At 43.5% G+C, this 50,537-nt stretch overlaps 1 protein-coding gene and 1 long non-coding RNA gene across 2 annotated transcripts; one reads left to right on the top strand and one right to left on the bottom strand.

Moving 5' to 3' along the window:
* Positions 1-346: 346 nt before the first annotated feature.
* Positions 347-4,621, top strand: LOC309662759 (uncharacterized protein; the record flags this gene model as incomplete). Its single annotated transcript, XM_082465950.1, has 3 exons — positions 347-647; positions 2,981-3,116; positions 3,405-4,621. The coding sequence occupies 3 exons, from the start codon at positions 347-349 to the stop codon at positions 3,433-3,435; spliced, it is 468 nt and encodes a 155-aa protein (XP_082322076.1). The 3' UTR covers positions 3,436-4,621.
* On the bottom strand, positions 3,396-31,717 carry LOC309662831. The gene is made up of 3 exons (XR_014265004.1): positions 24,957-31,717; positions 7,887-24,639; positions 3,396-3,510 (listed from the first exon to the last, which is right to left on the bottom strand). It is a non-coding gene; the product is annotated as an uncharacterized lncRNA (long non-coding RNA).
* Positions 31,718-50,537: the final 18,820 nt, after the last annotated feature.

Genomic DNA, 50,537 nt, shown 5'->3' with positions numbered 1-50,537 from the left:
TCAGTGAATAAATGAATGCTTCTAAGGCATGGACCTCAAGGTCCCCAAGACGTAGACTGGTAATAGTCCTGCAGACCTCTCACTTCTGCCACGGGCTGTGATAGAGTCCGCTGGCCCAGAACGTGACCCTGGGGAAAACTTGAAGCGCCGCTGAAATAGTAATGTTACTGTCTTCGTCCGCGCTGTTGATATTACTGCCATTCCGGTCTCTTCTTTTGCTAAGAGTGGATTCGTTCCTGGCACAGGAATGACAGCAACCTAACACCGCGCACTACTCGGCGCCAGGCACTGTTCTTAATTGTCTCGGTGTCCAGCGCGAGCGGCGGGAGGGAGCCGGGGTCGTGGGATGCAGTTTCCGCGGCGCCCACTGGGTGGCGCAGGCGTCGCACTCTGTCTGGAGCCGGGAGCCAGAGGCGGGCTGACCTCTAGGGAGGGGGTCCTGGGAGAAGGAGGGCCCCTCATCTGTGACAGAGGACCCCGGCGTCGCAGCCCCGAGCTGGGAGGCCCGCTGCGGCCTCACCCCGGCTTGGGTTCCGACAAAAGCCTTCTGTTTGCTTTCCAGAAACTTTTCTCCTCGGGGATTCGCATCCCGCAGAGCAGGCTCCAAGGCCACGCACGGGCTTGGCCACAGATGTACTGGAACGGGGGTAAAAGGGGGGGGGGGGCGGAGCGGGGAGAGGGAGGAGGGCGGCTCTTGCAGAGAGAACTGAGGAGGCACAAGGCGGTCAGTGGTCAAGGCCAGGCCTGCGGTCAGCCTTCTTGGTTTGCTAGTTAGCCAGCCTGCTGCGTCCTGATCTTGGGGTTCTCGTGCAGGTGCTGGGGCGGGAATGGGAGGCTCTCCCGGGAGAGGGGAGCCAAGAGGAGGAGATGGGGGCAGAGTAGCGGAGAGGAGCAGGACTAGGCACCTTGGCAGGTAGGGCCCAGGCCCGCTGGGATGAAGTGGGGCTCTCCCCTGCCCCACTACTTCCTCTCCCTCCTGGGTACAGCTGTTTGGCATTTTCTCCCGAGGTTCTCTGATTCTTGTGGGAACCTGCCCTCTCGCCCTGCTTCTGACTTGACCCTTCTTCCGCGTCTGGGCAATGCACCATCTGCCTAATTTGAATCTGCTTTTTGCTTGTGAGAAGAGAAACGGGTGAGGTGTGAGGCACTGGAGCGGCACATGCACACCACTCCCGGGATGTTTCTCCACACACAGCAGGGACCTAGTGTTTATTGTCCGACTGTGTAAGAGGGCACTGGAGAGGGACGTGAGAATAACGTGCCCCTGGGCTATGTTATCAAATGCACATTCCACCTTCTCATTCGGAAAGGTTCTAATTCAGGAAGATGAGGACAGGGCCCAGGAATCTGCATTTTAACAAACACCATACCAAGGCATGGTGGGTAGGCCACACTTGGAGAGATACCAGCCAAAGCTTTTGGGCACTACTGTTCCACGAGGAGACACTTGGAGTCAGCAGTTCCTCCTTCCTTTGTGAGCATTGCCTCTGGCTTGGTGTGGCTTCAGGCTCAGCAACTCCTTGAGCGTTTTGTCCCCTGCCCTCAGCCTCTTCAGCTTTCCCAGGCCTGGTTTTTCTTATTTTTCTTTTTCCTGACCTCACTGGAACATTGAACCCCATTCTTTCAGAAGGTAAGCTCTTTACTAGCATCAACCTGGACTCTTAGGAATCCTCAAACAGTTGTGCAGCATTGGATTAATTCTGTAAGAAATGAAATTTTTAAATTTTCCAGCCGTTCTTATAGAACCTGCATTCTGCAACCACGTCAATTTCTTTTCTTAAATGGTTCTGATTTCAGCCTAAAACACACCCCCTCCACTCCCACCCCCATTCCTCTGAGCCTCCTGAACTCCAGATCTTTGCGCTGTCAATCACAATTTCTTTCATTCTTTTTATTTTTCATGGAATTAGAGAGGCAAAAAAAAAAATTTTTTTTAAACAAAAGATGGAAAATGTCTAAATTTCTTGATCTCCTGGAAGAACTTAAGGTAACTAAACTTCTCCGGGGTTTATTTTCCCTCATGGCTCAACCTTCTATCGTAAAAATAGAAAGTTGGCAGACAAATAAATTATACAGAGAGTCCTCAAAGTTGGGTATTTTATTATTGCATTTTTAAGAGCAGTATTTTGTAATTGCTCTGATAATACAAGGGATGATATTTGTGAGAGTGAGCCCACAACACCTTCCCTGCTGGTGTCTGCCCTCTAAGAAGCCTGTGTGATGGATGCACAGCACCAGGAGGGGACCATCACAGAACATTAATAAGGAGGAAGCTGAGTGCTGGCGCCTGGAGAGACAGAAAGCAGTAACTAGGCCAGACAGGCCTGTCATTTTCGCGCTTTGAGCAAGAAGTGAAAAATGGAAAATGGTCCCTCTACCTTCCCAGCAAATACAGGGCCTGGCTCAGAATTTCCTCTGACTTTGTGTCCCCAAGACACTGGCTGCCCAATTACATGGAGCTGGATCCAGAGAGAAACTGTTCATGAGAGTTCAGGAAAATGAATGTTCCCTCAGCTCCGTGAGGGCAGATGGGTTCTGGGTGAGATGGGAGATCTTGGGGAAGGTCATAACTGAGCCCCCGATGCATCTAGAACCCTTTACATTTTCATTTTTCTAAAATGTTTGTCACTTTCTAAAAATTATATTTTCAAGTTAGATTCGGTAATGTGTTTTCCAATATTTAACAGGGACTCAAGGAAGAGATAATGCAGGACTTCCTTGGTGGTCCAGTGATTAAGACTCCACGCTCCCAATGCAGGGGGCCCAGGTTCAATTCCTGGTCAGGGAAATAGATCCCGCATGCGTGCCACAACTAAGAGCCCGCATGCCACACCTAAGGCCTGGCGCAGCAAAATAAATAAATAAATATAAAAAAAAAGAAAGAAAGAGATAATGCATTTCTTTGTTGGGTAGAAGGGTGCTAAACTTGCAAGAATCTTCTTCTTGTACTACAGAAATGGCAGTTCTGCTTCTTTGCTAGCCACGGAGAACTTGCTCTGCAGCAGCTACAGCCAGTGCGGGGCCCCCAGCCCAGGACGAGAACAGGACCACACCCGGCTCCTCCAGGCAGCCGCTGGACTCCAGGACACTGACTCTGCAAGATTTATTTTGACCACGTAAGTGCCACGTGTGCTGTTTCCACTTCTTACATTTCCCCATTCTCCCTGAGAGGGGTCTGCGTCATTGCCTGTTTACAGAAGGGGAAAGGGAGGCTGAGGGAGGCTAACACCTGGCCCCAAGTCACAATCCCCCCGAATGTGGTGCCGCCCACCTGGGCATCCCGGATGCCTTGACCACCAAGGGCTTCAGCAAGTGCATGTGCAACAAAGGACAGAAGAAGGGCTCTGGGATCAAGCCCAGTTGCTCTGATTCACATTCCAAATTCTTTCCACTTCATCAAAAAGCCAGGACAATGATCTTCAGCTGTTTCATTGAAGACCTAAGAAATCTGTGTCCCCACCTTCTCTGCTTTAACTCTGGAGCTGCGTAAGCCGATCATCATTTCATGCCCTAAACCAAAGAAGAAACTCTACAGTTATAAACATGAACATCACAAAGGATATTCTCTGGCCCATGGGGAAGACAAGTACCTACAGGACAGCTACACGGAGCCTTGAGGTTTATTTCCTAAGTCACCACCAGGCCATCCCAGAATGGCATTTTGGAGATAGACAGAGAAAATGAAAATGTTCCCACTCTGATTTGTTACTTGTAATGACACCAAGCAAAGGACTGAGGGGACGATTCTGGGCCAAACTTGGAAGGCCAGGAGGAACACGCCTGTGTCATGTAAACATAATCCAAAGCAGCTTGTGTCAGACAAACATTTCGCTTCTGAAACTCCTGAAACCTTCTTGGCCCTTGAATGTGGTAATTCGTCTGAACATTTTATTTTACTTTATTTTATTTTATTTTATTTTATTTTTTCACTCCTTGCTTTTATTTATTTATTTATTTATTTTTGGCTGCGTTGGGTCTTTGTTGCTGCACGTGGGCTTTCTCTAGTTGCAGTGAGCAGGGGCTACTCTTTGTTGCAGTGTGCGTGCTTCTCATTGCGGTGGCTCCTCTTGTTGAGGAGCGTGGGCTCTAGGTGTGCGGGCTTCAGTAGTTGTGGCACACGGGCTCAGTAGTTGTGGCTCACGGGCTCTAGAGTGCAGGCTCAGTAGTTGTGGCGCACGGGCTTAGTTGCTTCGCGGCAAGTGGGATCTTCCTGGACCAGGGCTCGAACCCGTGTCCCCTGCATTGGCAGGCGGATTCTTAACCACTGTGCCACCAGGGAAGTCCAATCTAAACATTTTAGAAACCATTTAACCACACGCAGTGGAGGCAAGGAGTGGGAGTGGTGGTCTTTAAGGAGTTGTCTCCATTTTGAGGGCCACGCAAAAATGAGATGGGCAGAAAACTGCCAGGGTGGTTTTCCAGACAAAAACTTAAAGAGGAAAAATGTCCAAGAAAATACATGATATGACTGATGATGTCATGAAGTGAAAAGGCCATCATAAATGCTAATAAATATAGTGGACAGATGTTCCCCAGATGTTCATTTGAGACCTGGTTCAGGTCTCCTCCAGGGAGGCACTTGTAGCAACACTAGCATCTAAACTCATTCCCTTTTTTTTTTTTTTTTTTTTTAATTTTTTTTGTGGAAGAAACGTACTTTATTTATTTATGGCTGTGTTGGGTCTTCATTTCTGTGCGGGGGCTTTCTCCAGTTGCGGCAAGTGGGGGCCACTCACTCTTCATCGCGGTGCGCGGGCCTCTCACTGTCGCGGCCTCTCTTGTTGCGGAGCACAGGCTCCAGACGCGCAGGCTCAGTAGCTGTGGCTCACGGGCCTAGACGCTCCGCGGCATGTGGGATCTTCCCAGACCAGGGCTCGAACCCGTGTCCCCTGCATCGGCAGGCAGATTCTCAACCACTGCGCCACCAGGGAAGCCCCCTTTTTTTTTTAAAATAAATTTATTTATTTATTTATTTATTTTTGGCTGCGTTGGGTCTTCCTTGTTGCCCACGGGCTTTCTCTAGTTGCGGCAAGCAGGGGCTACTCTTCGTTGCAGTACGCAGGCTTCTCATTGCGGTGGCTTCTCTTGTTGTGGAGCACGGGCTCTAGGCACACGGGCTTCAGTAGTTGTGGCTCGAGAATGCAGGCTCAGTAGTTGTGGCGCATGGACTTAGTTGCTCCGCGGCATGTGGGATCTTCCCAGACCAGGGCTCGAACCCATATCCCCTGCATTTGCAGGCAGATTCTTAACCAATGTGCCACCCGGGAAGTCCCAAAACTCATTCCCTTCTTTAACCTCATCTAAAGTTTTATAACGAGCAGAATACACCACAGTATTCAAAAAAAAAAAAATCCACTTACATTTGACTGGACTCCTTTCTCCAATACCCACTTTGGGGTCAGGAACTACCTCCGCAATGAGAAGAATGATAATGCCTAGTAAGCACTGCCTTTAGATCCAGGCAAGAGGAATCCTGGTCCTGATGCAGCACTTTCATGGGATAAGCCCACATCCTCCCTTCTGGAATATTTCCCAAGTACTTGGGGCCACATAAGCCCCTTTTCAGGTCTGTCTTTCCTGGATAGACCATGTTGCCAGTTCCTGGAATGGCCAAGGGGGAGCTGTTTGCAGGGGGTCTGCTTGAACACAGAGCTGGGTATCCGCCTACCTCATGTGAGAGCTTTCATGCCACCAGAGCCTGGTGGGAATAAAAGGGGGTTGGACGGCAGGCCGGGCACCAAGACTCTCTCCCTGTGCCACTGCATTCTAGTACAGAGTTCCAAGGAGGCCAAAAATTCTATGTCTGGACTGGACTTTCCAGCCTCGTGTTGCTCTGAGGAACTTAAAAAAAGGCAATGAGGTAGAGGCACTTTATGGGCAGAGGTTGCCTGGCTTGCAGAGGGAGGGGCACGGAGAGGTCTCCCGGCAACAGGGCTGTGGGCTTCCGTTGGATCTCTTCTTCTAGGCTCCACACATATCTGAGGCAGCCTGGGCATGTCCTGGCTAGCTCAGTCCCTGAAGGTTCTGTTTAATTCTCCTCTTGCTATTGCTGTCACCTAACTGGAGCTAAGAAACCAGTCATCAAAATAATGAAATGCCTAGTTAAGCTTAAAAACAAAACTAGGGGACTTTCAAAAACAAAGTGGAAACTGCAGTTCCCCATAATGAATTCAAAGACTCTGTTCCAAGGTGGAAATAATGTTAAATAAGGGAGTTTAAGGCAAAGGAGGTGGTTAGAAGAGAAAGGTGACTGACATGGAACTGAGAATATACCAAGGCTCCATCTCAAAAACAAATGTGTATCATTTGTAGCAACGGTTCTGTGTGTTGCTCTTTTGATTTAAAATATAGCATAACTTCACTCTTTTAGACGCCACTAACCTAAAATATGGATAAATGTACATGGTCAGGCTAGACTGACACTTTCTTCTACCCCACTTAAAAGATTTACTAAGAAAATTGAGTGGACAAACAGGAGTGCAAAGGGAATGTCAGGTTTAATTAAGAAATCAGCTCGTTAAAGGACTTTAGCACAGTAATTGTTGGTATGCACATGGTGCTGTGAACTATAAATGGGTCATGCATTCTTTGAAAGAGACTGAAAGGGATCTCTTCTTGGAAGGACTTGGGGAGCCTTTCAAGTTGTTGAAAGGTAGCAAGTTGCATTTCATCCCCATCAAGCAGTAATGATTGAGTCCTTTTAAGCCTAACAACAATAGGTAATATCTTCTAGGCGTTTACTACATACTAGGCCCTTGGATGAGTGCTTTCCTAGCATTTAGCCCTCACAACAAGCCTATGAAATAATGTGTACTAGCATTATGGCCATTTTACAGATGAGGAGATTGAGGCACTGGGAGGCCAAGGGCCGTGCCCAAGTTAGCCAGCTAAATACTAGGTATACAAAGACAGGTACAATCAGCTCTCTGCCTTTAGGAAGTTTGCTATCTAGTATTTTTTTAACGTTGTAAATTTTCTAATTTTAATAAGCTCAGATCAGCTTCATCTTCCAACTGATCTGAATTGGGTAAGTTTCACTACAGTAAAACAACATGAGATATTTTTCTAACCAATTAACTATTGTCATGGATTATAATACGAATGAGGGGAGAACTGTCTGATGGAATATCCAGCCTACACTTGAGAATCGACTGCCTGAAGAACATTCTCATTTCCAGATTGGAACATGGTATGTATTATGCCTGAACGATGACAAAAACAGTGCTGGTTTTGTAACAAAACCTCAGGGAAGCTATTAACAAGTTGGCATTTCTAATTCATGTGGAGATGATCATTTTACTTATCAGAAAATTGCAGCAGTGGTGTTCATTTAATTAAGAATCTGGTACTGTGGAAGGGAAATTTTGTGAAGTTTGTAATATTGCAGACAAACATGAATTCAAACGCAAAAGAAAATTGGTTACGTATCTAAGGGTCAGCTTCTTTTCCTTTGACCCTCTCATTTTACGTGGTTTGAGAGCTGCTTCACAAAGGAATATCATTATGTTGTATCATTTTATAAGATTTTTTTTTATGGCAAATTCATCTAACTGGTAACTGTACTAGGCTCCTAAAGAGCCAGAAAGAAAAGTGCTTCCAACGTTTGACAACAGCTCAGGAAACTATCTCTGTGTATTGGAAGGCAGGTTAACATCTAGCTGCTTTCTCGATTGTAAATAAAGCATTGGCATATTCTAATCTAGTTAACAGGCATTATAAAATCAAAAAAGTAAGAAAGCAGGTTTGAATGAGACGGAATCTGAGAAAAGCAGAGAATGGGAATCAGATGGAAACTGGAAGGGGACGAAGAGTTTGGAAAAGGTGGCAGAGGAGATCACCCACTCTTGGTGGCTGACACCCCACCTTCGCCAGGAAACACTGCTCACCTGTCGAAGCCTTAGGCCTGCTTATCTCCTGCATCCAGGTGCCTGCCAGTGGGTGTGCCACTTCCATGGCCCAGCCTTCCTAAGCCGCCTCACCTCCAGGTCTGGATTCATTGTTTACAGTAAGCGTTTGTTGAGCACTAGTTATGTGCCAGGTGCTGGGCTGGGTCACACCCATGAACAAGGAGAACAGGTCCCTGGCCTCTAAAGCGGATGTGCTGGTCAGAGGAGACAGCTGTAAACAAGTAGATAAATAATTGTGAGAGATGCAGATGGCAATCTGTGCTGTGATGAAAATAAAGCAAGGTAAGGGGATTGAGTGTGACGGAGGAACACAGGTGATTAGAGAAGGCCTCTCTGAGGTCGTGACATGTTAGCAGGGAAGGAGCCAGCCATGGGAGGCTCCAGGGGGAGAGCACTACAGACAGAGCAAGTACCAGGGCCCTGGGGCAGGTAGGCGTTTGTTGTATCTGAGGATGAGCAAGAAGGTGCCAATGTAGCTGAACTGTAGGAGGGGAGAAAGTAGGAGATGAGGGTGGAGAAGTCACAGATCCTGTGGTCGTCTAGGCCAGGACCAAACCCCTGGATTCTCTTCTAAGTGGAATGGGAAGTGATTGGAGAATCTTAAGTAGGGAGGTGATAAGATCGATTTCCATTTTCCAAATATTATTCCGTGGAGCCTGGGTTATAGGCAGTTGAGAGTAAGGAGGCGAGTGAAGAGAGTGGCCAGTCATAGCATCCCTCTTCTTCCCCAGAGGTGAGTGCAGGAGTGGGTCTGTGCCCCTGCTGGGGGCCTGAAGCCCATCCGTAGGATGTTTCTGTGGAAGTTAGAAGGTCAGACTCTCTTTCCTCTCTTTGGTGTTGAGCCACAACTTCTGCCACTTGAAGGAGCCAGAGAAAGTGATAAGGGGCTGAGAGAGGTATGGGCAGCGTCAAGGCCACATCTGCCTTCCCTGAGGTCCCAGGGCTGCCCGGCCTCCTCCAGCTCTTCCTCTGATTCCAGAGCTTTTAGCTGAAGGAGTTCTAACAAACACACGGAGGTTAGAGACGGAAAGCAGATGGCCAGGAAGGAGTGGAGGAAAAAAAGAGGGGGAGATCGACCTTGGCCTTGAACGTGGGTGGGATCCAGGAGGAGTGAAGCAGAGATGCGCGAGCTTTGGCCCAGAGATCTCAGGCAGTGAGGACTCTGTGATCCTGGCAAGAAGACAAGTGTGTGTTTTCTGTCCAAACATCCAAGTTACTCATTTCCCCAGGTGACGCTGCAGCTGGGAGACCTGTGAACAGTCCCACAGCTAATAGCTCACAATTCTGGGTTTAAAAAAACGAGGATGGTATTTAAACCAAGAAACAAGAAAACAAACAAGGGCAGTGCCTTAGTGTGTATTGCACAGGGGGTAAAGCAAAATTAATTCACAAAGATTTCCTTTAAAATATAGGGAAAGAAGGTCCTGACATTCTTCTACAAATTCTAATGGAAATTAATAAAGATGAGCAAAAATATCACAAATATTGTCATTATTCTGTGTGACATCCTGTTATTTTATTGTAGTGAATGCGAAGTATTTACAAAGGATTTAGTAGCTTCTCTCTTGCCTCGACCTCCTGCTCTCCGTTTTTCTGGTAAGGGTTTAAGTTCCTCAATCACCAGTTGTCTGACCAGCCACAGAAGTTGCAGCCTAACCCCGTGCAGCAGGTAGACGTTAAGTCTGGAATGACTTAACCTGCTCCGGAAGAGGTTGATGAATCTGAATGGGAGGTAGAGGTTATATGTGGGAGGGGAGGAAACCTTCGTTCTAAAGCAGGACATCTGGTGTCCCTTCGCAGGCATTGCTCCCATTCAAGCTGTCCTCGCGTTCTCCATCATATCCTATGGGGCTAGGGTCACCCTTTGGCGAAGTGGGAGAAATGCCCTCCCAAAGGGGCCTCTAAAAAGTGCTGCTGCTGCTGTGTGTGTGTGTGTGTTAAAGTTTAGTGCAATGGTCTTTCCAGCTTCTACTTACAGCTCCCGCTCTCCCTAGATCAGGGCCAGGCATCGATTTGATGTCAAACGCCAACTTTTCCTCCGCCTTCCCTGAGGCTTGCACTCCTCACACAGTCAAGGTTGTCTTGCCGCCTCTCTTAAGATGAGTTCTTTCCCAGGCCAGGCAGCACCTCGGTCCCTCACATAAGGAGACTGTAGGTGGGCCAATCGCACCAGTTCACCCGGCATTTCTAGACACACCCACCCTCTTCCCATCCCCCACTTCAAGTGCCTATACCAAGTGGGTGCGAGGAGCAAATCTGCGTTTAAATGAGATTAGACTGGCAGCCAAGGACAGGATGATTTAGCCTGCAGCAGAATCTTCTGGAACACTTGTTAAAAATACAGACTCCCGGGGGGCTTCCCTGATGGCGCAGTGGTTGAGAGTCTGCCTGCCAATGCAGGGGACATGGGTTCGAGCCCTGGTCTGGGAAGATCCCACATGCTGTGGAGCAACTGGGCCTGTGAGCCACAACTACTGAGCCTGCGCATCTGGAGCCTGTGCTCCGCAACAAGAGAGGCAGCGATAGTGAGAGGCCCGCGCACCGTGATGAAGAGTGGCCCCCGCTTGCCACAACTAGAGAAAGCCCTCGCACAGAAACGAAGACCCAACACAGCCATAAATAAATTAATTAATTAAAAAAAAAATACAGACTCCCGGACCCTACCTGGATAGTGTCATTCACTAGGTCAGGGCAGGGCCTGAGAATCTGCATTTTAAACTCCTGCATGTGTCCCACCGTCACCTCCACCCCCATGATTCTGATGCATTGACTGTCAGACCTGGCTGAGAGGGAAGCAAAGCTGGAGGTCAGGAGGTCAGTGTGGAGCTTACATTGTACGGGAGAGATGCCTGAGACCCTCAGCAGAGAGAGGAAGGGAAGGAGACGGACACCAGGGACACAGTGCGGAGGCAGAGGAAAGGAAGCTGGGAGGGAGCGGGGTCCACCGCTCCCTGGTCTGCGTCCAGGCCAGAGCCCACTTTTCCAGCAGGTTGCGGCTCTCACACGTGTAGGGAGGGGGCCTGGGCTGTGTCTCCTCCTTCTGGCTCCAGCTGGCTCTGCTCCCCTGACAGCAGCTCTCTCCCTGGGGACAAGCCAGGGCCACTCCCTGGGAAGGCTCAGGTTACAGCTGTGCCCTGGCCTCAAACTCGGCCTCTACATGGCCCTGCCCGGTAAAGTTACCAAATGCGAAGTGTGACAGATTCCTGGAGGAGGACAGAGCGTGGAAACCATGGCTGATCCCAAAGTGTTGTCTTTTATGTCCCAAACCCACTTGGGGATAACAACGGCACCTGATATTTCCAGAACCCTCTTCTGGGGGCTTTCAAAATGCCTTGACTCTGTGGGGATCGTGATCCTGGGACTTCTTTTTTTTATGTACATAATGGATTGTCACATACAAGTGTCAAGGTTATTTTTCTTCTTCATCTATTCGCTATTTAAGTGGGGGGAGCATTAATCTCATTTTATAGACATGGATCATTTCTGGATATAAATGGCTCCCTAGTTTTAGAGACTCTAACTTGAAGCTCCTCTTTTCTTTCCTTTTTTTCTTTTTTAAACATTATTTATTTATTTATTTTTTGGCTGCATCAGGTTTTTGCTGCTGCGCGCGGGCTTTCTCTAGTTGCGGCGAGCAGGGGCTACTCTTCATGGCGGTGCATGGGCTTCTCATTGCGGTGGCTTCTCTTGTTGCAGAGCACGGCCTCTAGGCGTGCGGGCTTCAGTAGTTGTGGCACACGGGCTCAGTAGTTGTGGCTCGTGGGCTCAGTAGTTGCGGCACGTGGGCTCAGCAGTTGTGGTGCACGGGCTTAGTTGCTCCACAGCGCGAAGCCCCTCTTTTCTCACAGAGCTGTCTCATTTGTGTTAAGGAGGGCCGTTCTTTGTGGGTGGTCCCCGTGGGCCTTAGAGAACCATTTTACCCAGGGAGCCTCACCTGAGAAGTTGCCTCCAGCTGGCTTTGTGTTCATCCAGAGCACCTGGTTCAGGCTTCCGCCCAGAATGGCAACTTCGTAAATGCTGCTGACCCTCACCCTGGATCTAGCCTTCACCAAGGGAAGGGGCTCTGTGCCTTTAGCCCAAAGACTTCATGGAGATAATGGGATCCTTCCACAGACGAGGTAGGAAATGGGGGTTAGGGTCAGAGGGATTATCTTAACTCCCTAGAGAAAAGTATCGTGGCAAAGCTTGTGCTGAGGCTTAATTGGGAGACGCAATATCAAGGCATCCAGAGTGAGGGGAAAGGAAGGAAATGTAAGGCTGCACAAAATGAGGCAGCCTTGAGCTTGGTCACGCAGGATGTCTTCCAGACAGGCCAAGGGGATCCATCCATAGATCAGAGTAGGAAGAGGAAGAAAAAGGACTTTATCATCTGTGGGCTCCTTCCTGTCTCCTGTCTTTCTCTGGTCAAAGTTCTCTCCATGGCGTGTTAATTCCTACGCAGTTCTGACTGTGTTACCTGTCTCCCGTAAGCAGTCACTGGGGAAGCTGGACCCCGGACCCCACGCTTCATTCATTCGGATTGGGCCTGGTGTCAGACAAGTAAAAAACATGCAGAAGCCCAGTGTTCACCCAGGGTTATTAGCAGTAGCTGCTGAAGCCAGAGGACAGGTGGGCGAGCAGACTTGCGAGACACATAAACCGAGTTTGCTTCGGTGATAAACAAGGAGTTAGGGATTAAAAAAAAAAAAAAAGGTAGGCTTCTTGTTTGTTTGTTTGTCTTTCCACTGAAACTTTGGCCCTACTAGACCTCCAAGTGCCATTTACAACTTACTCCTCTCTTGAGACTGGCATCTGCCTTTAGCAACATATGACAGTGGAAAGGAGAGTCCTGGAGAAGTTGTGGGGGAAAAAGATTCAAATGTCCTCATGTCCCAGACTACCCCACCTCATTTCTTTGCCATGCTCTACTACTTACTGTGTGACCTTGTGGAAGCCACTTAACCTCTCTGAGCTGGTATGGCAATTTCATGAGGGTCAGCATAATGCATACAACACAAGGTCCTTTAGAGAAGTCTGTGAAATAACAGATGCATAAGCACTTTGAAAACTCTGGTGTGCTCTCGAAGGCAATGGGCTCTTGTTAGCGCTCCCCTCTCTTCCTGCAGCCCCACCTACTATCCCTCTTGAGACACTCTGGCTTCTTTCTCGGGCCTTCCTGGGCTTGGTTCCAGCTGCGTTTCTAGCAAGAATCTCTTCAGTTCTGGCCCCAACCCCATTTGCTCCTTCAAGCTCATCTATCCCTTGAAACAACCTCGCCTTGGCCCTTTATGAGGGAGAATTCTGACATTCATATGAGGGATCCTACTCTTTTAGCTATAATGGTTTGCTAGGGCAACGATTTCACAATTTCACAATAAAAGGAGCTTTCTTTTCAAACAATGAGTAAGCTCTGCACAAGTACTGACAAGTCGGGAACCATAACAACTTGCATGGGAAAAGCTGGTCTGACTGTATCCCGGCGTCTTTATATTCAGGCTCAAAAGAAATGCAGGTTAGCTTGTTTGTTTCGCTGCTAAGCCTTTTTTCGCTCAACACCCTTTCCTTCGCATTGTCTCATTTTAGCCTCCCAATGACCCCTATGAGGTAGGAAGGGCACCTCCATTTTTACAGTAGAGGAAGTGGAGGATAAAAAAAAAACCCGAGTGATTTTTCCCAAGGTCCCAAACAGCCAGTCTGAGGTCAGATCAAATGAGAAACTGTGTCTTTTAGTTCCTAGTATTTTCTGTTGAACATTGCTACCATCATTTTCACGTGTCCCTATTCCCTTTATTCTTGATTTTCACAAGAACTTCTGTCTCCAGGGAAAGCGTCCTGGCTTCTAGCAGGTGCTTGTGTTCTTGGTAACACGATTTCTTTGATTCACCAAGACAGTCAGTTGCAGAACCATGTGGCCACTAGAGACCAGCCCAAGACCACACGGCCAACCTCTTCCCTTGAGCTCAGGGGAGGCCTGAACCAGTATTTCCTAGCTGGTTGAGGGAGCCTTGGGGTGCCATGACCTGCCCCAGAGTTCAGAGCTGAAGAAAGGCCCAGGGTCACCCCGAACTCAACCTCATGTTTTGGGGCTCCCCTCATGGGAGTCTGAGCCTTACCCTCCACCTCCATCCCCAGAGGCTTGATGGTCAGACGGGGGACCTCCAGATCTTTTATTATGCTGAATGTTGTCCTGCTGGTTTCTGTTTTTCTCGGGGGACTGTGCAAGGTGATGGCATTCTGAGAGGGAATCTGGGGGATGGAAGTGGAGTGAGCATGGGCTGGAGAGGTAGAAAAAGAGGTTGGGAGAGGAACTTCAGAGAGGGGGCAGAAATGCTAAAGGGGATGGACTGTGGCTGAGTGGTGTGCATGTACCCTTCTTTGTTTCTCCATGAAAGCTTCAGTCAGATTTTTGTTACTAGCTGGTGCTTTTGGAGTTAATGGGGGGAGGGGTGGCAGAAGTGGGATGGGACTGGTTGGGCATGAAGGGAAGCAAGGGCAGCCCAACTGTACTTAGTCACAAGCAGGTCACACATGGAGGATTTCATCACAGAAGAGGGGGTCTGTGGCTGGCCTAACTCATCAGGGCATCGGTTTCCAAATCTGAAGATAAGTGTTTATCAAGAATTCTTCCTTTATGCCTATTCCCAATCATTCCTCTTTTAGCTCAAATTCAAATCCATTTCTTCTGGTTTGGCTCAAGCTGAATCCTTGCCAGTGTCCTAAACTTTGGCTGACAACATCCAGAACTGTAGGGAAAGCGGTAGCTGGCAAAGGAAGAAGGCTCTGGCCAGCATCACTGGAAACCGTGGGCCAAGCAGTTTGGGAAAATGAATTGCACTAGTACAGAGGCTATAGGACTGTAGCCATGGGAAGGGGCTGCTATTGTTCTGCAGAAAAGATAGTGAATAATTTCCACTTGGTGAAACAAATTATAAGGAAATTCAGAAACACCTGGCCCTTCCAGGGGTATAAATTCCAGTGTTAATGGGCACCAATCTGAAGCAGCCTAAGACATTAACCACCGTGTGGGATACTGGCATTCACTGTTAGTCCATGTGTATCCAAAATTTGTCAGGCACTATTTAATGTCCTCAACCCTCTCCTATCTCACATGTAAATCCATCTTCTGTCTTTACGTGTGATGGCCAGAGATAAGCCCACTCTAACTTTCTCAGCAGCGAGGAGAGGCGCTTCCTTTCTTGTTAGCACAGCCCCACCTGGTTAAGCTAAGGGTGTTTGGTGTAGAAACCCACCAACTGCTTGTCTCAGTCCATTCAGCTGCTGTGACAAAATACCACAGACTGGGTGGCATATAAACAATAGAAATTTATTTCTCACAGTTCTGGAGGCTGGAAGCCTGACATCAGGGTGCCAGCATGGTCGGGTAAGGACCCTCCTCCAGGTCAGATTTCTCTGTATCCTCACATGGCAGAAGGGGCTAAGTTATCTCTCTGGGGCCTCTTTTATTAAAAGGGCACTAATCCCATTATGAGGGCTTTGACCTTCCAACCTAATCACCTCCCAAAGGCCGCACCTTCTAATACCATCACACTGGGCTTTAGGATTTAATATATGAATTTTGGGGGGTACAAACATTCAGACCATGGCAGTGCTACAACTTGCAAACCTAACTGGTGTCTGCCCCTATGCAGGGCCCCACCTACAGAGATAGCTAGAGATTTTGCTGTGTATTTTTTTTTAAATAAAGATGCAAATATTTATCCATATTCACATATACGCCTATGTAGTATATTAACATATCAAAGACAGGGAAGGTAACCAGGTCTTAAATGACTGTATCTATTTTTAAGGACCATCGTTTTTATCAGCCATTTAGATTTCAGGGCACATTTTACTTCTCATTTCATTTGACACATGAGAAAATTGTTGCAAGCTAGTTGAGCTGTAAGGTGAACTTGACTATGATAATGGGACACAGCTCAGCAAAGACAGCAAGGTCAGCTGACCGGTGTTCTGTTCTCCTCTGCATGCTGTATCTACTGACCTGGTTCAGGATCACCTTTTTGTTCTCCAAAGAGCTATTACATTAGCACCAGAGTGGCTCAGGAATGTCTTTTGTACAATTAACCAGTAAGGATGCCAACAGATGTATGTGGAATGAATGGATTCAAAGAGACTGATTAATATTTGTAATTAATCCTAGAGAGCCAACTTTGCATTGAACTATCAGCCTAAACTCCTTTTTCTAAATGGGTCTAGAAATTCTTGGGCAGGTGGGAAAAATACCTTGTACAGAAAATGTCTGTTTAAATCTCCAGTCCGGCTATGTCAACTGTGTTGACCAGGATAGGCTAGATATGCTATAGTAACAAACAACCCTCACATCTTAGGATTTGTGCAACAAAAGTTTATTTATGGCTCACACCATATCTGAGGTCTGAACAGTTATCCAGAGCAACTATCCTCACATGTTGACTCAGTGTTCCATTCGATCTTAAGGCTCTTCCTTATCAATGCATGTTTCCCTGATTGCCACAGCAGAGAAGAAGCAAGGAAGAGCAAATAAATGGAGGAGACGTGTCATATTTAATTTGCAAAAGCAAGTCCCATAGCCACACTGAACTCTGAGCAGGCAGATGTATCAGATATTGGCTCCTGTAAAAAACAAAACAAAACAAACAAACGAAAAAACCCCACTGCAAACTTGTGCTTTCAATAACACTGTTTATAATTTCTTGGGATTCTGTGAGTTGAATGGGCAACTTCTTTGCTGGTTTTGCCTGAGCTTACTTGTACAGCTGTACTTGGTTGGATCGGCTGGGCTGAAAAGTCCTAGATGTCCTCATTCACGTGTCTGGCATTTCATTCTGGCTGTTGGCTGGGGTGCCTCAGGTCTTCATGTGGCTTCTCATCCTCCAGTAGACTCAGCTGACTTCCTTACATGATAGTCTCAGGACAGTGGTCCATGAGGACAAAGGCAAAAGCTGCCAGGTCTCTTGAACCCAGGCTCCAGAACTTGCACAACACTTCTGCCACATTCTATTGGTCAAGCAAGGCCAGTAACAAGGCCAGCCCAGATTCAAGGTATGGGGAAATAGTCTCTTGGTGGAAGGAGTTGCAAATATTGTAGCCATGTGTTTGAATCTATTACAGCAGGATACATGAACATTTGATTCTTGTTATTTATGGTAGTAATGTTCTATAAAGTCATTGCAAATAGAAAGTATTGAACCATTGCTCCTAGGGGAAATACAAGGTTAAGTTCCTATGAGCCTCTGGATACAACATTTTAATCAACTGGTCAATAATAACATTGTTTTATGAGAGTACCTATTTAAAGACACCTTACTTAATATATATTGTTGATTCATTAACATTAACTCATGTCCAGCAGCGCTATAACTCATGCCTGAATGAAGCTTATCTAATACAATGTGTTTTCTCCATAAGGCATATCACAGCCTTCATGTCCTTAGAACACTAGACAGCACTTCAGCATTATACTTGGGAATCGTTTAAACAGTGAAATCACCAACAAAAAGCACACAAATATGGGGAAAAAAATCACTAAATAACCCCCCCCCCCCCGCAAAGGATACATGTTTATAGTATAAGAGCTGAAACAAGAAAGCTTGTTTTACCTCAGCTGGGAACATGTGTGTCAGACAACTCAAATGTTTTACCACTCTGCTCATGTCCATGAATGAGCATGAAAGCAACATGAGTATGATTTGGGGATTACAAATAAATTTTAGTAAGTAGGTGAGTTTGCAAATATGGAACTCACAAATAATGAGGATTATTATACATAGAAGAGGGAAACAGGTTGATGAACAGTGGTGATTCTTTTACACTCATTCATGGGAAAACAGGAAAGAAATGAACATTGCTGGAGTACTTACTATGTGCTTGCCTTTTACATTTACTATGTCATTTAATATATATTATAAAACATAATTTAATATAATCTTTTAATATATTGCTGGATTCAGTTTCCTGGTGTTTTTTTTTTTTTTTCTTGTGATGTCTTTGGTTTTGGTATCAAGGTACTACTATCCTCATAGAAAGAGTTAGGAAGTGTTCCTTTCTCTTCTATATTTTGGAAGAGTTTGTGAAGGATTGGTGTTGACTTTTCTATAAATTTTTGGTAAAATTCACCAGTGAAGCCATGTGGTTCAGGGCTTTTGTGTGTGTGTGTGTGTGTGTGTGTGTGTGTTGGGGGGGGCATATTTAATTACCAATTCAATCTCCTGTCATAGGTCTAGTCAGACTTTCTGTTTCTTCTTGAGTCAGTTTTGATAGTATCTTTCTAGGAATTTGTCCATTCATCTAGGTTATCTAATTTGTTAGAATACAAGTGTTCATAGTATTCCCTTATTTTTATTTAATTTCTGTAAGGTCAATGTAATCCCTGTCATCCCTGATTTTAATAATTTGAGCTTTCTCTCTTATTTCCTGATCAGTGTAGCTAAAGTTTTGTCAATTTTTTAATCTTTTCAAAAAACCAACTTTTTGTTTTGTTAATTTTTTTCTATTTTTTTCTTCTCTATATTTTATTTATTTTCGCTTTCATCTTTATTGCTTTCTTCCTTCTGCTTGTTTTGGGTTTCATTTGCTGTTTTTCAAGTTTCTTAAGGTGGAAGATTATGTATTGATTTGGGATCTTTCTTCTTTTAAAATATTTAGTTACAAATGTCCTTCTATGCATGTTCTTTGTTGTAGCCCATAAGATTTAGTATGTTGTGTTTTCATTTACATTCATATCAGAATCTTTATTCTAATTTCCCTTGTTTTTTCTTTTCTTTCTTTCTTTCCTTCTCTCTCTCTCTCTCTCTTTATTTTTTCTTTTGATCCATTGGTTATTTAGGAATATGTTGTGTAATTTCTACATATTTGTGAATTTCCCAAATTCCCTTCTGTTACTGGTTTATAATTTCATTCCGTTGTGGTTGAAGAATGTACTCTGTATGATTTTAATCCTTTTACTATTATTGAGAGTTATTTATAGCCAAACATATGGGCTATCCTAGAGAAAGATCCATGTGCACTTTAGAAGAATGTGTATTTTGCTGTTGTTGTGTGGAGCATTCTATAGATATCTGCTAAGTCTAGTTGGTTTATACTGCTGTTCAAGTTTTCTGCTATTTCGTTGATCTTCTGTCTCATTTTTATATTTATTATTGAAAGTGAGGTTTTGAAGTTTCCAACTATTATTGTTGAATTATCTATTTCTCCTTTCAATTCTGTCATTTTTGCTTCATGTACTTTGGGACTCTGTTGATAAGTACATATATGTTTGTAATTGTTTTATCTTTTTGATAGATTAACCCTTTTATTATTATAAAATTTTCTTCTTTTTCTCTAGCAACAATTTTGTCACATATTAGTATAACATAGTGTAATTAATTTGTGTAATGTTTTATCTGATATCAGTATAGTTACTTCAGCTCTCTTTTGGTTACTGTTTACATGGTATATCCTTTCCATTGTTTTACTTTCAACTTATTTGTGTCTAAAATGTGTCTCTTATAGAAAGCATATACTTGTATCATGTTGGTTTATTTTTATCCATTCTGCCAATATCTGCCTTTTAATTGGAGTAAGTGTTAATTTCATTGAAGATCTTTTGTATATGATAAGTCAATTCTCTCTTGCTGTTTTCAAGATTCTCTTTTTGCCTTGGCTTTTGACAGTTTGATTTTGATGTGTCCAGGTGTGGGTATTTTGAGTTTATATTACTTGGAGTTTGCTGAGCATCTTGAATGGGTAGATTGATGTTTTTCATCAAATTTGGGACGTTTTCAGCCATTATTTCTTCAAAGGTTCTTTTGCCCTTTCTCTTTTCCTTCTGAAACTCCAATTATGCATATGTTGGTACACTTAATGGTGTCCCACACATGTCTTTGAGGTTCTATCCATTTTTCTTCATTCTTTTTCTTTCTGTTCCTGAGACTGGATAATCACAATTGACCTATCTTCAAGATTGCTAATTCTTTCTTCTGCCTGCTCACATTGTCTTTTGAGCTCCCCTAGTGAATTTTCCATTTCAACATCAGAATTTCTATTTGGTTCTTTGTATGTATGTATGTATGCATGTATGTATATGAAATTTCTATCTCTTTATTAATATTCTGTGTCTGGTGATATATAATTCTTATATTTTAGTTCTTTTGGTGATATATAATTCTTATACTTTAGTTCTTTAGACATGACTTCTTTTAGTTCTTTGAATATATTTAAAATAACTGATTTAAGGTCTTCATCTAGTAAATCCAATGTCTGGACTTCTTCAGGGACAGTTTCTATTGATTGCTTTTTCCTGTGTATGGACTGTACTTTCTTGCTTATTTACTTGTCTGGTAATATTTTGTTGAACACTAGCTATTTTAAATAATATAATGTGACAACTCTGGAAATCAGATTTTCCACCCTTCCCAGGTTTGTTTTGCTGCTGCTATTTGGTGTTGTTTGTTTGTTTAGTGGCTTTTCTGAACTAAGTCTGTTTTCTTTGTTAGGTTGGCCACTGAAGTCTCTGCTTAATTAGCTTAGTGGTCAGCTAATGATTGCACAGAGATTTCTTTAAATGCCTAGAACTAATAAGTCTCCCAGTCTTTGCTGAGGACTCTGTGTGAATGTTGAAGCACACCTTCAATACTAAGCCAGGCAGTTGACAACTCTGTCTTAGCCTTTACTTCCTCCTTTTTCAGAGCTTCAAGGTCAGCCAGAGGTGAGACTTTAGGGCCTTCTCAGGTATTTGCTGAACATGTGCACAGCCCAACATATGCATATGACCTTGTAGATTCCCGAGAATGTGTCAGGGTTTTTCAAAGCTCCTATAAACATTTCATTCCACAGTTTTTCCTTTTAAACTTTTTGCTTAGCTTACTGTTTGCCCCAACTGTTACCCATTGCTTTAGGCAGCCGTAAAGTTAAATAATTGCCTCTAATTGTTGTCAACAAACATATCAGAGTAAAAGGCTTTTCACACTGAGTGAGCTCCAAGGTAGGTCACATAGAGATAGCCTTGCCACTGGGGTTTTTCAGAAAATCACCAGACAACTCAAATAATGACCATTCTCTGGGAATGAGGTTTTAAAGGTGATTCAATCCTGTTTTGCCCACTCCAGTGGCTGGCAGGTTTCTAGTGTTCACCAGGATTGGAAGCTTTTGGTTTTCAAGGTCACCATGGAGCTGGAGAGGGGTCATGTTAAAATGTCACAAAGTTTGCTGTTCTTACTGAGATCCAGTGGTTTTTCTTGAATAAATACCTATGGATTGAATAAATAGGCTAACCAAAATGCATTTTGTTAATTTTCAGAGTTTTGGAAAAAGCTGATTCTGACCATTTTGGCAAGTTTTCTCATTGTTTTTAATGGAGGAAAGAGTTTTTGAAGGTCCTTTTTCATTCATGTTCCTTGGTAGCTATTTTGATCCTTATTACAGCAGTTAGGATTAGGTTCATATACATGTGACAAAAAACCTGAGTTGGGGCTTCCCTGGTGGCACAGTGGTTAAGAATCCTCCTGCCAGTGCAGGGGACACGGGTTCGAGCCCTGGTCTGGGAAGATCCCACATGCCGCGGAGCAACTGGTCCTGTGAGCCACAACTACTGAGCCTGCGTGTCTGGAGCCTGTGCTCCGCAACAAGAGAGGCCACGATAGTGAGAGGCCCGCGCACCGTGATGAAGAGTGGCCCCTACTTGCCGCAACTAGAGAAAGCCCTCGCACAGAAACAAAGACCCAACACAGCCAAATAAATAAATAAATAAGTTTATTAAAAAAAAAAAACCTGAGTTAACAGTGGCTTAAATACACAGGTTGTATTCTCTCACATTAAAATTTAAAAATAAGTTCAAACTGTTCAGGGACAGCAGCTTCTTTCAGCTTTCAACTCTGCCAGCCCTAGAATATGGCCCTCATTTTCTTTTCTTTTCTTTCTTTTTTTTTTTTTTTTCTATATATAATCTAGGTATATTATGTATAGAATACCTACAGGTGCACATACGTAAACACACATACATTGTTAAGGTTAAGCTTCGGGTTAGGGTTTTTGTGTCTCGAAGGCTTGCATTGTGCGACTTCTCGGTCTGTTTTCCAGATGACCCCCCGTCTCAGTTACATCGTTTGCAAATCAGTGTTCTCTCACATTCGCTCCACTGCCTTTTCGTCTTGCGGATACTTTGCCTGTGCCGTTGAAAAACATTTTCAGTCACCTGGAGCCCCAGCTGGCTTTATTGTGCTTCTGTTTCCCTTGCCCAAGGAGACCGATCCACAGACATGTTTCTAAGACTGAGGTCCAAGAACGTACTGCCTATGGGTTTCTTCTAGGCCTGGCCTGGCTTTAGGTTTTATGTTGCAGTAGTCGATTTAGTGTCAGGTTCTTGTTGTAGGTCGTACAAGAAAGGAATCCAGTGTGATGTTGTGCATGGAGCGGTCCAGTTTCCCCAGCACCATTCATTGCACAAGCTATCTTGTCCCCATGGGACCTTCTCACCTCCTTTGTCAGAGACAAATTGACCACACAAGCATGGCTTTCTTTCTGGGCTCTCTGTTCTCTTCCTTGGATCTATGGGATGTCTTGTGTGGCAATACCATGCTGTCTTGATGATGGTAGGTTTGCAGTCTAGTTGGAAATCAGGCAGCGTGGGACGTCTGAAGTCTGCACTTCTTTCTGAAGAGCATATGGACACTCTCTAGGTTCTTTTGTGTTTCCAGACACATTTCGGAATTCTTGGTTATACTTGTCTGAGAAAGTCTGTGGATATTTTGAGAGGAATGGCATCCACTCTGTGGATTGCCTCAGGGGCATGGAATCATTTGCACAAGACGGACTCTTCTGACCCATGAGCACTGCCTATCTTTCCATGTTGGGTGTTTGTTGTCTTCATTTTCTTTCATCGATATGTCTCTCATCCCATTTTCTGAGTTTTGGGTCTTATAGGTTGTGGGTTAGACGGACTCCTAGGTATTTTCTTTGTGTTGTTACCATCATTGTCCATGGGGTTGTCTTCTTCCTTTCTCATTCGGATAGTTTGTTGTGAGTGTACAGAATGGCAACCGATTTCTGTAGCATCGATGAAGTTTGTACCCTGCAATTGAACTGAGTTTCCTGAGTTTTGTTTTGTTTTGTTTTGTTCTGGTGGGGGGTCGCCTTCAGCATTTTCTATGCAGAGAATCGGGTCAACTGGAGTCTTTCCTCTGCCATCTGATACTCTTCTTTCTTCTTTCCATGCCGTTATTATGGCGAGAACTTTCTCCTCATTTGTGCTCCGCCTTGGTGGGCTCCGGGTCCTCCAGCTGACTAGGGGGGAAGCTTGGCATGGTGCTCCAGGTCAGAGCTGGCAGTACTGAGCTCTTTTCATAGCCCAGGATTGGGCCCCATGGACCTCTGGGCCCTGGTTCCGGACAACCCTCCATTGGCCCTCATTTTCATGGTCTAAGAAAACTGCTTAGCTCCAGCAATCATATCTGCATTCCAGGAGATAAGAAGACGGAAGAGGTGAAGAAGAGCACACACCCTTCCTTTAAGTATGCTTCCCAGAAATTGCACATGATATTTTAGAAGGTAGTCACATAACCACACCTAGCTACATGGGAGTTTGAAAAATATGGTCTCTATTTAGAAGGCCATGTGTGCAGCTAAAAACCAAGAGTTTATTACCAAGGAAGGAGAGAAACTAGCTGTGACATGTATTTGACAGGTAAAGAAACTAAGGTTTAAAGAAGTTCAGCAATTTATTCAAGGACACCCAGGCAGTATGTAGTGGTGCTAGGATTCAAATCAGGTGGTCTGATCCTAAAGCCTGTACTTTTTTTTATGTTTATAGAGCACATTTTATTTTATATAATTGAATCCCATTGATATAATAACAATGCATTGCCGTTCTTTTCTGGGTGAAATATACAAAGTTCACAAAATTTCTCTCCCCTTGGTGCATATCATACTTTTTTTTTTTTTTTGGTTTTTAAAAAAAATTTTTTTTTAAATAAATTAATTTGTTTATTTTTGGCTGTGTTGGGTCCTCATTGCTGCCCGCGGGCTTTCCCTAGTTGAGGTGAGCAGGGGCTACTCTTCCCTGCGGTGCACAGACTTCCCACTGCAGTGGCTCCTGCTGTTGCAGAGCACGAGCTCTAGGCACACGGGCTTCAGTAATTGTGGCATGTGGGCTCAATCCCACGAGGCACGTGGGATCTTGCTGGACCAGGGCTCGAACCCGTGTCCCCTGAATTGGCAGGCGGATTCTTAACCACTGCGTCACCAGGGAAGCCCCCTTTAAAAAAATTTTTTTTTAATTTTTTATTTTATATTGGATCATAGTTGATTAACAATGTTGTGTTAGTTTCTGGTGTACAGCAAAGTGATTCAGTTATACATATACATGTATCTATTCTTTCTCAAATTCTCTTCCCATTTAGGTAGTTACATAATATTGAGCAGAGTTCCCTGTGCTATACGATAGGTCCTTGTTGGTTATCCATTTTAAATATAGCAGTGTGTACATGTCAATCCCAAACTTCCTAACTATCCCTTCCCCCAACCCTTCCCCCGGAAACCATAAGTTTGTTCTCTAAGTCTGTGAGTCTGTTTCTGTATTGTAAATAAGTTCATTTCTATAATTTTTTTAAGATTCCACATATAAGCAATATCATACGATATTTGTCTTTCTCTGTCTGACTTACTTCACTCAGTATGACAATCTCTATGTCCATCAGTGTTGCTGCAAATGGCATTATTTCATTCTTTTTAATGGCTGAGTAATATTCTATTGTATATATGTACCACATCTTCCTAAAGCCTGTACTTTTTTTTTTTTTTGAAATTCACGTTCTTTTATTTATTTATTTATGACTGTGTTGAGTCTTCGTTTCTGTGTGAGGGCTTTCTCTAGTTGCGGCAAGTGGGGACCACTCTTCATCGCGGTGCGCGGGCCTCTCACCATCGCGGCCTCTCTTGTTGCGGAGCACAGGCTCCAGACGCGCAGGCTCAGTAATTGTGGCTCACGGGCCCAGTTGCTCCGTGGCATGTGGGATCTTCCCAGACCAGGGCTCGAACCCGTGTCCCCTGCATTGGCAGGCAGATTCTCAACCACTGCGCCACCAGGGAAGCCCAAGCCTGTACTTTTAACTGTTTTGCCATACAGATTCAGAGAAGTTAAATAACTTGATGAGGTCACAGAATTGGCAAGTGCAGATCTGTCTGGCCCCAAAACTCATCTCTTTTCCATATTTACCGCAAGCCATCTATTTTACTCTGGTGGGCCATCAGGAGAGTGAAAAATATAAACCTCACTGTTCAACCTGAAAATTCCTGATAGAGGTTTATTAAGATATCTAAATAAAGTACATCAAGTGTCTTTTAAACACAGGACAACAATGAGCGCTTGAAGGACAGCAAATGAACCAAGATGACAGATAATCAGAACTAGAGCTATTAATAAACATATGCTATAGAGCCTGCTTGCTTTCTGAAGTGGGAATAAAGAACCAGTAAGGTACAGGTTGTGAAATGCTATTAAGAAATCAGTATTAAAGTTTGCAATCTTGAACAGAACACTAAGTACTAAGTTTATTTAGTTTTTCTTACTAATCTCCTAGATTCCTAGCCCCACTCTAGCCAGTCAGTAGGTTATTATCAGTCCCTTCCACTCACATCTGGCTCTGGGATGGGGTGAGGCCCAGAGTAAGCCCAGGTCTTAAGGTTCCACTGAGCTCGCCCAAGGTCTAAGAGAACACAGTCCAGTGCCTGCCTTGACTCACCCCATTTCTTTTCTTTCTTTGTCAACTCTTTCTTCACTGTGGATTATCCTAAAGCTGAGTTAATTGAGGCCTGAATAAGGAAGGTCATATTATAATTATAAATTCAGGACATGTTTTCAATTCAACCCGAGCTCCTTTTCATGTTGCTCACAGAGAATACCCTCATGGAGAGGGTATCAATGGAATTGCAGTTTGATAACCAAACAGAAGCACAATTGAAGCTGTGGTGACTAATACACAGCCACTCAAAGATAATCCACTGTGGTTTGAATCCATCACATACATACACACACACACACACACACACACACACACACACACACACACGGAGAAAAGATTGGGTTCCAGCAGCTGGAGTAATTTTAGCTCTATCTAATGGTGTATGTTTGAATTACTGAAGTTAGAAAACTCATGGTTGGAACTTGGGCCCCACTGGGAGCTGCCATCTGTCCCCCTCCTTTGCCTCTGGAAGCTTCCTCACTGGCATGCAGCAAATCCCTATTTCTAAGAGCTCCCTCTTCACCCTGCCCGGGAACCCCAAAAATAACCTCTGCTGATACTTTCCCTTGACACACACACACACACACACACACACACAGGTGCAGGAATAACTCCAGCCTCTGCTTTTGTCCTCCACTTTGAACTTTTTCCGGGCTTTTGGCGCCTCCCCACTGGTCTTTCTATAGCTGCACATCTGAATTCTTTCTGTCTACAACAAGGTTAACAGATGCCTATTGTTCGAATACCAGATTGCATTTAATTTTAAAAATGTAATTGAACACTTTATTTTGAGGTAGATTCACATGCTGTGGTAACAAATAATACAGGTAGATACCATGAGCTCTTTGCCCAGTTTTCCCCAATGGTAATATCTTGCAAAACTATGGTACAATATCAGAGTCAGGATATTGACATTGGTCTAATCCCCAGATCTTATTCATGTCTCCTTCATCGTGTGTGTGTGTGTGTGTGTGTGTGTGTGTGTGTGTGTGTGTTCTTTGCTATTTTATCACATGTGGAGGTTTGTTTATCAATCACTACCTCTTGTGTTGCCCCCCACATCTAACCCCACACATCTTCTTCTTGCTCCCTCCTCCACCCCCCAGCCCTAACCCCTGGCAACCTGTTCTCTATTGCTATATTTTTGTTGTTTTAAGAATATTATATAAATGAATCATAACCTATGTAACCTTGTGGGACTGGCTTTTTTGACTCAGCCTAATTCCCTTGAGATCCAGCCAAATTTTTGCATATATTAATAAGTTGTTCCTTTTTATGCTGGGTTGTATTCCAAGGTATGGATGTACCATAGTTAATTTAACCATTTACCCACTGAAGGACATCTGGGTTGTTTTCAGTTTGAAGCTATTATGAGTAAAGCTGCTATGAATGCTCATATACAGGTTTTTCTGTAAAGAAAAAACATAAGTTTTTATTCTCTGGGATAATTGCCCAAGAGTGCAGTTGCTGGGTCATGTGGTAGTTGCGTGTTTAGTTTTATAAGAAACTACCAAAATGTTCTCCACCAGCAATGTATGAGTGATTCCGTTTCTGTACATCTTGGCCAGCAATTGATATTGTCACTACAGTACTTCTTATGTTAGTCGTTCTGATGGGTGTGTAGTAAAATCTCATTGTGGTAATTTAAGTTTTTAAATCTATCTTTATATTTCAACTTTTAATTGTAAACTGATTTGTGCAGCTTTCGTGTATTGTTTTTTTCCTAATACATTATTTTATTTTTTTCTAATACATTATTTTATTTTTTTACTTCTTTTTTTAAGTTGAACTATAGTTGCTGTACAGTATTTTGTAAGTTACAGGTATACAATACAGTGATTTGCAATTTTTAAAGGTTATACTCCACTTATAGTTATAGAATATTGGCTATATTCCATGTTGTACAGTATATCCTTGTAGCTTATTTATTTTATACATAGTAGTTTGTACCTCTTAATCCCCTACCCCTACCTTGCCCCTCCCTGCTTCCTTCTCCCTACTGGTAACCACTAGTTTGTTCTCTATATCTGTGAGTCTGCTTCTTTTTTGTTATATTCACTAGTTTGTTGTAGTGTTTTAGATTCCACATATAAGTGATGTCATACTGTATTTGTCTTTCTCTGTCTTGTGTATTATTTGTCAGAAGCTTCTTTACTATTAAACAACTGTGTGGAGTGTTGGAAAAATTCAAATTTTCCACCAAATTTCTGCTAGTATTCACGTAATTCCATTTCACTTGTCAATCCACACTTTTTTCAGTATGCTTAGAATTCTATCACTGTCTGCTTTTGATAGATGACTTGATGTACAATGTTGAAAAATCTTCAGTAATTGTCAACTCAAAAGTTAACGTGACATATACTGCATAAATAATGTAGTTAATGGGCTATTCTCACCTTCATGGGCCTATTATAAAGGGAATTGCTTTGTCCAAGTACCAATTATGTTTCTATATTCATAAAATATTTTTCTAATCAAAAAATTAAACTATGAGAAATAGACATCTGACTATATCTCTTCCAGCCCTTCGAGAATGAGAATTCATTCAGCCTCTCCGCCCAGTTCTGATCTGTAAGCTTCCACCTCGATTCCTCAATTCCATGTAGCCCAGGTCCCACCGCAGCTTTCCGGCCATCATACTAGTCCCTGGGGAAAAATGAGAGGTAAGAGGGGAAACTCCGTGTCCAAGTTTTTATTTGTCTGGGAGGGAAATCGATGTTTTTAGCAGACAACTTGAATGTTTACTTTGAAAAAAGTAGAGATCCAGTTGCTTGGATACAGCCAGAAATGCATATCATTGAATCTGCAGACGACCTGTAGTCATTTTGTCCTTATTTGAGTGTCTAATGTGTTAAGGGGGAAAATGAGACAGCTCTAACAAATAACTCATACCTGCTTGGGCTTTCCCTGTTGGTCCTCTGGGTGTGTGTGCATGCATCACACACCCACACATAAGTGTGTAATGAATGGCTTAGTATAAAACCCTGCAACAAACATCAATTCTGTAGATCACCAGGGAGGCCTAATTGGGCTCACTAGCAAAGCAACTTCTATAAAGACTATATATAGTAGGCACATGCCTCCGTAGGCAGTGCAGCTATTTATTTTTTTAATAGGGGATTCTCATGTTACAAGGGCATCACAGATTACTGAATAATTTATTTAATGGTAGATTATATGGGCTTCACTCTTTGCCAATGAGCTCATACCCAAATGTCTAAAGGAGATAAGGTGAGCAAAAGCTAGAGCTCAGGCTTGGGTGAGCTGGTTTTTTTCTTTTTAAGATATGCATAACTATTAGAGCCATATATATGTATTTTACTTAATAATATCTCAGCTGCATTGTCATATACATAATCGAGGCACCACTTCATTACTGACATTTAGCTAACTCGTAGCAATGCATACAGCATATGGCACTGAGAGATACAGAATAGACTAATAAATGACCTTGTCTATAGTTGGTGATTCTAACAAAGGACTGTGATATATAAGGGTATGTTTGTTCTCTGTGAAAATATAGGGAAACAGAGGGAGCAAAATTCAATGAAAGGATGTTAGATTTGGAAAATGGAGACAAGAAAAAAAGATCTGGATAGGTATCTTTCTGTGAATCTCTATTGTTATCTTTTCAATGATTTGAAATACAAAAAATAATCACTTCCAAGATTATAGAACTTAAGACATTTTGCCTTGAACTGTATATAGTCCTCAGGTAAGCAGAGGTACCTTGGAACATGGACATACTTTTGTATCAAGCAAAATTTTGATGAAGATAAAATTTATTTTAAAAAATTTTAAATTTGACAATAAAGAAGGCAAAAGATTTGAAGAGGCACATCATGTAGAAGGAAATTCACATCGCCAATAACTGCGGCAAGAGGTGCCTTAATTTTTTTAGTAATCAGGGAAATGCAGATTAAACCCATAACGAGATATCCCTATACACCCATCTGACAGTTAAAATTTTAAAGTTTGACAATAATAAGTGCTAATGAGGACAGAGCATAATGGGAACTACCGATATTGAGACTTTCAACTGAAGCAATGATTTTGGAAAATAGTCACCATTGTCTACTGAGGTTGAAGATTCACACGACCTGTTTACAAGTGAAGAAATGCCACTGTGGGAAAATGCCCTGGAGGTAGATGTATATATGTATCCTGTGCACCAGAGTATATACAAGAATGTCTAGAGAAACATCGTTCCTAATAGCCCCAACCTGGAGACCACCCAAATGTCTGCCCGACATAGAAAGTATAAGTGAGAACTTGAGCCACTTGCAATAGCAGGGATGAATTTCACAGACAGAATGTTGAGCAAAAGAAGCAAGACGCATTTGGTAGAAAGCTCATAAACAAACAGGCAAAACTCAGCCTGTTGTTTAGGGATGCATAGAGAGAGGCTAAAACTATAAAGAAAAGCAAGGAAATCATTATAAGAAAGGTTAGGATGGCGGTTACTTTTAGAGGAAAGGAAAGATTGTGATAGCAAAGAATACTCGAGACTTCTGGGCACTGGAAACGTTGTATTTCTTGACTTGGCTGTGGTTTCATGGGTTTTTACTTTACAGTTATTCACTAAACTGGATATTAATTTTTAATGCACTTTTGTGTATGTATGTTGTATTTCACACACACCTGCACATGCGTACACAAACTATTAAATACGAAAAGATTGAGATTTGAAAAAAGAAACTCCCTAGTTCAATCTAGTTCCTTTAAAAAATGAACATGTTCATTTGCATGAACATTTAAAACAATAAGCGAAATCTTATGTGTAGTTTCACATGAGAATTCTACAATGTAGTGCTGGAAAGACGGCCCGAGGAGAGGAAGAGCCCTTTTCCAGCAATCCCTGACCCTCAGCAGCCGTTTCCCTGGGCAATTCTTTGGGCCTCGATCCTCATCTGTAAAGAGGGTCAGACCCAGTTAGAACTCCTCGAAAGTCTCTGGTGTATTCTTGGGATTTCTCTGTGGGAAATTTAATTTTTTTTAAATAAGAAATTCTTACCGTTTTGATGAGAATCTAAAGAACATGCATGTCACCTGGGTCCTCTGTGTGTCCACTTTAGAGCTGACAGTGCCAGGATCACTCTGTGATTCTGATTACGTTGGGGTCCTGATGTGCTGTTTCAATTATCTCAGGCCACTAAGGTGAAAGCACAGGTGACCCTCACGAGTAGAGTCTGCGTTTGCCAAGTGACCTCACGCAAGGCTCACAACCAGAGTTTTCACAGGAGTTTGAAGAGACCATGTTGTATGAGATGTGAGTTAGGGGGCGATGCCTAACCCCAAAAGTGACTCGGCACCCAGTGACAAAGTGAGGGGCAATTTACTCTGCAAAATCACGCCATCTGTCTTGTTAAAGTAATGCTGTTAACTTAAGATTTATTGGTTTGCTGCTTGGTTGTCAAAATCGTGACGCTGTTTTGATTTTATAGTTGTAGAAGTTACAAGCCTGTGGGATGCATGCCCAGTTTCATGCTTGTACATATTTAACTAACGATCTTATAAAAGTCATTTACATCAACACTGGAAATCCTCAAACATTTTTTTTTCTTGAGAAAGCACCACATGTCATTGGAATTTGAGCCACGCTGAGCCCTGTGACCTTCACTGACCCTCCTGTGATTCTGTTTCCATTTTGGAAGTCAAGCCCTTTCCAAAGCAAGTGGGAGGGTGTGTCCCTGGTGCAGCCTGGAAGCCCAACACCCTCGTCTCTAGTCGTGACTCTCTACTGCAGGTGATTTTGCCTCCAGGGGACATTTGACAGTGCCAGGAGACCTTTTTGGTTGTCACAGCTAGAGGCAGGGCCTAGTCAGCAGAGGCCAGGGATGGGGCTAAACATCCTACACTGCACAGGACGGCCCTCCATAACAAAGAACTCTCCAGGCCATAACGCCAGTGGTGCCCGGGGTGAGAACCCCTGGTTCTGCTCTCTAGAGCTTTTACTGCTCTGTGTTTGTTCCCAGTTTATCAGGATAAGGCAGTAGTTTTCTTTAATAACTTACCTTTCCTGGCAACTGTTTCCTTCCACACAGGAGAAAAAGATAAGCAAGCAAAACAGTGCCTCAGGTGTGAGGTCAGTTGCATGACTGGCTTGATGTAAGAGTGGGGTTTAGGGCTTCCCTGGTGGCGCAGTGGTTGAGAATCTACCTGCCAATGCAGGGGACATGGGTTCGAGCCCTGGTCTGGGAAGATCCCACATGCTGCGGAGCAACTGGGCCCGTGAGCCACAACTACTGAGCCTGCGCGTCTGGAGCCTGTGCTCCGCAACAAGAGAGGCCGCGATAGTGAGAGGCCCGCGCACCGCGATGAAGAGTGGCCCCCGCTTGCCGCAACTAGAGAAAGCCCTCGCATAGAAACGAAGACCCAACACAGCCAAAAATAAATAAATAAATTAAAAAAAAAAAAAAAAAGAGTGGGGTTTGGAGGGGGTCAGCCTTTCTACTGTTGTTGAGGCAACCTTATTCCTGGTCCTCCTCTACCGGGTCCTGGTCCACCACCTACATAGAGTGACCTTGCTTTGCGGGGACCTGATCCCTGATGTTTGTAGCTGGTCTCTAAAGGGACTGTGCTCCAGAGTGATTCCCAGGGGAGCCAACATCTCTTCCAGAATAAACCACCGGAAATAATATTTGAGAGCTTCCAACAGATCTGAGGAATCTGGATCAGTCTCCAAGGTTGATCTCAGGGTCCCCGTAGTTGTGTTTGTCTACGTGCCTGTAACGGCTGCTGGGGGACGTCTGCCCCGTGGCTCTCTATCCCCGCGTAATTCTTATATTTGTTCATGCAGAATCTGCTGGCTGTTCCTGGGTCCTATCTCACCTCCCCCCCTCAGATATTTAAATCCTTGGGAATAGAGACGTCTGTGTCTTTTGCGGTCACTGGTGCACCCCCCAGCATGCTCAGCACGGTGGCTTGCTCTGTGGTGGTCACACTGTCAGCAAGCTAGGGAAAAAGACCGTGTTAAAAAACAGGCCAGCTGGGATTATGGGTGACGGTTTCCTGAACACGGCACCCGTCCTCTGCAGCCCCTCTTCTTGCCCAGCTGTTGTTCTAGTGACCAGTGTCCAGTCACAACCAGCCTCTTAATTTTGAAAGCATTCAAATCTACAGCTTTCTCCTGACAAGGGAACAGCCCTTGGTCTCCGGGACCAAACAAGTGGATGTGCTGTCACTCACCAGGCCTGGCAGGCTGCCCAAGGTAGAGATGGGCAGGGCTTCTGAGCACTCCTCCATCTCTACCCTGTCCGGCCTCCTCCCCAGCGCACTCCCCCAGGGTCACAGAGACCGCTGTGGACAGGACTTCATCCAGCCCTGACCACCTCCGATGTAAAGCAGCTGACGGGATGCCTCACATGCTGCCTAAAACCACCACCCTTTCCTCCCCACCCCCATCCCTTTCTAAAAAGAAAAAACCATTCCTCTGTCTAACGTGTAGTCTTTCAAAGATACAGTGGAGGCACCATGCCTTTAGCAAATCATGGGTGATCCTGTGGTGTGGCAAGCAGGGCCCTTGTTTCCCGGCTGGTACTTTAGGGGTCTGCTCAGATCCCACAGCTGAGAGGAGGCCAGAGCAGCCAGGGGTCACTGACAAAACCGAGGGGCACAGACATCTCCGCTCGGCACACAGCCCGCAGACCTCCTCTCCCCATGGGCTCTTTGGTGGACACCCCTCCCCCTCCTCCAGGTGCCCTCCTCCTGGGTCCTGCACAGCTGGACCCACACCTGCATGGCTCAAGGTGGCTCACTGCAAAAGAAATGCAAACCATAGTTAAGGAAGGAAGCAAAATTGAAGGCCAGAGAAGCTGAGCACTGGGGGTAAGGGAAAGAGGCTGGACCACAGAAAGGAAGGCCCATCGTGGAGTCAGAGGTCAGAAGAGTGACGAGCACAGCAAGTAATGCTGTAGGAGAGAGGTTAGTGGCCATGGGTCAGGTAAAGTCCATGAGCAATGCCAGGCTGAGGCCTCTCTTGTGGGATCTTGATGTTTCAGGTTTGGGGTAGAGCGAAGAGAGAGAAGGACGTGACGGCATCGGGATGACTAGGCAAGACTTGACAATCCTTCTGTCTATTTCAGCCAGATTTTAAATCTATTATGTCCAGACTTGGGGGAAAGGGAAGGAGTAGTTGTGATTTTCCCCTGACTTTACCCCAACACAATGATGACCTGGAGCCCAGTGTATGACTCTGAAAGGGCAAACCAGACTCTGTCGTAGCCAAAGCATAGCGAGCCCCCAGCTCAGTGGTGGAGAAGAGCTAAATGTGGTCCATCCACCTGGTGTGAGCCAGAACCTAATTTTAGCCTCTTATGAGCATATGCAAAGTGGGTCACCAGCTGCCCTGTCAGCCTCACCCAGGGCCACTTCTGCTCTACATCCTGAACCTGTGGGGATGTGCATGTCTCAGGGCTCGCCGGCCAGTTCTGAGGCTAAGAACAGCCTAGACTCACCCAGGCCTCCTTATTCCCTTGGCAACAGCCAGCTCCTTCCTCCCCTCCCACCCCAGAAGCAAAACCACACTTCCTGCACTTCTGCCCTGGCAGGCGGACCCCGTGGGGGTAGGGGCCTCATGGAGGAGGTCTGTGCCCTGAGTTACAAGCAGGGAGAAGGACGGTGAGCCCACTTGCCCCTGTGAGATGGGATACGATCAGGTCAGGAACCCATGGTTTAGTGTGCAGCGCATCCCGGCTCCTATTTTCCCCTTCCTCTGGCTGCTGGCATTTTGTTCTTGTCATGGTTGATTAGCTCCCTAAGTAGAGGTTAGACAGAGAAAATGAAAGGAGAAAAATGGAGAAATGAAAAGCTCTGGTAAAAGGTCTGGTGGGGAAGGAATTTAAAACCAATGAACCAATTGAGATGTCAATTATCCCATCCACTCCCTGATACCTTTGTGGTGTGCAGAGTTAAATGTTGGGTGTAGGCACAAAACACATTTTACACTCATTCACCAATGAGTTCTCTGGTCTTCAGCTTGAAAGCTGGTGAACTCAAGGTCAGGATGGTCTGCTGGGACCCAGGCCACCAGGTGACACCACACTCACAACCGGCCTGCAGGCTGAATGACAGGAAGCCCCACCTGTGTAGACGGCTGGGGTAGTAGCTGCGGGGAGTATGTGTGATGTCTCGTTGGCACCACGGAAAGACACACACAGGGATGGGCTGTGGGAGCGGAGAGAATGGAAGAGGCAAAGAAATGTCTCTTCCTCTGTCATCCTCTGGGAGAACACCAAAGTCCTGAAACCTGGCCCTGAGGGATGACCACATTTTAGAGGACCATCAGGGGACAGATCTGAGTAGTGGGAAGAGACCAAACACTGAAAGCCTCAAGTGCCCCCCTGACAAGAAGAGCAGATCTTGCTGCCAGGACTCTCAGGCCTAGAATTCTCTGCTAGTGGCCTCGCTTCTTTCACCTTATTTATCCTTCCTCTTCACTGGACTATGTCACTCAAAAGAAAATGTGATGCTTAGGGAAATAAGTAAGACAGAGACAGACAAATACTGTATGTTATCACACGTGGAATCTAAAAAATATGACAAACTAGTGAATATGACAAAAAAGAAGCAGACTCACAGATACAGAGAACAAACTAGTGGTTACCAGTGGGGAGAGGGAAGGGGAGAGGGGCAAGATTGAGGTAGGGCATTAAGAGTTACAAACTATTATGTATAAAATAAGCTACAAGGATATATCATACAACACTGGCAATATAGCCAATATTCTAGAATAACTGTAAATCAAGTATGAACTTTAAAAATGTGAATTGCTATATTGTACACCTGTAGCTTATATAATATTGTACATCAACTATACATCAATTTAAAAAAAGGAAGAAAAATTTTTTAAAAAATAAAATGAGGTGCCAAGATTTTATCGATAAAGAAGAAAAAAAGAAAATGCAAAGACGGGCTATGCAGTTCCAGAAAGAGTCTCTGTGGCTCCACTAAAGTCAAGTGGGCTATGAAACTATAGGAAATGTCAAAACAGGTGCCAAAGGAGGAAGTAAATCTCTTCTGAGTAGCTGCTAAATAAAACTCTACTCATCTATGGGACGTGGGGTAGAATTATCTCCCCCATTTGAAATCCAGTTCCTACCCTGCCCGTGATGGGCCATCCAAGCCACTGGCCCTTTAGGAGAACCAGCTTGCTCTCTCTTAAGGGGTTGGCCTGAAATCACTCTACCAATAGAATTCACACCACTGGCTGAGATCCTACCCAGAAAACAAAGTCTCTCCAATTTAATACAACAAACATACATATACCTTTGATATTTAGCTGATGACTATCTGGGAACGTGGAGTTACAACTCAGGTCACCCGCCCTGAGTACCACACAACAGAAGGAGAGCCCTAGCAGCGTGGGCAGCTGAGTGGCAGCTGAGAAGCAGCTGAGAACAGCATGGGCACCATCATTCACTAAACCAACCTCCAAGTCAAGCCCACAATTTAAGGCAGTCCGTGACTGAGGAGTTGACATGGTCTCCTCTGATGAACCCCACTGATAAACCACTGTTCCCACCACCACCACCCTCCTTCCTGCGATCTCTGGCTTTGCTGGTGGGAGGGCCTGGAGTGGGTGTGTTATCACCACCGCAGACTGCCTTTCGCCACATGTGGCGCTGCCACAGGCAGTACCAAGCAACGGGAGAACCGCCAGACACAACGGTTTCTCTGGCACAACTCAAGAGAAGAGACTCGGCGTTTTTGCTTTGTATGGACCTGTGGTACGCTTAGAGGGGGAGAGGAGATGGCCTGGTTGTGCCCTGCTAAAAGGGATTTCCCAGAAAGTCATAAATCCGAGCGACAAAATCAACGGGCACTCATGGAGCACCTGCTACGGAAGACTGCAGAAGAGAGCTCCTGAGGGCAGCAGGTTTGGGTTTCCCGGTGTGGGGACTGAGGCACAGAAGTAGGTCTGTCTGTCAGAGAAAAGTGAAGAGGGCAATCCAAGAATAACAACATGGAGGGGAGGAAAACCCAAGAAATATACCTTTGAAATGACTGTTTCTCTTTGGAAACCATAAAAGTGAGTAAATCACATTGTTTGGGTCCCAAGTGGTGTGGCTTCATCCCCTATCCAAGGATGTGGAGCAGTCATGGGCCATGCATGTGTGAAGTCAAGGAAAGGAAAATGTTACACTTCTATGGCATTTTACAGCTTCTCTTACCCATGTGGTTGTACCTGATGCTCACAGCAACCTCTGAAATGGACAAGAGTTACTATCTTCATTTCACAGATGAAAAAAATGGAGTCTAAGAGAGGTTAATTGACTTCTTGAAAGCTACACTCTTTCTACATGGCAGAGCCTGGATTAGAACCTGGGTGTTCTAACTTTAAATTCAGGGGTCTTGCAGCTATGGCAGTGGTCTTTAAACTGTGTACCCAACAGAGCATCCTGGGACAGGAAGGGGATCCTGGCATCCCCAGTCCCCACTCAGATGGGAGCAGCTCCAATTTTGTTTGCCTTATCTGTTGGTGTTCCATTCAAGATTTTGTATGTGAAAAGGGAGTTTGATATAGGTTGGAAATTCACTGCACTCTGCCATGATCCTTCCAGTGAGGGCTCGGCCTCAGGACAAGGAGTCCACATGGAACACGTACAAGGAAGGGAGGGATGGAGATAACAGCTCCAGAGGCAAACTCCCCACATGCGCATGCTCGGCACTTTAGGTCTTAGGGAGGGAGAGAAAGAGCTGAAGCCTTCAACTGGGGAAGTGCTTCCTGGCTGCACATCATGGGGTGCTGCCTGGTCAGCTTTGTGAATCTTGTCCAGACAAATCTAAAGCCCTCAGCAGACTCTGAGTCACAGACTGTCCAAGCTCAATCAGCTATTGCAGCCTCATGCCTGGTATGCAATGCTTCTGGGCTCCTCCATGCCCAGCCTCCAGTGAAATGCATGCTTATCCCGAGGGTTGCTGGGGAATCACCTAGTCGGGGGGTGAGGCCACTCAGGGTGTCTGAACCCTAAGACCTCCCAACAGTTTGCCTTTTTCTCCGAGCTCTTCTTTCATACGACTGTCTGCTCTCTCACTGCTGTTCTGATCTTTCCAGGAACCCCGCATTACACCTGCTGGTTTCAGCTTCTCTAAACAGGATCGGTTTAGAAACAACCTCCTACTTCTCCTCAACGTCCCACTTGGCAAATATTCTGGCTTACCAAGGGCCTTCTGGAGCTGTGTGGAGTTGGGCAAATCATTTAAGGTTGGGTTTTGACCCTTTAACCTGGCCTATTAAAAAGCCTCCTGCAAGATTTGCCTAAGGCCTGACTGCTGTCATCACGGTTGATGGACCTAAATACATCCATTTGTTCAGATTTTACAAAGCCCTTACAGCTTGCTTTTGTCATTTGTTTTCACATCTCTCTCCTTAAACTACTTGTGACAGAAAGAAATCAGACAGATCGGGGTTAGAATTCCAGCTTTGGACTTACTAACTGTAGAATCTTGGACTAGCTACTCAACTTTTCTGACCTTCCTTTTCCTCATTTATATAAAAGAGATAATACCACTGCACAGGGTTGTTGTTTTGTTTTTTTAAATGAAGAATAAATGAGATAAAGAATCCTGTACAGTGTTTGGCACAGGGTCAGATTTAAATAGATGCTAGTGTCTCCTTCCTCCTTAAGGATAAAAAACAAAATTTATCCACATTTGTTTCCCCCAAATCTAGCACAATGACTGGCACATAATACACACTCAATAAGTGTTTGTTGACGGTGTGAATGAATGAGGAGTGAATCAAGAGGACATATATGAAACTGATAGGACAGGCCACAGGAAGAGTTGCCAAAACTTGTTGAGTCCCATAAAACAAGTTATAGTATTAGAATTTGAGAAGTGAGAAATGTACCCTAAAGAGGTAATCAAGTGCTCCAAACTGTACTTACAAAGATGTTCATTGTTGTGTTCTTTATAATAGTGAAGTTTTTGAAATAACCTACATGTCCAACAAAATGGACAGGGTACATTAAGGTGATTTAATGCAATAAAATACTATGTACCCATTTTTAAAATGTAGATTTAGAAGTATTATTCTGTAAAAATAACCAAAACATATTTTTAGGTGAAATGGTATGTTATAAAATTGTACTCATAAAATTATCTGTATTTCAAAAGAAAGAAATACTTTCAAGAATATGAAAAGAGAGTGGTTATGTCTGGATAGTGGAATTACACTAATTTTTAAAATATACGTTTCAATATTGTTTGACTTTTTATGAGTCTCATTTTTATAATCAGGAAAAAAATTTTCTTTTGGAAAACCAAAACGTACAAAGGGCATAACAATCAGTGGGTGGCGGTTGTTTTGTTTTTTGTTGAAAATGTCAAAACTCAGTATAAACTCGAGACTCAAAGGAAAATGTATCTGGAAGGCTAATAGGACTGTAGGAAGGTCGAGGTGTGGCTGTTGCTTGGGAATAGCTGGGACCACATCTGTCATACCGCATCTCTGGGTGTTGGTATCATTCCTTCTACCGTAGGCCAGCTTCCTCCCCACAGCAGGAAACACCATCTTTTTTTTTTTATATTTATTTATTTATTTATTTATTTTTGGCTGTGTTGGGTCTTCGTTTCTGTGCGAGGGCTTTCTCTAGTTGTGGCAAGTGGGGACCACTCTTCATCACGGTGCGCGGGCCTCTCACTATCGCAGCCTCTCTTGTTGCGGAGCACAGGCTCCAGACGCGCAGGCTCAGTAATTGTGGCTCACGGGCCTAGTTGCTCCGCGGCATGTGGGATCTTCCCAGACCAGGGCTCGAACCCGTGTCCCCTGCATTGGCAGGCAGATTCTCAACCACTGCGCCACCAGGGAAGCCCCCAGGAAACACCATCTTGATGAGCTCTGAGCTGCTAGTCTCCACCACAGAGAGGAACTGGGCACTGTGCTCTATGGTCCTTAGGTCATAAATTCCAAAGGTACACTGCAGTTGTCCCCAGTGGGCCAGCTGTCTGTCCTTTATCCAGCCACGGTGCCCAGGGCATAATGGGCTCTATAATTGGCCCAGCTTGTGGCCCGCTCCCACCTTTAGGTCCATCAGTGTGACCCAGAAGGTGGGTCCTGTGAGAAGAGCTTCATTAATGGGTTGAGAAATGGTTGTCCTCTTCCCCCTGCACTCTTCTGATATGAACTAATATTTCCTCAGAGGTGAGGAAGAGAAGATAGGAAGTTCTGAGTGCGTTGGCTTAATTTCTGTTTTCAGAGGAGTGCGGGGGAAGGCCGAAGGTAGAGGGGTGGCCAGGGTTGGCTCAACAGTTGTCAGTAGCAGAGGCAGTGAATGAGCTTCCCTGACATGTCCCTGTGCTGGTGCACAGTCATCTGAGTTCTCAAATAGCTTATGGCTCAACCCAAGGGCTGAATGCTGGTTGGATAGAGGCATCAGCTTTTGTTGTTCTCATTACCTGACCTCTCTTCCTGAGCACCTTTCATCACTACCTTGTTAAGCTGGGAGAAATATATTTTCTAAAGAATGGTGGATTTTCTTAGAGTGTGTTGCATGAAACAGCCAGAGCTCAAAAAAACATTCAGTGGTTTCCATTCCTCTGTGCATTCCCTGCTGCACTTACTTACTTTGGAGATGATAATTTGATTTCTTTCAAAAATAGAGTGGCTGTGTCCAGAAAATAAACACTTTTAAATGCAGTAGGATCTCACGATATCATAGCTCACTGTTACAATTCAATTTGGAATAAGGTATTTGGTTGAAATGAGATCAATGCACTGTGAGTGCCTGATGGTCAAGAACTATGCTTGTGTCACCTCTGAGCCCTAGCTCCTAGTGCAGTGCTGGTCCACTATAGGTCCTTAGAGGTTAATGGTACTCAGAGGTCACATGGTTCATTCTTAATATATTTCTTTCTTTGGGTTTCTATTAATGTTTTTTTCTTCCTGCTTACATTTTTGTATCTATTAAGGATGCCACACATTTCCCAAATGTGGTTCCTGCAGTAAACCATTTTCACAGGCATGTTCTTCCTCTGAGTCTTTGAGATGATGTTCCCTTTACCTTGTTCTCCAGCATTTCCCCACTTAATTCATTTTTGATCTCTTTACTCATCCTTGCCCAAGGTAAGACCTAGTTTCCCAGCAACAGAGAGGCTATTTGGTCTGCCTTGGGTTGGGTTCATTGTTCACGTGAGCACTGGCTGAATCCTCTTCTTTTTTTTTTTTGAATTTTTGAATTTTATTTTATTTATTTTTTTATACAGCAGGTTCTTATTACTTATCCATTTTACACATATTAGTGTATACATGTCAATCCTAATCTCCCAATTCATCACACCACCACCACCCCTGCCGCTTTCCCCCCTTGGTGTCCATATGTTTGCTCTCTACATCTGTCTCAATTTCTGCCCTGCAAACCAGTTCACCTGTACCATTTTTCTAGGTTCCACATATATGCATTAATATACGATATTTGTTTTTCTCTTTCTGACTTACTTCACTCTGTTTGACAGTCTCTAGATTCATCCACGTCTCTACAAATGACCCAATTTCATTCCTTTTTATGGCTGAGTAATATTCCATTGTATATATGTACCACAACTTCTTTATCCATTTGTCTGTCGATGGGTATTTAGGTTGCTGCCATGACCTGGCTATTGTAAATAGTGCTGCAATGAGCACTGGGGTGCATGTGTCTTTTTGAATTATGGTTTTCTCTGGGTATATGCCCAGTAGTGGGATTGCTGGGTCATATGGTAATTCTATTTTTAGTTTTTTAAGGAACCTCCATACTGTTCTCCATAGTGGCTGTATCAATTTACATTCCCACCAACAGTGCAAGAGGGTTCCCTTTTCTCCACACCCTCTCCAACACTTGTTGTTTGTAGATTTTCTGGTGATGCCCATTCTAACTGGTGTGAGGTGATACCTCATTGTAGCTTTGATTTGCATTTCTCTAATAATTAGTGCTGTTGAGCAGCTTTTCATATGCTTCTTGGCCATCTGTATGTCTTCTTTGGGGAAATGTCTATTTAAGTCTTCTGCCCATTATTGGATTGGGTTGTTTGTTTTTTTTAATATTGAGCTGCATGAGCTGTTTATATATTTTGGAGATTAATCCTTTGTTCGTTGATTCGTTTGCAAATATTTTCTCCCATTCTGAGGGTTGTCTTTTCGTCTTGTTTGTAGTTTCCTTTGCTTTGCAAAAGCTTTTAGGTTTCATTAGGTCCCATTTGTTTATTTTTGGTTTTATTTCCACTACTCTAGGATACTACTCTGTAGTATCTTTGTTTGGTTTTGGTATCAGGGTGGTAGTGGCCTCATAGAATGAGTTTGGGAGTGTTCCTTCTTCTGCAATTTATTGGAAAAGTTTGAGAAGGATGGGTGTTAGCTCTTCTCTAAATGTTTGATAGACTTCACCTGTGAAGCCATCTGGTCCTGGACTTTTGTTTGTTGGAAGATTTTTAATCACAGTTTCAATTTCATTACTTGTGATTGGTCTTTCATATTTTCTCTTTCTTCCTGGTTCAGTCTTGGAAGGTTATACCTTTCTAAGAATTTGTCCATTTCTTCCAGATTGTCCATTTTATTGGCATAGAGCTGCTTGTAGTAGTCTCTTAGGATGCTTTATAGTTCTGTGGTGTCTGTTGTAACTTTCTAATTTTATTGATTTGAGTCCTCTCCCTCTTTTTCTTGATGAGTCTGGCTAATGGTTTATCAATTTTGTTTATCTTCTGAAAGAACCAGCTTTTAGTTTTATTGATCTTTGCTATTGTTTTCTTTGTTTCTAGTTAATTTATTTCTGTTCCGATCTTTATGATTTCTTTCCTTCTACTCACTTTGGGTTTTGTTTGTTCTTCTTTCTTTAGTTCTTTTAGGTGTAAGGTTAGATTGTTTATTTGAGATGTTTGTTGTTTCTTGAGGTAGGATTGTATTGCTATAAACTTCCCTCTTAGTACTGCTTTTGCTGCATCCCATAGGTTTTGGATCATCATGTTTTCATTGTCCTTTGTCTCTAGGTATTTTTTTATTTCCTCTTTGATTTCTTCAGTGATCTCTTGGTTATTTAGTAACGTATTGTTTAGCCTCCATGTGTTTGTGTTTTTACATTTTTTTCCCCTGTAATTGATTTCTAATCTCATAGCGTTGTGGTCAGAAAAGATGCTTGATATGATTTCAATTTTCTTAAATTTACTGAGGCTTGATTTGTGACCCAAGACGTGATCTATCCTGGAGAATGTTCCGTGTGCACTTGAGAAGAAAATGTAATCTGCTGTCTTTGGATGGAATGTCCTATAAATATCAATTAAATCTATCTGGTCTGTTGTGTCATTTAAAGCTTGTGTTTCCTTAGTAATTTTCTGTTTGGATGATCTGTCCATTGGTGTAAGTGAGGTGTTAAAGTCCCCCACTATTATGTGTTACTGTTGATTTCCTCTTTTATAGCTGTTAGCAGTTGCCTTATGTATTGAGGTCCTCCTATGTTGGGTGCATATATATTTATAATTGTTATATCTTCTTCTTGGATTGATCCCTTGATCATTATGTAGTGTCCTTCCTTGTCTCTTGTAACATTCTTTATTTTAAAGTCTATCTTATCTGATATGAGTGTTGCTACTCCAGCTTTCTTTTGATTTCCATTTGCATGGAATATCTTTTTCAGTCTGTATGTGTCCCGAGGTCTGAAGTGGGTCTCTTGTAGACAGCATATATATGGGTTTTGTGTTTGTATCCATTCAGTGAGCCTGTGTCTTTTGGTTGGAGCATTTAATCCATTCACATTTAAGGTAGTTATCGATATGTATGTTCCTATGACCATTTTCTTAATTGTTTTGGGTTTGTTTTTGTAGGTCCTTTTCTTCTCTTGTGTTTCCCACTTAGAGAAGTTCCTTTAGCATTTGCTGTAGAGCTGGTTTGGTGGTGCTGAATTCTCTTAGCTTTTGCTTGTCTGTAAAGCTTTTGATTTCTCCTTCAAATCTGAATGAGATCCTTGCCAGGTAGAGTAATCTTGGTTGTAGTTTCTTCCCTTTCATCACTTTAAATATATCATGCCACTCCCTTCTGGCTTGTAGAGTTTCTGCTGAGAAATCAGCTGTTAACCTTATGGAAGTTCCCTTGTATGTTATTTGTTGTTTTTCCCTTGCTGCTTTCAATAATTTTTCTGTGTCTTTAATTTTTGCCAGTTTGATTATTATGTGTCTCGGCATGTTTCTCCATGGGTTTATCCTGTATGGGACTCTCTGCACTTCCTGGACTTGGGTGGTTATTTCCTTTCCCACGTTAGGGAAGTTTTTGACTATAATCTCTTCAAATATTTTCTCTGGTCCTTTCTCTCTCTCTTCTCCTTCTGGGACCCCTATAATACAAATGTTGTTGCATTTAATGTTGTCCCAGAGGTCTCTTAGGCTGTCTTCATTTCTTTTCAGTCTTTTTTCTTTATTCTGTTCCATGGCAGTGAATTCCACCATTCTGTCTTCCAGGTCACTTATCCGTTCTTCTGCCTCAGTTATTCTGCTGTTGATTCCTTGTAGTGTAGTTTTCATTTCAGTTACTGTATTGTTCATCTCTGTTTGTTTGTTCTTTAAGTCTTCTAGGTCTTTGTTAAACATTTCTTGCATCTTCTCGATCTTTGACTCCATTCTTTTTCCAAGGTCCTGGATCATCTCCACTATCATTATTCTGAATTCTTTTTCTGGAAGGTTGCCCATCTCCACTTCATTTAGTTGTTTTTCTGCAGCTTTATCTTGTCCCTTCATCTGGTACATAGCCCTCTGTCTTTTCATCTTGTCTATCTTTCTGTGAATTTAATCCTCTTCTTATTCACATTTTAATGTTTATTTGGCCACCCCATGTGGCTTGGGGCATCTCTGTTCCTCGACCAGGGATTGAACCCAGGCCCTCGGCAGTGAAAGCGCAGAGTCCTAACCATTGGACTGCCAGAGAATTCCCCCATCCTCTTCTTATTCCATAGATGGGAGCACATTCATGGGTATAACTCCGAGCCCACTACAGGCAATTGTCTTTCTCTTGCAGTGGATTTAGTCCAGATTCCCAGCAAAAACATTGCTCTGGAAGATCTGCTGTTCCTCAGGCTATTTCCTTTTGCCCCAAAACAATATAGCACAAGTGAGATTATATTTTCAAGATGCACAGAAGAATTTTAGTATGGTATTATCTACCTATAGACTTACATGTCTCATCCCTGAACAGCCACTGCAGTGATAGTACACTGTAGCATGTTTTCTTTGTACTGACACTTGATAATCATTGAGCACTGAGGGGAACCAAAAGAGTGTCTTTCCTTTCCTATTTAGCATAAAGAGCTATGGAATGAAGAAAGTCCACTAAAAACCATGGCAAGTCTGGCAACATGTATCCCATTTCCATAGCCATATACCATTACTACAAGCATTATTTACTTTGTTTTTCAGTATGAAATCGTTTTTCAGTGGCAAGTAAAGAGATATATATCAACAGTGCCTTAAATGAAAAGGACATTTGTTTTCGTTAAACAAGAAGTCCAGAGGTATGGTCTTAGGGGTGACCTGAGAGCTCAACTGTGTTATCAAGGGCTCAGGATCTTTCTCTCTTTCTCACTTTGACTTACTAGGCATACTGCTTTTCATGATTATGCTTATTGCCTCTTGGACTTAATGTGGCTACCTCTGTTCCAGGCATCACATCCATTTCCAGATAGGAAGGGAAAAAGGATGGCAGCAAGCTTTCCTTCAAGTCTGTCCCTTTTATCAGAAAAGCAAAATATTTCCTGGAAAACTCCCAGCCAACTTTTATTTTGTCTCATTGGTCTCAGCTGGTAACATTTCACTCCTAGCAGCAAGGGAGGATGGGAAAGTATTTTTTCAAAGAGAAATAGTACAACCGTGACTGGACTGAATTTATCGATCTTAATTTATTCCCTGAGTCAAGCTACATTGCTGCTACACACCACTGACCTCCACCATCATTCAAACAAAATCAGTGTTGTGTTAGCCATGACTGCTGTCAGTCAAGGGCAACCTTGGCGGTGTATTTTTGGCTGTGGCGCTGATAGCTATAAAACTGACCAATGTTTTCCTAAGATAAAGGTACTTTGAATATAGTGAAATGATGTATGATTTTGATCACTGAAAATGAATGTGGAGTCAGCGGAACTGAATATTATCTAATATTACATATTTAAATAATGGCAGCATGGCTGTTGAACTCAAGAAGACTACAGAGACATCAAATCAAATAATGTTTATACAACCTCCCTTTCTAAAAGCAAGTAATTTCAGAACCCAGTATATAAGGAAATATAAACACCATTTGCACTGGTTGTTCAAATTTCTCCAAGCAAGTAAATTCTGAGAATCACATACTTCAAAGAGCCCTTTCTAGTCAACATTTCTACTCAGTTCAAAGTGAAAGGTATTTCTTGGACTGTGGCTTCCTCCACCCAAGCCAAGACTGCAGAGGCTCATTGCCTACTCCTGTTTCTTCCCCCTCCTATTATTGTCTCACAAGCTCATCCCTTAGTAAAGTTGATTTTGGCATTAGAGGTCTTCTCTTAGTTCTCACAGGGTGAAAGGTAGGGAGTTCAGGTGATGGACCATCCCAGATTGCTTAGGACTGATGCTTCCCTGGGAAGTAGGGCTTTCAATGCTAAAATCAGGACAGTCCTAGGCAAACCAGAATGGTTGCTCATCCTAAGGGTTATCACCAACATGAAAAGGCATGAGGGAAAGGGGGTTTGAGAAGAAGGGAGGAAAGGGAGGGAGGACCTGGGAAGTCATGGCCATTTAACCCAGCTCTAAATTGTATGGCTTTTCTTTCCATTTTGATAACTGGGGTTCCTGCACATCAACTCACCAGTGATACTTGAACTCACCATTTTTTCAAGTTCTTTACTCTTCCAACCTGTACATAATTGCCCATTTTTCACCTCCCGGTTCTATCCCATTATTATTACTTTTCCCAGTTCCTGTTCCCATTCACCAGATTCAGTGGTATTGTAGGGGAATGCTTTGAAGCCCCCTCTGCTCCAACACACAGCAATAATAGATAACATATACAAGAGAATTTTGAAAGTCATAACCACACTCAAAAATGAGATACATATGTCCATGGTCCTGGAACTGAAATGCAAAGTGATGAGTAGAGGCTGATCTGAGGACCTGCCAGGCTCTGGATCTGGAAGTAAGTAGTAGGAACTGCAGGTTTGGCTTTGGCAGATACACCACAGGGGAAAAGTGCTCCACACAAGGCATGGGAACCATAGTCATGCTCAGAGCTCATGACGAGAAGCCAGGGCAGGGCTTCCTTGGCCTGTGAAGTGAGCCTGGAAAACCTGCTGCTCACCAGTGCCAGGGGTATAGCTTAGTGCCTTTGGAACCAGGAAAAAACTCAAACACCAGAAGGGGGATGCATAGAGAAAAAAGAAAGGCATTGAACATATTGATGACCCTGTAAACCCAACTTTGAAATGCATGAAGAAATCTTACACCAAGAAAGATAGCCAATAAAATCAATAATTGGAATGAGTTTTTTCAGAAAAAAAAGAATAATAAAAAATTCTGAAAAAGACTTGAAAATATATACATTTAGAATCCTTTAAGAGATAAATGAAGGCATTACATATATGCCACTTATATATTCTGCACTGAAACAGGCAGAAATGAAATAAAGATTAGAAATTATGAAAAAAAAACCATTGAAAAAATTTTAAACTCAGTAGGATAAATACTAAACTAAACATAGCTGAAGAGAGAATTAACAAATTGGAATTGGGAGGAATTCACCCAGAAGGTAACAGCTCCAAAGGGGTCATCCAAATAAGACAGAGAATGTCAGGTGCTATGGTTATGGATTGGGGGCTCAGGAAAGGCTTGTCAAGAAAATATTTGAGCAGTGACCTGACCAAGTAAGGATGTGAGTGATGTGAATGTAAATAAAAATAAATCAAATAAATGCAAAGATGCACAGCAGTAATAATACCTAGTTTCCAAGTTGCTGTGCGGATTAAATTAAATAGCATACATAAAAGCACACGTCCAGTGCCTGACACATAATTAATAACAAATGTTAAGGAGCTCTACTTCCCTTCCTAAGAAATTGAGTTAATAGAATAGAATTTATACTTCTGCCTCCATATGAGGGGGCCTTTTGCTACCTCTGCTGGAGCCCCAGCATCATTCCCAGGGGACTTGAATTGGCTGATGATTTTTGGATCAAATAATGGTGGATTTAGCTCTTTGTGACAAAGTGGCTGGAATGCTGTCAGCTGTCCATATGCCTGTTTTCTCCTTCTGCTTCTCTCCCTTGAGAAAAACTCTATTTTCCCCTCTAGCATTAACTAAACAATCCAGTCACGTCTAAAATATAGAGATGACATTTTAGTGTATCCAGGGAACATGGCTAGTAGTTTCTCTGCAAATCTCAAAATTTTATCAGTGCAGCTCTAAGCATTTCTCCTCATTATGTCTTGTCTGGAGCCTCAAAGAACTCCTGACAGAGGTCACGAAAGGGGGAGAGACAAAGCCACCCTCTTTCTGAGCATGGAGCCTTTTCAACGGGCAGGCCCCTGATGGAAACATTCCCTAATGAAAAGAACAAAATAAGACTGCTTCACAGCGAACAGCAACAGAATGTTCCATTGGACAGAGAGCAGCTTCTTAGACGTGGGAATCTGAGAGACTGGATTGCATTCAAAGAAAATGCCCCTAGAGTGATAAAGAGCAAGTCCTGGGGGCTCAGCAAGAGTCAAGATTCCGTGCTTTAAAGGGAGCGGGGGTTCCCTGCCAAGGCCTGGGGCGGGGGTGGGGGGGAGGGAGGGGTGGGGGGGAGGGAGGGGCGGGGCTGGGGGCGGGGCTGGGTATCCTAGGAACTGAACTAGGCTGGGATATCGGACTCGGGATGATCCAGGACATTAGGTGGAGCAGCTTCTCCATCTCTTGAGCAAAGCAGAAAAGGGAGGCTGTGATGGACCTGAAAGGAGAAGCTGGAGGTGTAGAGTGTGTGTGTGTGTTTTTCTAACCAAAGAGAGAAAACGTGTCCCGCCCTCTCTGAGTCCTTGGTTGGGAAAAGGTTGATTTAAGGAGGAAAAAGGAAAAAGAAGGAGAAACATCCCTTTCTGCTGCAGCTAAGACTGCTGTTTGCACTCAGTTCCAGAGGGCGAGGCAGGCTATGGGACATTGGGTAGTGGTCCAGGAGGTCCCCTCAGCATCTCAGTCCTGCCCTTACCAGCACAATTGTCCCACACTAGCAAGTCTGTTAAAAAAAATCAGTCTTCCCCTTGTTTACTTTGAGTTTTTTTTTTGTTTTTCAAAAACTGCACATTTCACCAACTATGAATTATTTTAAAAAATAATAAAGAACTGAGCGTTTCAACTTTGGCTTTGTTGGAGGTAAATATTCATGCTTGGGATGGGAGAAAATAACAGGAGTTGCAAGGATAAACAGTAGGATTTTAACATCTCCACACCCCACGATGCAGATATCCTCTGATATCGTCTGAAGGAGAAGGAAAAAAATCTTAAGTTCACATCCCATTAAAAACAAAACAGGGACTTCCCTGGTGGTCCGGTGGTTAAGACTTTGCCTTCCAATGCAGGGGGTACGGGTTCGATCCCTGATTGGGGAGCTAAGATCACCAAAACATAAAACGAAAGCAATATTGTAACAAATTCAAAAAGGCTTTAAAAGTGGTCCACATCAAAAAATCTTTAAAAAAAATTTTTTTTAAATCAGATGTTTGTGGGAATTGCCTGGTGGTCCAGTGGTTAGGACTCTGTGTTTCCACTGCAGTGGGGCAGGGGTTCCATCCCTGGTCGGGGAACTAAGGTCCTGCAAGCCACGCGGCACGGCCAAAAAAAAAAAAAAAAAAATCAGATTTTTGGGGTGAAATTAGAGAGAAAATTATTGTACACCCACAAAGTGAGACTGTGATGTATGCATGTGTATAAGCAGGGGCTCTGTATCGTCGTGTTGATGGTCTTCGCACAGGTATAGATGTTTTGTTTTCAGTGTGCTTGCCCACCTCACACACACATACAGCTTGAAATGCATCTCTAATCAGATTTCAGTCCATATGGTAGGCAGGTAGGAGAGCCGTTAAATAGAGAAAACTTCAAATTGAGAGTGGGGCATTGTTCAGTTATCAGTATTTATTAGGCAGGGTCTCTGCATTGCGGCAGGCTCCGTACACATCTTTTGATTAAATTAATGCAGGACACCAGAACAGCAAGTGTAAATGGATTTGATTCCTTTCCTTAGGGACAGTCATTTGCTGGTAACCCGTAATCATGCCATAGAACCAGTTGCCTACTCATAGAGACGGCCATAGGGTGTATGTTTGAGTAATACAATAAGTCCTAGTTTCTCAGTTAAATCCTTTTTAGACCTAGTTCTTCATTCTAACTGGAAACACTGTATTGATCTATGTTCTTTCCTTGTACTTTGATACATATAGTTTTTTATTTTTGTTTTTATTGAAGTATAGTTGATTTATAATCTCGTGTTAGTTTCAGGTGTACAGCACAGCGAATCAGTTACATATATATACATATATATACACGTGTGTGTGTGTATATATATGTCTGTCTGGCTTACTTCACTTAGTATGATAATCTCTATGTCCATCCATGTTGCTGCAAATAGCATTATTTCATTCTTTTTTATGGCTGAGTAATATTTCATTATATATATATTGTGTATATATATATATATATATATATATATATATATATATATATATGTGTGTAGCTATATACACACACCACATCTTTATCCATTGATCTGTCGATGGACATTTAGGTTGCTTCCATGTCTTGGCTATCATAAATAGTGCTGCAGTGAACACTGGGGTGCATGTATCTTTTTGAATTATGGTTTTCTCTGGGTATATGCCCAGTAGTAGCATTGCTGGGTCATACGGTAGTTCTATTTTTAGTTTTTTAAGGAACCTCCATACTGTTCTCCATAGTGGCTGCACCAATTTACATTCCCACCAACAGT

The sequence above is a fragment of the Balaenoptera physalus genome (assembly GCF_965194825.1).
Source record: "Balaenoptera physalus genome assembly, chromosome: 1".
Classification (NCBI taxonomy): Eukaryota; Metazoa; Chordata; class Mammalia; order Artiodactyla; family Balaenopteridae; genus Balaenoptera; species Balaenoptera physalus.
This window is presented reverse-complemented; position numbering and strand designations above follow the sequence as displayed.